At 34.5% G+C, this 61,386-nt stretch overlaps 3 protein-coding genes across 7 annotated transcripts in view; all 3 read left to right on the forward strand.

Moving 5' to 3' along the window:
* The window catches only part of borr (borealin-related), a 7,032-nt gene extending 3,568 nt beyond the window's left edge, over positions 1-3,464 (forward strand). For 3 of the 4 annotated variants that reach the window (XM_074176147.1, XM_074176148.1, XM_074176149.1), the window contains exons 5-6: positions 1,191-1,405; positions 2,619-3,464. In XM_074176147.1, the coding sequence (XP_074032248.1) occupies positions 1,191-1,405; positions 2,619-2,909 (506 nt within the window). In that variant the 3' untranslated portion in view covers positions 2,910-3,464. The remainder of the gene's footprint in view (positions 1-1,190; positions 1,406-2,618) is intronic. The other variant, XM_074176150.1, reaches the window with a different exon arrangement.
* Positions 3,465-4,654: 1,190 nt separating this feature from the next.
* Vps39 (Vacuolar protein sorting 39) lies at positions 4,655-30,685 on the forward strand. 2 transcript variants are annotated; one of them, XM_023159459.2, is made up of 11 exons: positions 4,655-4,843; positions 4,896-5,066; positions 5,607-5,707; positions 5,764-5,967; positions 10,358-10,588; positions 10,644-10,841; positions 17,275-17,583; positions 19,082-19,459; positions 21,692-22,129; positions 27,047-27,429; positions 30,493-30,685. In XM_023159459.2, exons 1-11 carry the CDS (start codon positions 4,774-4,776, stop codon positions 30,554-30,556), a joined length of 2,547 nt encoding a protein of 848 aa, XP_023015227.2. In that variant the 5' UTR covers positions 4,655-4,773; the 3' UTR covers positions 30,557-30,685. The 2 variants fall into 2 exon arrangements, with proteins under 2 accessions (XP_023015227.2, XP_023015228.2); XM_023159460.2 differs by having other exon boundaries at positions 17,275-17,577.
* A 3,639-nt stretch (positions 30,686-34,324) lies between these two features.
* Spt20 (transcription factor Spt20 homolog) lies at positions 34,325-60,221 on the forward strand. The gene is made up of 9 exons (XM_074176151.1): positions 34,325-34,651; positions 34,858-34,988; positions 38,331-38,531; positions 38,606-38,977; positions 43,570-44,529; positions 44,591-44,715; positions 47,190-48,193; positions 53,006-53,230; positions 53,416-60,221. The coding sequence occupies exons 2-9, from the start codon at positions 34,953-34,955 to the stop codon at positions 53,565-53,567; spliced, it is 3,075 nt and encodes a 1,024-aa protein (XP_074032252.1). The 5' UTR covers positions 34,325-34,651; positions 34,858-34,952; the 3' UTR covers positions 53,568-60,221.
* Positions 60,222-61,386: the final 1,165 nt, after the last annotated feature.

Consider the following 61,386-nt stretch of genomic DNA (forward strand, 5'->3'; position numbering starts at 1 on the left):
TTTTATAAGAGAAATTAACACATTAGATAATTTTAAAAAGGCTGTTTACTTCTAACTGTGTACTTTGGAAGAATTTTATGCGGATAGCTTTTAATCTAATTATTTCTTATTTTATTTACTTATTTTTTCTCTTATTGTTAAGGATTTTTATACTATATGTTGACTGACAAATTGTACCTTTTAGCATATAGTGTTTTATTTATATAGGTACTTTGTCCACAAGAATTCCTTGTTCTTTATTACAATAAAGTATTGATTGATTGATAATTAATCTGTTCCAAGAATATATCCCATTCAATTCAACTGCGCTTCACCAACCAATTTGGCTAATACAAGAAATGAAGTCACAAACTTTTCTTCATCTCCTGAAGACGATAACGTGGTTAGAGAAACGCACTATTGCATTTCTGGTGATTGGAGAAAGTGCTTGTTTTGGATTTATTTTACAACAGAGACTTCGGTTTTACCTTTTATTTCATCATTATTGATTTGATCGTAGAAAAAGTATAGTGTGCAACTCATGCAGATAAGCTATTCGAAACTTATGTCTTTACGGCACACGCTTTCGCTCATGCCATAACTTTCACACGTCGTGTAGAATAAGTTAGTTTCTGCACTTATTGCACATTGTACTATTTTCAAACTAGTACATAAAAAAAAGTTGCACTTATATTTGTTGGGGCTGTTCTGGAAATATTTTCCAATATAAAATGAAGGTCTAATAAAAAATTCAGTTAGTTACGATTTTATCAGCAGCAGAAATCTAGTGATTCTGGATTCTGGGAAAAATTCAAACTTTTTATATTACTACTTTGGCTTTTTATCTGGCTAAGCGAGACTTATCCTCTCACCTGTTCTGCTTTGGCTGCTCTGTAACTCCCTACAGCTGTTATTTCTTTTTACAACTTACATTTTATCTTATCTGAAGTAGGTTGAAACTCTCTACAAAACATGTTTGAAAACTGTGTTACTTAAATCTGCTTTACATCTATGAATTTTTTTTCTTCATGTCTTTTCATTGTATTGCTCAAATGTAAAGCGGCTTTCATATTAGAATCCCAATATTTCTTGAAATATTTCAAAATTCCACAGTAATCATGTTTCATTGGAGATAAACCTCGTTTCATCTAATTTTAACCTCATTTATCATAAGATCTAATCCTGGTTTCGGTGCTATTCTACCTTCATAGGCTACCTAACTACAGGGAGCAATAATTCAGGTTCAAGGAAATCAAGGAACAGAGCACCGAAGACTACCACCAGTTCGACGCGTAGGACGAGATCGCTGTCGAAAAGTAATTCTTTGAAAGTACCGAGCAAGCAGCCGAAGAGAACCTCATCTGTTCAGAAGACACCCATCAACAAAGTTACCCCTCCTAACAGCTACGGAACCGTTACACCTAAGGTACATTTGTTTTTTTTTGGTACTCCTATAAATATGCTTTGTTTCGGAATTTTATCAGTATATTGTGAATTTAGAAACCTTGAGTCAACAACATAAACCATATAACTGTTAAAACTGAAATAGCCTATAAACAGTTTGCAGCAGAATGAACAGCATATAAACAGTTTATAACATATCAAACGGCATGTAAACGGTTTTGGTCTTTCATCTAAAATAAAAAAGATTTAGAGGATCTCTTTTTATAGACAAAGTAGAATGTAGAAATTCATCAAGTACATATCTTTAAATCCAGTGTTCTTCTCAGCTAAAACATACACCTCGTTTGAAAAAGTACAAAAGGAGAGTTGAATCTTCAGTTTCACATAATTCAATTAGTAATTGGCAAATTGATTATCAATAATTAGTTGTGAAAAAACACGCCCGAAGAAGCTATTGTATGGCAAAACACGTGTCGCGTTTTTGTAAAACTGTTTAGGCTGCATTGCTATGTCAGAGGATAGTGGTGTCGTCAGCGAAACATGTGAATTTACCACTTATGTCAACATGGATTAAGTCATAGACATAAATGAGAAACAACACCGGACCCAAAACGGAACCTTGTGGGACCTCACAGCCAATGAAACGTTCCTCTGATGAAATTCCATCTAATAGAATATTCTGCCGCCGATGAGAAAGGTACGTCTCAAACCAAGGTAATGCAGGTCCTCTAAATCCGTAAACTTCTAGCTTGCGAAGAAGTAGCATGTGGTCTACACAATTGAAGGCCTTGAATAGGTCACAAAACATGCCCTCCGCAGATTCTATTTCATTAAGATTGGTGTAGAGGTTTTCCAGGAGTGGAAATATAGCGTCTTGTGTACCTTTTGAAGACTGAAAGCCAAACTGGAATAAATTTGTTATATTGTTTTTCGCGGGGAAGATCAGTTTTTCTATAACTTTAGACAAGATGGATAGCCAGGCAATCGGCCTAAAATTAGCTGGGTTGTCAAGATATGTAGAAGAATGATTGTGGCAATTTTCAGCTTTGGAAAACTACATCTTTATTTTGATTTTCAATTTTCGTACTTCATAAACAATTGAATGGTGCTGTGTACATAAATTTTGTTGTCTCCTAGTATAGCGAGTTTATTGAAACTTTGTTCAAGTACTTAAAATTTTATAATTTCATTTACATTCTTGATTGTAGATACTATAAGTTCAATTCCAATTTCAGTGCAAACCAAACACACCGCTGGTGTTTTTGAGAAGACCGAAAGTAGGAGAAGTAGCATTATCGATGCAAGGCAGTCCATTATTAACAGCGCCCGTAGTCACGGAGGAAAGGGCGAACATCAACATCCCTCTCAAAAATGGAGATTTGATGAGCTTGTTACCTCAGAGCGGGCTCAGGATGTCGCAGATTCCAGAATTCGATCAACACACTTTACGAGAATTAGATTGCTTACGAGCAAACCTCGATAAGGTTTTCGAGGTCACAAAGAAGAGGTACAACTTGGAGTTTTAGACACGATCATTTTAAGTATTTTTCAGAATGTGTTGCGCTCCGATTTTTTTTAATGTAGGCTTTGTTTTATTTTTGTTTTGTTGATCGAAAATTTGAATTGAGGAAGAAGTTTGAGACTGTTAGATCTGATGATGTCAATTGATATGGAAACGTTTTTGTAAGAAATACGTTCAAGGCTGATATACCTATACAAAGTTTCGTAGTTTTTTCAAATAATCAACCTACATGTAGAAAATACAAAGAAGGTATTCGGACGAGTTGTTTGGTTGAAAGACGGGAGGACGATGAAAGTGATTGAATGGATTTTGTTTGGATTTTTTAAATCAGTTGTAATGATGAGTAAGAATATTTTTTTAAATATTTTCAGACCGACACAAGTTATTTGTATCATACTGTATTTATATTTTATACTAGTAGTTAATATGACTAGACACGGTACACTACATAATGGAAGTCATCATTAACTAGCTACGAATATTATTTTTATAATTTTACTTTGTGGTCGTAGGTTAGAATAAAATATTATAAATAATAGTAATAAATGGTTTTGCTAAATTCTCTTACTCTTTTTTTCTCACGTAATTTATTGTAGCATTTGGTTCCCATATAATTGAGATAATCCTGCTCGATTGATGATCTAGAGAAAAACTTGGTAATGACACAATATCCAACTCAACAGAATGGTTTTTACGAGATGTTTTGGTAGGTAAATTCAACATGCATCTTATAATTTTTTTTTGAAGGATGAATAATTGACCACAATAATGGGCTTATCTCCAGAGAATCACACCATATGAAAGGCATGGTTAAATAAGGCCAAAGTATAGTAGTTTCAGTACTTCCATTGTACGGAAGCGCAGGAAAGTTCAAAGTCGTAATTTCGAAATAAAGTTGTAATTTCGAGTTTAAAGTCAAAGCACAGAAGGGCTGTATACTATTACATTTTAGAATTTGATGATACCCTGTAATTGATATTTGAATTATGGATTGGAGCACATGGTTCTGTCAGGTAGCCTTCAAGATCACCCGACTTAACCCTCTTAGACCTCTTTTAGGTCCTCGCGGTTAATCAGGGAAGTTACTATGAAACAAAACAACTTGGTGTTTTGATGAACTGTTATTGTTAGTTACTGAATAAATTGTTGGAGATCGTTTTGGTAACAGAAATGAGAAATGCCATAAGTTTATAACAGAAGAAAGTGTATATCCAGCTATGTGAGACAAATTATCAAGGTCAGAGAAAGTTTATTTAACAAGAAAATGAATAGAGTGTATTTCGATAAAACGGGGGTATTTTCAATCATCGGCTGATTGATCTTTCGGTTCTTTAATAAACACTGATGGTTATTTTGTCGAAATCGGATGGGTCGTTCCGGTTCAATAAGGGTCATATTTGATACGATTTCTAGTCACGAATATAAGTTAATGAGTTCTGTGGTGAGAATTATCTGTTTTGCCAAATTGAGAGTAGATTATACAAACGGCAAACGGTACTTTTAAAAATTGAAGTGCCATTCATTATTATTTCATCACAACTCGTTTACCAATGATGAAGATGATCAAAAACAATTCTCCAGATTTGTTTCCATCTATTTTAAACAGATACTTATTACTACGGAGATTATGAGTCTACGCAGTAAGTAATGTCAGTTACCAGTTACGTTGCAGGTTCTAGTCACTGTGGAGCTGTCATAGAACAACTATCAGTTCCGTCTTAGAAAAGAGTACTCTGTGGTTCTATGTCAGCGATGACATATTTTTGTTTTGAATGTAATTGCCAATTTTGTCAGAAAAGTAAATAAACTTGAAAATACCCAAAAAATCGTACGAATCTTGCATTATACTTTTAAATTTCAAAAGAAAGATGCACGAGGCATATCTGGTCTCGCCATTATTGAAAGTTACTTATCAAGTTGAATGTATTGCAGCTTACAGTAAGTTTTTTGAATTATTTTGAACACTATCATTCATGTATTTTTTTGATAGATGAAAGTCTTCTGGTGGGCACAAGACAAGGCCATTTGTGCATGTATAATTTAATTAAAAATGAAGACCAATGCAATATAGAACTGATGAGGTACAACAAATCATTCAGTAAAAAACCAGTCCAACAGTTGGAAGTGATATCTGACTACAATATACTTATAAGTTTAACAGGTCAGTACCTTTTATGTACGTTACGTTGTATGTGGCAAAAAAATAGACATTTGTGAGTTTCATTTAGTATACAATGACTTCCAAAATTCTATATACCGGCAATATCTCTCTCACTTGAAAAGGTAGAAAGATGATAAGTGATTGTGAACTAGATCAAAAGGTATATCACAAAACATAGAAATAAACCTGCTAGTGATCATTATCATCGTAAGCCTAAATAATGCCGTAATTATTCATTTAAGGGCTTGCGCTAGTTTAAAAAAATGTTTTTGTCTTTTTTGTCTGCTGATACTCTTCTCGATGCACATTTCATCAACCAATAATAAAAGAAGACGCCCCAGTCAATTGAAAAGGGAATATTTCTAATAGAGGTTAGGAGAAATGGAAAGCCAAAAGCTTTTTCCCAAATAACAGTACATCCATGATACATACTCACTGTATTTGCATATTAATACTGCATTATTTTCATTAAACAATGATAACGCTGTTATTATTATTTTTTCAAAGTTTTACATATGAAATAAATATTGTTTTCTTTAGATAATCTAATCCAAATTCACGACCTCAATGCTATCACTTTTACCACTATTTACCAGCTGCAGAAATCTAAAGGTGCAACTTTCTTTGCAACCAACGTGAAGGTAAATACTATATTTATACTTCCATTTGTACTTCCGATCATCTATTTCAATTTCAGAAACATACTTCTATGACAGGTGAAGTAACTAGTTTAGTTCGTATGGCAGTTGTGGTGAAAAGAAAGGTTCAGCTATACTATTTGAAAAATAATGAATTTTTGCCCCTGATGGACGATATCAGCTTGAACGATATTCCTCGATCCATGGTATGGTGCCAGGAGTCTATTTGTGTCGGATATCGAGGAGAATATGCATTGTTAGAGGTGCGTTTTTATTATTATTTATGAAAAATTATATTTTTCATGTTTTTTATAAATACACGAATAGTTTGATTCAAAGTAGACTGAAATGCACTGGTTCAGATATATATAACAACCTGCCAAATCCATTAAAAGCTTTCAATAATTTTCTTACATTCAAAAATAAAAAACATTTGTTCTGATACCAAAATTGTCAAACATGGAGTACTTCAGGGATCCGTACTTGATCCCCTTTTGTTTATTATCTACATAAATGATCTTCCTACCTATATTGATACAGCAGATGTTTTTTTTATATGCCCATGATGCAACTTTTGTCATAAGTAATCAATAAGTAGGGAAGCTAGATCAGTTGTCATGTGAAACACTGACAAAATGCGAAACATACTTTCGCGCTAATGTTCTATGCTTCAACGCAAATAAAACTCAGGAAATAACTATTGCAAATAGATCCCAAATGTCTGACGGTGACAAAGAGGTGTGTCTACTAGGATTCCACCTTGACAACAAATTGAATTGGAATGGACATACAACATCGTTATGTAAAAAGCTCTCAAGGTGTCGCTACGCATTGAGAGGACAAAGGAGTTTAGTCTCAAACAATGTGATGAGAATTGCATATTTTGGCATGGCTCATTGCCACATAAACTATGGAATACTGATATGGGGTGCTTTCTCACATGCGAGTGAAGTATTCATTATCCAAAAAAAGGTGATGTGAGATTTAGAAAACGTTGATTCCAGAACCCATGCTAAACCAATCTTTATAAAATGGGTCATACTTACATTAACTTCCATGTATATTCTAGAAGCAATATTTTTTGTACATAAAAATAAAAATGATTATAATAGTGGCTCCAGGATTCACAATTATGATACAAAACACAAAGATATCATCAGGCTACCGAAGATGCATTATCAAAACATAGCCAAACAAATGGAGTTTCTTCCCATACAAATGTATAACACTTTGCCTAGTGAGTTGAAAGACCTTCATATAAAAGAATTGAAGTTCGAAGTAAAAAATTCACTTGTCGCCCAAGCTTTCTGTAAGATTGATGAGATATTCAATTGTCAGTGGTCCTAATATATGTATATGAGTGTGTATATGTTGGTATGTGTATATATGTGTAACAGAAATTGTAATTTGACGTCAATAAAATTTCTTTCTTTCTTCCCTTAAGGAGTTTCCTGTAGTGTTTGTGTTTTGTCTTTGAAAAAATTACTTCTACCCGCAGTAACAATATAATTTATCCAACACACAGATTAGTATTGGCAGAAAAACAGCCGTCTTATGCGGCAATCAGATTATTCAATAAATTATCGAATGGAATCAAATGCTTATGCAGTTCCATCAAACTTAAAAACACGCAATAAAATTTATAATAAATAAGGAACAATATTCACTAGAGGAATATTTCAGCCAAGGAGCATATCTTTGTTGTGATACTTTTCCACTCTTTATTTTATGTCATGTAACGTGTAAAGTAGTTCTGTGAAATAATAGATATAAACAATTGAAACAAGCAGATGGTGGAACACTCCAAAACTAATTATAATAATGAAAGAATTTGTAGAACAGGCAACGTATCGAAAGAAAGTTGGAAAATCATAAACGAGATGAGAAGCAGTGGATCCAGAGATGAGATTAGTAAAATTGTTATAGACAGTCAGATCATCACAAATCAAACAGTAATGGGACGAATTTCTGGAAGTATTTATGAATATACAAAGTATTGACCCCAATTTCAATAAGGTAAAATTAGAACATTTCTCAAGCATTACTTTCTTCATGACTCCAACAACTCCACTTGAGATGAAAGAGACAATACATAAAGTGTGTTCTAAAGAAGCCGCTGGAATTGATGAGATAAATGGTAAGTGCTTGAGAGCTGTTAGTGACGCAGTATGTCATCCTTTGTGTCACATAATCAATGAATCATTCAGTACAGGAAAATATCCTGAAAAACTGAAAGTTTCAAAGTCAGTACCGATATATAAAAGGAAATGTTCCAAGGAAGACATCAACAACTACAGGAATGTATGCTCACAAAGTCAACTAGCAAAAATAATCGATTATTGCTTCAATTTCCGTCTAAGAAATTTCTTGGAAAATAATAATTTATTGAAAGGATCTCAACATGGATTTCGGGCTGGAAAATCTACAGAATCAGCTATGAACGAATTATGTAATATGATTTATTCTAGCTTGAATACTAAGGAATATCCTATTGCACTATATTTTGATCTCAGTAGAGCATTCGATACTGTTTATCATGAGCTTCTATTTCAAAAATTAAACCGTATTGGAGTTCGTGGAGTAGCGAATAGATGGGTTTCTTCCTATTTACAAAATAGAAGTCAGATTGTCATGATGAATTCATTCAAATCAAAGCCAACCAATGTTTCTATGGGTGTACCACAAGGCTCAATACTTGGTCCACTGCTTTTTATCATATTTATTAATGACATGATTTTATCATGTGGTTCCCCGCAAAAAACCATAATTTATGCCGACGATACAAATCATATGATATCACAAGATAATCTGGACAAAAGCATTCATCTGAGCAATGTATGCGCTGAGGAATTCTTTCAATGGTGCCTGAATAATGGATTGATTTTAAATGCTTCCAAAACATTGTTCATGGTTTTTCGACAAAAAAATATCAGCAGTGACGCAAACCCTCTTGTTAAAATAAATCATAAGTCAATTGAGCAAGTATCAAACATAAAATTTCTGGGTGTAACAATTGATGAGAAACTGACATGGAGAACTTATATCGAAAATCTGGTAGGGAAATTGAGTAGTATAAATTTTATTATCAGACAACTGAAGGACACTGTATCTATAGAGGTTCTCAGAATGGCATATCATGGTCTAGTGTCGTCGGTACTCACATATGGCTTGATCTTCTGGGGTAATTTAACACATATTGATGAAGTATTCATTGGTCAGAAGAAAATCATAAGATGCATGATGGGAGTTCGAAATAATGTATCTTGTAAAGCTTATTTCAAGTCACTGTCAATTCTAACTTTACCATCACTTTATATTTATCTTCTAATTATGAATATTAAAAAAGAGCAAGATAGCTACATGAAAAGTAGTGAAATTCACCAACACCAAACACGGAATAAAAATGACATTTGCTTACCATTCTCTAGGCTTAGTGTGGGACAGAATTCTCCAAAATACCAAGGAATTCTATGTTATAACCGTTTCAATAGGATCTTTGGTGAAATAAAAAATGTTAATACCTTCAAAACAACATTATTCAATTACCTTAATGAAAATACTTTTTATACAATAGAGGAGTACCTCACTGTTTGATGCACTGTCTGTGAGTTTTTCCTATTTTCTTGTGAGCTCTATAATGTTTTTATAAGTTGTAATACTATAATATGTTTTGACTAGTCTGATAAGTTTTGTACCATTGTGTAAAAAACTTGAATGATGAATAAATTATCTGTTATGCAATTGCTTTTTGGGGTGCATGCAATAAAAATTTATTACAGATGATTCAAGTTGTACAAAAAAGAGCCATTAGAGCCCTCTTCGAGATTAAGAGTCGCAAATCAGCAAAGAATACTTTAAAAATCACCAAATCCTCACAGTGATCTCTATTTTTATATTGGAAACATCTTGTTTGATTCATAAGCACCGTGATCTATGTAAAGGAGCGTCATCGTCTTACAATACTCGATCTTCCCAAAACTCGACTCTTATGTTGCCTATACCCAAAAGTCGCCTCGTAAAGGACTCTATTATATATAACGGCTTGAAAATATACAACTACCTTCCAGCAAGAATTAGGGAAATCAAGAATTATAATAGATTCAGAGGTAGTGTGAAGGTTTTACTCTTTGATCATCCCTTCTATAGCTTGGATGAATTTTTTATAGCCAAATTATCTGAATGAACTCATTATCCATATCTGTCATTGCTGAGGCTCAATTATGTGAATATGTATATATATATATATATATATATATATATATATATATATATATATATATATATATATATATATATATATATATATATATATATATATGTACCATTATTTACTCTAATTTGATCAGATCCTGTGTTTATTTGTGTTTATACATCTGTAAGTGTTATTTTAACTATATTTTAACATACATCCATGTACGACAACTGAGTTTGTCAACAAGAATTGTATTCTTTCGACAATAAAGCATATTCTGATTCTGATATCTGTAATGATCACTATCATTATTATAAACTTACTCATATCTATTATAGGATTTAGATTGTAAGTTTGACTTTCTCTCTTCTTTTTAAGTTTGTAGTAACAATTCTTCCCCACTTTTTATTGCCTGACTGGAAATTAAGTATTATCATCATTATGTTGGGTTTATTTTCTAGCTGGATGGTAAACACACTGACTTATTTCCCACAAGTAGCACTCGTTCAAGTGAACCTTGCCTAATTCGTGTCTCTGACACAACATTCGCATTGTGTAGAGAAAATCAGACCGTCATCGTGAACGTAAAAGGAGAAACCGAAATGAACAAGGCTCTAAGATGGTCTGACGTTCCGGTAACAATGGCCTGGGATGAACCTTACGCTCTGGGGATACTAAACGATTCTATAGAGGTTCACAATATGAAATGAAAATAATGATGTTGAGCGTTAATTTTCAATTTTGTAGGTATTGACTTTGGATCCAAGCGGCTTAGTGCAGACCTTGACAGATCTGCCGAAAGTGAGATTCATCGTTTCTGCTCAGCAAGGACTGTTGTTTGCAGCTTCTATCAGTCAGATTTGGTGTATGACAGCAGTCGACGTGGCCAAACAGAGGGCAGTGCTGGTTGACGACAAGCAATTCCAACTTGCTTTGAAACTTACAGTAGGTTTATTTATTCAGCAGAGAAAACTAAAAATTCTTTAAAAATAAATATAAACAATGATATGGAAAAGTTTGAGAAACGATTGGATGACCTTTATTCAACAATAAACTCAGAGAATACAGTTTGCATGATCTCCAAACAAAAAATACGAACAATAATAAACTGAATTCTTAAATTGAGTACAAATTGATAAACCTAGTTGAAAAATATAAATATTTAGGTTTGATAATTGACTAAGACACACTGTACAACTAAACTCAACTTTGTTACACTACTATACTGTCATTACAATACAAAAACTCCAACTAATTTAAATTTTGAAAGTCATATTGATAAAATTGAAGACTCAATTATACCATTTTTTACATGCTCATATACAAGTTCTATAACAATTTTTGTTCATTCATTTATTTATTCGGTATTAACGGGAAAACCCTGAGTTACAATGTTGGTTGTAAAGTATACATGTATAAAAATATACTTCAATCCAAAACGAATATTGAAATATATGAAATAAAAAGCAACTTAAAAACCAAATGCCAAATTGAACAATTATAACCAACACCAGCACTAAAAATTAACAAACATACAAGGCATAAATCTATAGACTAAATACATAATTGACTGCAGACTTTTTGAAGAACTCCAAGACATAAGTAAAAATATCGAGTTCTGATGAATTAGCTTTCCTTAACATTCTTGATATTGGACTATCAAATCCATACTTGGTACAATGTGAGTTCTCAAGAAAAACAGCTCTATCATCCCTTGTTACTCTTTGTATGACTCTCAGGCTAACCAAAGAAGGAAATTCTAGGCAATTAATTCGGCCTGACAATAATTTAAATGGAAATCATAGGTCAGCCTGAATTAGCCTGTTTTTCAATGTCGTTAGATGTAGCGTAGAAAGAATATCGGGGTAGTTATGTTGCTGGTCCATTTGGATGCCCATTGCAAAACAGTAATTTTGAACCTTTTCCAGTGACGTTCTGTACACTGAGTAAGAGGTACACCACATAATGGAGGCATACTCTAAATATGACCTGATTAACGAACAATATGGAAATTTCATTTTGCTTGCCGATAAGTCTTTAACGATCCTAGAAGTTTAAGTGATTTCAAGGTTATTTTATTAATATCAGATGAGAATGACAACTTTTTTTATCAAATATAACACCAAGATCTGTTACTTCATCGACTCGGCTCAATGGCAAAGAGTTTATACAGTATTCATATGTGATTGGTGCCTGAGAACGATTGAAACACATGACTAGACATTTGTCAAGATTTAGTTCCAAGCAGTTATTTGTACACCAATTGGTTAAATGGTTCACATCATCTTGAAGTGTATAAAAAAATATATATAATGCTCATATCAAATCTCGAATTAGGTATCGATTTAATTCAATGGTAGTAGCCGGGGAAGTTGTTGTGTTACCGGAACCTATTGTGTAGGTACTTTGGGAGGGATGAACTTTTCAAAATATCATTTCGAAATATAAATATTTTTTACTTCAATTCAGTTTATTGCTCCAAGAAGCAATTAATGCTTAGAATTAGGTTCTATAACCGATTACAAAGTATTATAAAATAACAGTAACAGAAATAAGGTTATTTTACAATAAACACATAATATATCTTAAGGCGAATTTACATGACAAAATAGCAACTATATCGATTTCGACCAAACAAGTACTTAAGCTGCCAAAATAAGAAACATTTTGAACTTTGTGTCGCTGGCGACTGTCTTTGTCAACAACTGAAAGTCCCGTTGGCAGGCGGAAAGATCAAAAGGTTTCGGTGTTTTATCTGTGTTTTTGTAAACAGAGTCAGCTATTTGGAAACGGTCCTTGACAACAAGAAGCAACTATTCTGATATAACATATTAATAAACACATGATATATCTTTAAAGAAAAGACAATGAAATTGATTTCATAAAATTATCTAATTCTAAATGAGAACATGTTAAAAACGAATTCGAGGGTAATAAAAAAAATGCAAAGTGAAATTCCACTAATCACACTTTGTTTTCAATTTGGTCAACCTGAGTCTAAACACATATTCCACTAACCAGATATTTTTTTCAATTTTCAGAGAAAACAGGGTCGACGACATCTGTGATGAGATGCACAGGATAGTGTATTGAGTTCTTTGTTGATCCCATAGATGGCGTCGTCGTAAAGGGAGATGTGGTTGCCCTTGTTTTTTTATTAAATATGTTTGAAATAACCAAAAATTAACATAAGGCACGAGTTTTGAACTTTTCGAATCTTATTTTTGTATCGATTGGTCAAAAACATGGGCCATAAAGAATACCCCATAATTGAAAACTGAAAGCACCACAGATTCACATGAGGACTTCACATAAAAAGGCAGAATATGTCTGTTAGCATAAATGAATTTTAGTGCAGAATAGGCACGTTGTAAGAGCTTATTTATAAATATTTCAAATCTCAGAGCTACATCCATCAAAACACCAAAATTTTTTGCTTCACTAACATTACCTAGTGGCTCATTTCGAATGCAGATATTCGCAGAGTTATTCACTATGGAACGGTGAAATCTTGGACAAAAATCATTACATTTGATTTACTAGGGTTTATAAATAAACAGTGGTCCGTTACCAATTCAACAAATCTATTTATATCTGCATTAATAATGTCACAAGCATTGTCTACCATTTTCGCCGGAAAGCTTTGGTATACTTGAGTATCATCGGCATATAAATGCACCTGACAAGTGTGAAGAGCCTGTAGTAAGTTGGATGTATATATAGAGAACAATAAAGGGCCAAGTATGGATCCTTGAGATACCCCTGATTTAAGATATAGGATATCTGAGTTGTATTCCTCCGTACTAACCAATTGCTGTCTAGTTTTCAAATAGTCCATCAATAATGCAAGAGCCCTGGCAGAAAAACCATTATACTCCAAAATGCTTAACGAAAGATTGTAATTAATAGTATCAAACGCCCGGCTGAAATCTAGTAAGACTAACACCGTATATTTGTTTCCATCTATTGCTTTCATTATATGTATTGTGATAAACTTAACCTAGGATTAACCTGTTAGTTATATTAATGTTTTAGAGACCTGTTTGAATATCAAATTTATTCTTCAACAGAAACCTCTGAATATAATTACAATTTCAAACAAACGTTGAAGATCTGCAAGAATTGTTACTGCATTGGTACACTTTGTTTTTACAATTTTCATACCTAATATTCACAACTGGGATTTATAGTCAGATGCCCAAATAGTGAATTACGGAGTGCCTCAAGGATTAATCTTGGGACCTATTCTTTTTTCCATCTATATCTCGGATTTTCATGAGTGTCTGAAGTTTTGTACTAACCACCACTATGCCGATGATACTCAATTATACCTAGACTTTACGAGCAATTCAAACCTTTCAGCAACTTCTCAAATTGAAGAAGACTTAACATCTTTATACAATATCTCAACCGCACATAATCTCACACTTAACCCTTCGAAATCAGTAGCTATGCTTCTCGGAACGAAATCAAAACGTGAACAGCTAACACAAAATTTTCAAATCAGGTTAGCAGGTATGCCGTTAATCTTTGTAAGTGAAATCAAAAACCTAGGTATTTGGTTTGATGTTGACCTAAGGTTTACCAAGTACGTCAGCTATCTCTGTCAGAGCTCGTTCAATATTCTGAGACAGCTGTATCCTAGTCGTGATTTGCTATCTACTAAAATGAAACTTGAGTTGTGCGAATCGCTGGTGATATCTAAATTATCATATTGCGACAGTATTTATGGTCCAGCACTTCTACAGGCTGATGCAGCTAGACTACAAAAAATTCAAAATTCCTGTTTACGTTTTTCTTATGGAATACGTAAATTTGAACATATTAGTATGAAATTTAAAGAAACAGGATGGCTCAAATTAGATAACTGTCGAAAACTCCGTTTACTTACCTTGACACACAAAGTTATAACGTCTGGCAAACCTACGTATCTCCTCAATAAACTCACTATGTTCAAAAACCTCAACAGGGTGAACACAAGGAAAAATAATATGCTAGTTATTCCCAAACACTCAACTGCACTGTACCGACGTTCTTTTTCATATTCTGCACCTAAATTCTATAACACTCTTCCCAAGGAGTTTTGGAACTTTTCTTTATACAATTTCAAGAAGAAATTGAAAATCTTACTTCAGTCATTATAGAGCTGCTTCTAAGACGGACTTGTATATGATTATTGTGTACACTAGGGTTATAAATGAATGTTAATAAGTGTTTACTAAGGTGAAAATATTTTACAAGAATTTAGGCACATATTTATATTTAGAATTGAATTATTACTTTTTTTTTATTTAAATTATTATTTAAAAATTTAATTTTTATTTGATTTGTACTTTTATATTTTATACTCACACAAGTATAAATATCTCAAGATTGATTTACGACATACACAATTTTAAGACAACGATAAAAATAAAATAAATACAACAATAAAAATTAATTGGCGCTCCGGGGCGATTTCATTGATTCCAATAGCGCATTTGCTTTTTCAGCTGCAGGAAAACCCGGAAAAACCTACAGCATCACATCATCTGAAGATCTTGATCCAACAATGTCCTTTCTCTCATAAAACAAAATGTAGGGTGTCTCCAGAGGCTCCAATAAATTCAATGCATCGCCAGAACACTTCGTGACACGACTATCGTCAAACTTAAATCAGTCCGTTTCTACTTTGACCAAGGCGTAATAACGACCACATTCAACGCCAGAACCACAGTGAACAATGACTGCACGAATATTATAACAGTGGTCTGCTAGGTTGAAATGTTCATCTATTTCGAACCTTCCAAAGAGTTTCTTGCTTCCGTTAGAGGTTGAGTCTTGTTTGAAAATCATCAGTGTTATTATTAGATTGACTGGTGCCTCAGCTATACTTGTTTCCTTATAACAGTCAGTTAGTTTGGCGCATGTTTGACAATACAGTCAATCATCACCTGTTAAAAATTCCATTTTCAGATGATTTAACAATAAGCTTTGCACGGACTGGTAATTAGTCGTATTAAGAAAAGCTAGATGAAGTTCCAGAAATTCACATAAGTTTTCAGTACTTCTTGAACATTTACCACAAAGTAAACAAGTGAGGATTTTTCCAGCAAAAGATTTACAAACACAAGACGAGATGGGTTGTACGGAATCATTCAGTGCAGAGCGGCTGGGAGTATTGATTTTGCTATTGTTTTGCTCACGAAGAGTATTCAACAAGAACCCCAAGAATTCGGAACAATCCTCTTGTTGTCCTAACGAGTATTTAGTGGACTTCAAAGACTCCAGGAAATCGGTTGGAGGGAAAGATGATACCTTCTTACGAAACTGCAGCTGCATGAACAGTTGTTTGAGTTTGATGAATAAGCAGGAAACATTCCCGTTCTCGTTCATCATTAAAACTTCGTTCTTGAAACTCTTCGTCATGAACAACACTTGTAAAATGCTATTCATGTAACAAGTGTTTCCTAAATTATCCAATCCAATTTTCTTCTCTAGATTTTTAGGACAACTCTCTACTGATTCGTAAGGAAGAACACGTTTCACAGAATCTCCATAAGAACCATTTCTCAAGCTGCGATCGATCCTTCCAAGTGAAAAAGGGTTTCGTAGAGGGATCGATTCATCTCTTGCTTCACTGAAATGGTACCAGTTCTACGAGAAATGCAACTCATTTTTTGGGGCCAAGAATGACCTGAGTCCACTGACCGCACTGAAAAAGAAGAAGGTGGATCAATCACTTGTGAATTAACCTTGATAGGAGACTGATAAATATCCACATATTTTGGCTTGTTTCGAAGAGGTTTCAGTTCCGTATAAATTGTTCTGGAAATAAGTATTTTTGATTTTATATACGCTAATACTCAAATTTTACTTTTATATTTTTCTATGATTCACTTATATTTTTATAGTCTTCTATTATTCACCTATATTTTTCTTTTTTTTTTTTCGCTAGGTTAAGTTGAAAAGCAGCCTAGGCTGATACTTCACCTTTTCATTTTTTTGTTTCTCAGGATTTATTTTTTAATATGTACAGTTTGACATATGTACATTGACCCTTAATTATTGTTCTAAATTTTTGTATTTCATTTTTTATATAATGTCGATGAATAAAGACGATTATTATTATTATTATTATTATTATATATAAGAATGTAGGCTTTTACGGCTGGCGTCAAAGATTTTGTGGGTTTTCGGGTTTTGCCGTGGTCTTCTTTGGTTACAATCCTCAGACGTTTCAACTGCAACTGCGGCAGTCATCTTGAGACGTTTGGAGATTGTAATCAAAGAAGACCACTGCAAAATCAGGAAACCACCCAAAACATGGAATTTAAATTTTTCCAAAGAATCATGCGATAATATCTGCAGATATATTTTCAATAACATTTCTTTCAAGCAAATTTCCAATGAATCCGAAGACGAAAAGAAAGAAAAAGTACACCACATCCAGACGCTTCTGGCATACGACCTGTTTCACCGCAAGCAATTCCACGAGAGTATGAAGGAGTTTCTGAAACTAGAGACGGACGTGTACGATGTTATACGTCTGTTTCCCGATTTGCTTCCCCAGCAGCAACAAGTGAGCGAAATTCCGGACCCTGTGAGAGACATGACGGACAACGAATTGGAGACCAGTCGTCTCGCTTTGATTGACTATCTGATAGAAATGAGGCGCCGATTGCAGTCGTCAGACGTGCAGGTACAGGTACTAGAAACTGAAAAAACTTATCCATAACATAGAAAAATTATGAAACCCGATGATTTTCAATTTTAAATGTATGCTTTGACACATTTTTTTATTCGTTACGTCAGCTAATACTTAGACTAGATGATAATAAAGTGATAGTGATACTGGCCAGACTCACCGATGTTTTTTTACGACAAAACACAAGCACTACAAAATCGCTGGAGATTAAATTCATTTGGGAAAACGTTCTCAGGAAGTTTATTCCACATAAACGCAGTTCTTTTATATGAAAAGATGTAACTGTGACACCTGTCTAATTCAGTAGCTGAATTTCTGTATATAACATGTAATTCCTACCTCTCTGACATGTTTGTTTTTATTTACTTTTTAGAGTAGAGTAGAGTTACTTTATTTGACCATTTTACATACAGTTGTACATTTATGGCAAGTCACAAATACAGAAATCCATATAGGGGATCGTTCAGCCAAAGGTATTTATTTTTTAATTTAGTTTGGTAGCGCGAGAGTTGCTGCCAACAGATCAGAAAAAGTTTGAAATCCGTCCTGATCACACGGATTGAGAATTAGTGGGCAACTTGGTCAACAGTTGAATTTTTTACCTTTCAATCTTCGTAGAGTAATGGTTTGGTTATGCCACCAATTATATCTCAGAGACTGGATTATTTGGCAATCCCGAAACACCTCTCAAAACGGTGCCCTGAACTACCTCGTATTTCAGTACCTCCAGAATTACCTGGAGGTACTGGAGGTACACTACTTCTGAGTTCGCACGCTCCTGACTTCCCACCAATCAGAAAGTCTGAAATTGTTTCTAAGACTGGTACTCTTAACGTCCTCTACATGTCTAGTGAATAAGTCCGCAAGAATTGAATTACTGACTGTTTCCCGGTATTTCTAATGTCGTGAGCCTGCTACTGATATATAGATGTCACTGCAAGGGTTATTTTGATATTTTCTCTGTCTTGAATAAGAGGTATGCAGACTATCTCGATTGCCTTAATTTTATCATGTCGTTAAACCTTTGTACTCGTTAAATAAATTTCGACATTTATTATACGTTTAAGTACTTTTTGACTGTTATTCTAAATGGGGTACACAGACTGAAGAATATATTTTCGACCCTTAACGTCATGATAATGAAATGAATGATGAGGTTGAATGTTCTAAAATAGATTTCTTAAACATTGGGCAGCAAATTAGAGACAGTCTGTGGCGTCAAGATATTGCTGAGCTGTACGCTACTCTCTATTTAATTGTTATTAATTGAATAAATTGTTCCTACCTCTAGAATAATTAGGGCAGGTAGCCTTCAGGCTTTGCGTCTACTTCTTCATTTGAATTTTTAAAGTAATGTTCGCTATACTCATCTCATTTGGAAGAAACTATATTAACTGTATTATTTTCTTCATCAGAGAAATCTCATACATGTCAATAAATTACAAAAAATACATAAAGCGATCAATCACTCTAAGAGACTACAAATGATCACTTGCAGGCCAACGTGAATGCTAGAGGCAACCTGAATGAAAGAGTCGCCAGCAAATCGACGAACCAACTGCTCCAAATCATCGACACCACTCTCCTGAAGTGTTACCTTCAAACGAATGATGCTCTGGTGGCTCCTCTCCTCAGACTCAATCACTGTCACCTGGTCGAGACGGAGAAAATTTTGAAAAAAATGGGAAAGCACAATGAACTGATCATTCTCTATCAGACAAAAGGGCAACATCGCCGTGCCCTGGAACTTTTGCAGTCCGAAGGAAGCGTAGAACGTACCATTGGTTATCTTCAGCATTTGGGATCAGAACACATGGGATTGATTTTGGTGTTTGCTGATTGGGTGCTCACGGAATCTCCTGAGAATGGTTTGAAGGTAATGTGTTTCAATTTATGGTTACTACTTTCTGAATTTTCTAGCATGAATACCCGTGAATTGTACTATTCAGTAGTTACATCCAAGTTATTGATTTTCATTGAAATATTATAATAAGAACGCTAGTTCATATTGTTACTTTTTTTCCGTGGGCAGTACAGTTGAACTCAACTTCATTTCCCTGCCACACTGTCAATATACCACAAAAGCTTTAACTGAACTTCAGACTAATATCCGAATGTCTATCGCCTCATTAGCTCACTTCGTACCGCACTTTCAACTAGGTTTGCCCCATCTGTCTGTTGGTAGTGTTTATATATCGTAATGGAAGTCTCTGGAAGCCGCTATGAAAGTCTCTGGAAGTGTGTAGAAGCGACGCGACATCTGAAACGATCACCAGCGGCGGCAGGCGTTTTTTTTTGTTTCGGTGGAAAATATATTCAAAATACATTCAAAAATAATTCAAAACATGGTTAAAACACATCAAAAATAACTTTAAGAGCCATTTGAAGTATCTATAAAATACACTCAAAATAACTTTGCGTTTTCTTACATATTTTATTTTTTTATGATGATACAAAGTTGTAAACATGTGAAATTTATAACAATTACATATCTGTTTAAAAAATAATAATAAAATAGAATCATAGATGATAAAGTTTGACAGAAATCAATCAGAAATAACATAAGATGAGTTTTTCTTAATATTTTATAATATATTCAAACAATAAGGATCAAACTTTCGAATAATCTGACAAAAGCCTTGAAAAGCTGAACTTGTGCCTAGGCAAATAGTGAAAAAGGATACACCCCTTGAAATATAGGACTCAGATATAACAAGTTTTTCAGAAGGACAAACAAAAATGAATAATAACGAACAAATAAATACGTAAACAAATTTACATGATTCTTAAACAACAGTTTGTGTATTCGTTAGAATTAGTAGTAGTAGTAAGCTTTATTATAGGATACATCCTAATTTTACAAGACATAATAACTAATTAACAATTTAAATTTCCACAGTGCCAAAAATATTAATAAAATTCAAATCTGTATATAGATAATAACAATAATGAAGATAAACTAAATAAAAAGATAATAAAAAATATACAATTTATAGGACCCAATGTTGAAAGCCAATATTGATATAGTAACTATATATAATATACATATTTTCCAACTAACTAACGCTCTAGGTATTCCAATAATTTACTTTTAAACCCTCTTACAGTATTTTCCTCTTAAATGGCATTTGGTAAATTCTTAAATTCCCGTAGTCCCTTGTAGAATAAGTTTTTCGTTCCTCCACCAGTGTGAGTTCTATATTGAAAATTATTATAAGATCTTGTCTCATGTTCATGTATTCGATTATTAAAAACCAAAAATTCATTAAAATATGTTGTTTGGAGACTTTTGGTTATTTTAAATATAAAAACCATTGTTAAAAAGAATAATTGATTTGAAATCGACAGCCATTGTAGTATATTCAACATGTGATCAATGGAAGTATAACGACTGCATCTTAATATAATTCTTATGCCCCTAATTTGGAGTTTTTGAAATTGGGAAAGCCTATTTTGGTTTATTAAATGCATTAAAGTTGGACAGTACTCAAAATGAGGTTTAATTATACAATTATATGTTAATATTCTGGAGTTAATAATCAAATTATTTGCTGTCCTAGAAAAAAATACAATTATAAATAATTGTAGTTGATGGAATATATATTTTACTTGAATTTATTATATCATGAAAAAAAAATTGTGAAGTCCATATTCGGGACTCTCATATATCGAACATAACAAAAACATTCAGGAACCTCCTGCCAAAATTTAGGTATTTTAGAAGTATTTACTGTATAAAAAGAAAATTACTAGTTCATCAGACCAACTTTATTATGAGGCTAGAGTTCTGGCCATGAAACAGTGAGTTATACATTCACAAAAACATAATTCACCTTTATAAAAACAGAAGGACTCCCGAATACATAAATCACAAATATTTCACCTGAAATAAACCAGAAATTCTATTGCAAACTCCTCTGTGTAATAAACAGTTGGACGAAAATGCTCTTTATATTTGCAGTACAAAATCTTGATAAACTACCAGTAGAATACAAAACTTATCTCTCTAAAGTCAACTCCATTCTAATATTGAGGTTGAGTAAGCAAGACTGTCTGTTAATTGAATACTTTTTCGAATCTATAAATGTTTTCACTTATTTATTTATAGATATTCACAGAAGACATAGCCGAAGTAGAGTCTCTGCCTCGTCCCCGAATTCTAGACTTTCTCCTGAAGTCCCACAAGTCCGTCGTCATTCCTTACTTGGAACACGTCATCCACACTTGGGAAGATTCCAATCCGCTCTTTCATAATGCCCTGATTCATCAGTACCGTGAGAAAGTGATCTTGGAAGGTTCCGTGGCAGCGGAGCATACCCAGAAAAAATTACTGCAGTTCCTAGAAACCAGTCATCAGTACACGCCAGAGAACGTTCTGAGCAACTTCCCAACGAACAGTTTGTTGGAAGAGAGAGCTATTCTTCTTGGAAGACTAGGAAAACACGAAGAGTCAATTGCTATTTACGTACGTGCTTTAGGAGATGTTCAGAAGGCTGAACGATACTGCAAGAAAATATACGAAACGGGAGTTTCTGGTACTGAAAGTGTGAGTATAGGATGAAGTGGTTATAATTGAATAGATAGATAGATAGATAGATTATCTTTATTAGTTCTTTGGTACAAAGACCCTTACGAGTGTAGAACATGTCAATATATAAAGGAGTATGATAAAAATTACAAAAAAATAAAAAATAAACATAAAAATAAAAAATATAAAATGAACAAAAAATATATAAATAAACACATTGCATACTACAAGACATTTCAGACAAACATATAGTACAATAATAACATTGTAAAAGTATACAAAACAGTCAGACAAAGAATATAAACAGGCACACAATTCAAAGTCTATGAGCGAAATATTCTTCTACCGAATAATAAGCCTTTGATAAAAGCATGATTTTTAGGTCCTTTTTCATTTTTCTAAAAAACAAGTTTTTGATGGAATCAGGTATTTTGTTATAAATATTAATCACTTTCTTATTAGTCAATGGGCTATGCTTGAAGACTGGCAATAAACAAATCTAAGCAAATGGAACTTTAAACGTTCAAGCCAGTCTCTATATACCTACACAGTAGGTTTAATGGACTGACGCCTATCAGAAAACAACTACTCCCCTGGCTAATACCACGAAGGGCGTTGGATTATATCAGACAGGCGTCAGTGCAGAAATCTTCACAGAAAATGTCCTGCATATGCAATTGGCAATACAACTGAAAGAGTCGACCTTCAATTATGGAACGGGCACACTTGCATACCGGTTTCGGGCTTATTAGCCACTCATCAGTGCAAGATAGTGACCATCATCGACCTAAAGTCAATGATATTCCACAATTGAAAATCGGAATTCTTTCAGAGTATTTCATTCCTCTTCCGAAGTTGGAGCGAACATCAAAAATGTCACTCCATCTAGTGGACGAGGAACTAACCAACTGCACATCCGTAATTTGCCCGATTCCTCTAAATAAGGAATAAAAACTTTCTTATTAGTCAATGGGCTATGCTTGAAGACTGGCAATAAACAAATCTAAAGCAAATGGAACTTCAAACGTTCAAGCCAGTCTCTATATACCTACACAGTAGGTGGAATATCATTGACTTTAGGTCGATGATGGTCACTATCTTGCACTGATGAGTGGCTAATAAGCCCAAAACCGGTCTGCAAGTGTGCCCGTTCCATAATTGAAGGTCGACTCTTTCAGTTGTATTGCCAATTGCATATGCAGGACATTTTATGTGAAGATTCCTGCACTGACGCCTGTCTGATATAATCCAACGCCCTTCGTGGTATTAGCCAGGGAAGTAGTTGTTTTCTGATAGGCGTCAGTCCATTAAACCTACTGTGTAGGTATATAGAGACTGGCTTGAACGTTTGAAGTTCCATTTGCTTTAGAAATATGAATCACAGAAAAAGGTACATTTTTCTGTACAAATGAAAAACGTGTCATTAAGTTGAGAAGACTGAGAATGAGAGTGATTCCTATCAAAAATTTTAAATAATGACATGTTTTCTTTAACAAAAATAACACATTCATACACATACATACTTGTAAGAGTAAGAATTCTCTTTTCAGTAAATATTTCCCTGTTTTTGTAGAATGAATATTCGCTGAGTGTCCACAGACATTCCCCACAGGATGATACCATATCTTATGCGACTTTCAACGTATCCATTGCACAAATTGTTTCTCTCCTATTTCAATAAATTTTTCATACAGTGAATTTCTTTAATGTCCCCCCCCTTTTATTTTTTGAAAGGGTCAACTCAAAAAATTGAAATTTGGGATAGTGAAATTAGTGCATGACTACTTTATTTTGAAGTGAAATTGACAGATGAAACTTTCAAGATGGCGACTGGGCGCCATCTGGGGAAAAAAATTAAATGGAAAGGGGGGTCTTGTGACTTATCATTTTGAAGCTCCTGACGAATACTTCACAACCCTAGAATATGAAGTCAATATCTTCACCTACTACAAAATGTCGGAACATTCAATAATTTCCTGATGACAAACACATTTATATTGATATTTCTAAAAATATTCCTTTTTATCTGCCATATGGCAATTCCAACCCGATAAGGTTTGTTAAGTTATTTTTTGTTTATGAAACCGATAAAAAATGTCAGTATGACAATGAACGTATTCCAAAAACACTTTATTGTGAGATTTTCACTAAATTGTTTTACAAAAACGCAACACGTGTTTCGCCATACAATGGCTTCATCTGGCGCCAGATGAATTCATTGTATGGCGAAACACGTGTTGCGTTTTTGTAAAACAATTTAGTGAAAATCTCACAATAAAGTGTTTTTGGAATACGTTAGTTATGGATTTTCATCAAGTATCGGCCGATTCCATCATATATAGTATGACAATGAACTTCATTCTTCAGTTAGAGTATCCTCATTTAATTTTAGTTTTTACTAGTAGAAAGGTATCACGTCAACAATCTCTAAAATGGTCAATTCTCGTCCATTGAAAGAAATCCGAAAGGATTTTCAATGAACGTCTTCCGAATCATCCTATCTGTAGAAAATATTTGAGGGAACTTTTACCCAAATTCACAACTACCGGTCCGTCCATTCCGGAAAAAACAGCAAGTGCAAATAATTGGTGAGATGGTAGTAAATCCTGAACAGTCTACTTATTCTGTCGCGAATGTTTGTGAGGTGTCTCCTTCTACTGTGTGGAGATTTTTGAAGAGGAATAGGTGTCATTCATACAAAATTAAAATGGTACACCAATTAACTAAAGATGACCCTGATCAAAGAACAGAATTCTGCAAAATCATGAGAAAAACCACTGCAAGGCATCCTACCTATCTCCACAATATTTGTTTTAGTGACGAATGTATATTTTTTTAAACGGAAATGTTCACAGACAAAATTGCCGTTATTGGAGTGACACCAACCCTCACGTTCGCCGGGAAACACATGCCCAATATCCAGAAAAAAATAACTCTTGGGCAGGAATATTAGGAAACCATATTGCGGGGCCTCTATTTATTGATCAAAATTTAACAGGGAAACTGTATTTGAATATGCTGGAAACACTGAAATCGTCGAAGCAAATCCTAATGAATTCGATATGGATATTATATTCCAACAAGATGGAGCACCACCACATTACTCCAGACAAGTAAGAAACTATTTGGATACTCGTTCTACTTTTCCCGGTCGTTGGATTGGCCGTCGAGGTCCTACAGAATGGCCAGCCCACTCGCCAGATTTGACACCTTTGGATTTTTTTTATGGGGCTATTTGAAGCAAAAGGTGTATAAAACTGAACCTTCTTCAATATTGGATATACGGCAGAGAATAATAAATATTTGTAGAGATATTGACGTTACTGTGTTCGAAAATGTTATGCGTGAAATATCGGATAGGCTGTTCATATGTGAAGAAGTTCAAGGCAACCGTTTCGAGCATCTTCTGAACTGACTTCAAGCTCATTACCTCATATTATGTACTTAAATATCAATGTATTCAGGCAATTATTAAAAGTTCCGCCATTTTGTAGTAGTTGAAGATATTGACATTATATTATAATAATAATAATATAATTTATTCATCAATCAAAGGTTATACCAGGCATTATACATACACACATGCATAACACTTATCAGACTAGTCAAGAAAGAAAAGAAGGTACTCTACAAATGAATTGTTGAGTATAGTCACAAAACAAACCAGAAAAATTGTACATACAATTGTCAGTCTCACAATTATGAGATATCACGAATTATAAAATTCTTCAACATTATAAAATACTTTTTCAATTTATTTTTGAATAGAATGTCATTCAGATTCACATCTATCAAATCTCTTATTTTATTGAAATACTTGAAACCAATATGCTTCGATGAATTTTCAGACTGATAACCTTGAATAGGGTTGTCGAAGTTTTTCTTTATTCCTAGTATTATACATATGAGTGTCTTCATTCCTCATTAGTTCATTTTGGTTACGTTTTATGTACATGATCAGTTCGAGAATATATAAACATGGAAGGGTTAGTATTTGGAGATTCTTGAATATCCTTATCCTTTTTTGAGATACAAATGCCCTTTCAAAGTGACAAGACGACCCTCAGAAGATCACGCCATATTGTAGAGTAGACTGTACCATCCCAAAATAGTCTCAAGATGTCTGCTGATACAGTATCTCGCAGATTTTTTATTATATAGCATGTAGTGCTTAGTTTCGAACATACAGTATTTATGTGTGCTTCCCATGTTAGCTTACTAGTAACACCTAAAGTAACACGTAAGAATTTGATGGTTTCCATAGATTGTATAGATTTACCAGATAAGGTAAAGTATAGGTCATAATTTGGATTCATGTTTTTTGGCAAGAACCGGACATAATTGTTTTTTTTTTCTATTCAGGCTGAGGCCATTCTCAAGGCTATACCTTTTTATTTCATTAGATGCCTTGTTACTTAATTTTGTTAATTGATCAATGTTATTGTGTGACATCAGAATATTAGTGTCATCGGCATATATCATTTGATTTGCGAATTTACAGGTGTCCTCAATGTCACTCAGAAAAGCTATAAACAATAGTGGTCCAAGGATTGAACCCTGTGGAACCCCTGAATTTATTGCTCTTGAATCTGACTTCACACCATTCACCACTGTTGCATGGGTTCTGTTTGTTAAGTATGATATTCTAAGGTTCACTTGAAAATAAAGTATTCAGGCATTAATTTCATTAAACCAAATTTCAATTTTTTGAGTTGACCTGTTCAAAAAATAAAAGGTGGGGACATTAAAGAAATGGACTGTATGTACATCTCAGATGCAGGACTATCCAACAGGAGAGGATAACCTCTCTGAAATTTCATCTTCCCATAGCTAATTTGTCTAATTCAGTAAAATCATTGTTCTATAACAAGCTGAAGGCGTTCAATTAATTACCAGAAGCAAAAAAGTACGAGTATACTATTAAATTTTCTTCAGGTGTACGTTTCTTTAATCAAACTGATCCTGGAGCCAGACAGCATCCCGTTAGCTCTGCCAGGCTTGACTCTGTCTCCCAAAACCGCCCAGCCGGATCTCGAACTGGCGTTGAAGCTTCTTGAAGAGCACGCGAATCATATGAACCCTCTCGAAGCATTGGCCATCCTTCCAGACAGCGTGCCAGTCTCTCGAATAAATAGATTCCTTTCCATCGCGCTTCAGAGGGTGATCAAGGAACGCAGGAACATGCAGCTGATGAAGGGACTTCTGTACGCGGAGCATTTGCAATGCCAAGAGGTGAAGTTGGCTCTGCAGAGTCAGCACGTGCTAGTGACCGAGATGAATGTATGTCCCGTGTGCAAGAAAAGGTTCGGGAATCAGAGGTGAGTTGAATGGTGTTCTTGATATTTAGACTATAACTGGAAAGCAGTAAGGCTTTTGAATCTCAATTTTGGCACGGCAAGAAATTTTTGAAGTCTATGTTTGAATTGAAGGGGTTATATTTTTAGGAGTGATTAATTTTTTGGGAAAGAAAGTTTTTGGCTTTCTACTACTCCATCTTCATACAAGAAACAAGGATGAGGAAATCTTCCAAGGAAAGGAAGGAAGTAATCAATTTTAAAATAAGTAACTCTATACATGGATGTGTAGATCATGCAAAGAAGTAACTTTCACACAAACTGAAAGAAAGTCTTCCTGAAACAGCTACTTTCATATAAACATTGAATTACACGAAAGAAAAAATTCTTTCAAAACAAATACTTCTATATGAAAACTGAATTATACAGAAGATACTTTTCTCTACTCAGTTTGTATTTCAAACATTCGTTGTGGAATAAAAATCAGATATCATTCACATGAGTTCTACTTTTAATGAATGGTAATAAATTGCACTTACATGGAACACTGTCACCCTCACTGGTATACACCGATGTTTCGCCTTGAGACACTTGCCACAAGGCTCTTCAGTACCAAATTGGATAACATTATAGAAAATACACACAGTTCATTCATGAATTACGTTTTTTTTATTAAATTGAAAAATTGATCACTCCAGAAAATATAACCCCTTCAATTCAAATAAGATTCCTCTTGGCTGGGATTGAATCAAATAGGTGAATGAATGTGACATTAAAAACGATTCAACGTATGAAAAAATTTTGAAACAAAAATTGTAGAGAATTTAATTCTCTACAATATTGATAATAAATACAATTAGCATAACACCCATTGGAAACGAGATATTGGCAAAAAACGTGCAAAAAGTCGTTTTTTTTTTAATTTTGACCCCCCATTTTTAAAGTTGCGACCGTCGAATCATATGTGAATTTTGAGAATACTTTTATGATGTCAAAAAACGAAGTTTATGCAAATTTACAGCTGGGTATGTCCACTTTCCTAGGCAAACCCCCTAAAATGACTGGACTATTAGCCAATGGAAGAGTTCTGGGAATAAAGCTGTTGTATGAATAATTAAATCAGTGAAAAGAAATGTAAAACGTTTGCACCTGTCTAGTTGAACGACCGGGATCATGTAAAGATATTTTGGAGGAAAGCTTGGGGCTGATACTCAGTCCGTTGATAATTTTGAATAGAAGTATTGAATCTGTATGTTTTCTGTAAGCCTCAAGAGAAAATATGTTCAAAATGCATTCCAGTGCAGTATAGTCATAGTATACAGGCATCTTGAAGGTAATATATCGCAGGAAATTTTGCTGTACGGCCTTGAGTTTCACTTTTTGTGTAACGTAATGAGGGGACCAAACTGTGGAACAATAATCGAGGATAAGATCTAACTAGGGAACAATAAAGAGTTTCAATAGCAGTGATGTCGATGAAATCACGGGTGGTTCTCTTTATAAAGCCAAGCCAAAAAAGGAAGAGGAAATTTAAATACTGGTTTAATAATAATAATAATAATAATAATAATACCGCAGTCGCGTGATGGGTATATAGATTCCCGACACAAGGTGCAGGGCCTGCCGCGAGGCGCCCGAGACCCTAATGCACTTGCTATCAGCATGTCCAGCATATGCGGTCTCGGCCTATATCCATCGACATAATGCGGCCCTAAGAGTGCTATATTACCATCTACGGCACTCTTACGGTATTGACGAGACACCGGTATTGCCTTACGCTCCGGGGGATATTGAATCCGTTGTGGAGAACGTGAAGTGCCGAATTTATTGGAACTATTCGTTCCCCACCCTCAGGCTCATACAAGTTGATAAGCCTGATGTAGTCCTTCTCGACCACCAGAGCAAAACGATATTTGTCGTGGAGTTTTCAGCTCCTGGCGAGACGAATATCGTCAGAAAAGAGGAGGAAAAACGGATAAAATGTCGAGATTTTCTCTTCGAACTCCGCAGACTCTATCCAGATCACTCTGTCAAGATGGTTGTTCTGATTATTGGAGTCCTTAGTGAAATGATGTCTTCTCTACTCTCGAATCTTGAAATCATACCGGTTTGCCGCACTAAGGTAGAAATCTTAGCCGCACAGATGCAGAAGGCTGTCATTCTGGGCTCACTGCGCTTGCTCAGGACACATGATTCTCGGACCCAATGACCACTTAGCTCACGGTGTGGGGAGTGGTCATTGGTTGATAATGCTGGCGCCCCCTCCCGAATGAATACGATGAAAAAAAAAATTTATTGGCATTAAGAATAAATCTTCTGGACAAAGCTTGTGAAAAATAAATACAAATGTAAGTACAGAAATATAAAATTTGAATATAAAAACACCTACAAAAAGTAAAGTTAGAATATACACTATAGTTCAACGTCAAAAGTTTGTATCAACATGGTTGTGTACAGATTTGTTTAAAAATATTATCAACACTTATAAAATTGACATATAAACCTATATACTTATGTATAATAGGCGAACAACAACAAGTTTCGCACTAAAGACCATAAAAGTATATTTTGTATGATGATTAATTTTTTGCTGATTTTTTAATAATTATTTATTTGTATGTTTTTAGAACTATAAGTAATACATAAAATTGTTAATTAATACCATTTAAATATTTTTATTCCTCCTTTATTATAAGCATGTTATAAATAAACAAATATCTAACCATTAAATATGAAGTTTTCTCAGGAATTTAATTAAAAAAGCCTTTGAACACTTTTAGAAGAGTAAATATTATACATTTATTAAAATATTTAGGTCTGGTGGTACCCCAATATTTCTCAAAAAGTCGAGTGGTAGACAGGTGCAAAAAGGTTGGGAACCCCTGCTCTAGTGGATTAATTTGGGACTTGCAAAAATCTTCTGGAAAGTTCTAAACTGGTTTGTGGTAAAAATAATTTCGGAGTGATTTCTTCAGTTGGTTTTTTTTTTAATTTTATTTTTGAGTTTTATTATATTGACAATTACTGACTTTCTTATAATAATAATACGTTAATGTTATAGACTCTAAGAAACATGATTTTTTTCAGTGCTCTCGTTCGATATCCCAATGGAGATGTGGTTCACTATTCCTGTCAAGAGAGAAAGTTGTAGACTACATTATGTAAAAGATTTGTACATTTTTTTGCAATTATTTCATAGTTAAATACTTTAGTGTTTTGTATCAATTTAATGATATTTATTGTGATATGTTAAAACAGACAATATACATAAGTTATGTCATAGTTGTTTCATTGAACCTTAAATTATACAAATAAAGCGTGAATGATTGAAAATTGACTTTTCAATAAATCTATGAGTTCCAGAAATTAAAAGTCAAAAAGGCTTTTCCCAAAAACTATTTTAGGTTTTGAATCATTCAAAGAAGAAGAATTGTATGCCACGGCTTTTTTCCGAACTCTTTTTTACTTTGTCGCACTTTTTTTTTTGTTTAAAGTTGGTTTTCATATGAAAAAATGAATTTATTCACTTCTGAGGAATTACAAATCTTTCTACATAACAAAATTTAAAATAAAAATTCTGCTGGGTTGGACGAAATCCCGAACTTTCTAATAAAGTTATCACTACCTCATATTATCCTTTCGATGAATTATTTGGTAAATTTGTCATTCTAAACAGGACACTTCTCACAAATGTTGAAAATAGGAAAAATTATTCCAATTCACAAAAGGAATGATACTCGACATTCCAGTAATTATCGACCAGTTACTGTTCCAAGTAGCTTTTCCAAAATATTAGAATATGCTGTTCTTGATAGATTAGAGAACTTCTTAAACAAATTTAAAATTGTAAGCGAACAACAACATGGTTTCCGCCCTGGTATGTCTACCAACACGCCTATACAGTGTTTTCATTCAGATATATTGACATTCATTGGGGCTGGCGAGTGCCCAGTGGGTATTTTTTGTGATCTTAGTCGGGCGTTCGACTGTGTCGATCATACAAAGCTACTAGATAAACTGCATTCTTACGGATTGAGGGATGTTTCTCTAGATTGAATAGCATCATTTTTGAGAAATCGTGTGCAATATGTGAGCATAAAGTAAAAAAATCATAAAAAAGTGGAAAATGTATCATTTTCAAACTCAGAAGTCAATATAGGTGTCCCGCAAGGTTCTATTTTAGGTCCTATACTATTTCTTCTCTACATTAATTATCAGTACAATATTTCGTAGGATACAGTTCAGGTACATTATATGCTGATGATATATCACTGATTATTTCTAACAATATCTTACAAAATGAATACGAATAATCTAAATTAGACTCTTTGATGAAGTGATTTCGATCAAATAAATTTATCAATCCAGACAAATTAACTATCATAAAATTTCAGACAGCCCAACAACACAGTGAAGACTTCAAAATTGAACTATCTAGTCAAGAAATTGTAACCAGTGATACTGTGAAATTCCTATCATGAACAATTAATGAACTTCTACCATGCACAGGTGGAATCTCGTTATATGGGATTCATTTCTGGGGCAACTCCATACATTCTAGGAACACATTTATTGCACAAAAAATAATCGTAAGGTGCTTAGCAGGAAAATCAAGACAACACTCGCAGCGATCTTTTCAGAAAACTGAACATTTTAACTCTGGATTATTTATTTTTGAGATACCTATGTTTATTTGTCTATAGAAATAGGAAAGGAATTCCAAAGAATTATAACACACATAACATCAATACAAGACAAAAGAACCACTTGCGTACCTATACCTTTTGCCAGATTGAATATTACCAGCTCATCACCAAACTGTCTTGGGCCAAAGTTATTTAACAAATTACATGAGTCAGTAAGAAATTGTACTAGGGAAGTAAAATTAAAAAAAGAACTCAAAATATTTTTATTAGACAAAGTTTTTTATGCTGTAACCGAATTTTTGTGTAGGTAATTTACTTATTTGTAATATACGCTCATTATTTTGTAAGTTTTATAGTTGTGTAGTATCTGTGACTATCCCTATAATATGTATGTTGTCAATTATTGGAAATGAATTATTGATTGATTGAACTCGCCAAAAAAGCAATTCATGCAATTTCATTCGTAAATTCAAGATGATTTTTTTAGATGATGTAAATGTCACATTGTTGAAAATGTCCACCTTTGCAATTTTTCAACTTCTATAGATAGATCTTCATTGAGGTATGTATACATGAATATTTATAATTTAGGATAGTACACTGATTAGAATTAATGAAACAGTAGATAAATATTAATTGTGTAATCAACCCTAATAACAATTTAAATGAACTTGAGTACACAAAAAAGAAGATTTTTCATTGTGACAATTAATAAACTGGATTTGAAATTGTTTAGTAAAGTACTACTTTTTTATCACTGGGTAATTCACTATATTGTTACGTTTTTACCCGTGGGTTGACCAATAATTGACTACAGTGAATAACTTAACTTTATTTCACTTTAAATAAAACAAACACTTTAACTAAAACTTCAACTATTATTTGAATGTTTATCGCCTTACTAAATCACTTCGCGTACCGCACTGTAACCTCCACTTGACTGTCGATATGCTCGCAGTTAGCGTTTAAATATCGTAATCGAATGCCGTAGAAATTTCGCCGAAGTTCTGTCAAAGTCGGTAGCATCATCCTCGCTGCTTCTCGAAAGGCGGGGAATCATCGTACATTCGCGCGTTCTTATTAGCTACGTCACGATTGGTTTATGGCTACCAGTGGCGGCCGGCGTTATTTTCTTTCGAACATGATTTACAACAATATTCACGAAAACCTTTGAAGAATATAGAATTCATGGTTTAAAGTAATTGGTTCTTGGTATACGTGAACTGTATGAGATATATTCTTAGACAATACGTACGAGCCTTTCACAAAAGGTCGAGAAGATGTGAATGACGACGCTCGCCTTGGAGGCCGCAGCACATCACATCTAATTGATCCACTGGAAGAGCACACAGGAGAGCCAAGACCAAAAAAGCACGCGAACTTCGATCAAATGTCAAGGTTCTGCTCACTGTTTTCTTCAAATACCGTGGCTTCGTGCATCGAGCTTTTGCCACATAGTCGTACGGTCAACAAGGAGTATTATTTTGAAGTTATGTGTCGCTTTCGAAAAGCAATACGAAGAAAACGTCCGGTATTGTGGAAAAACAATTAATGGCTTTTGCATCCCAATAATGCATCTGCTCACTCATCATGTCATGTCTTGTTCATAACTTTTTGACCAAAAACAACAACGTAATCATGTCTCAGCCACCATATTCAATAGATTTGGTGTCCTGGCACTTTCTCTTGTTCCCAAGACTCAAGAGATCTATAAAAGGACGGAGTTTTGCGACGATGAAGGAGAATAAACATCGAATCACCGAGAGAGTTCAAGAACATTATATCTGAGGGGGACTACTTTCAAGGGGACAGAATAAAAATTGATGAATGAATGAGTCTTATTTGAGAAAAATGAAAATTCACCTTATTTTCTGAACAGACAGCGTTAGAATATTTTGTGGTCAAAAGAATCATTGAAGTTTTCCTGAAAGTTAGGGCCAAATAAATGAAAAAAAACCGTTTAAAAATAATGACAGACAACATTGATGGTGACGTCAGATGAGGATACGTCATACATGTGTTGCTTAAGGATCAACATGTGCGTATACAACTGAGTTATCCTTCCGACGTATAAGATTACAGGAGAACTGCTAAAACCAATTTTCATTTGAGAACGAAATAGTTTTCGAGATATATTAGAATTGGCAGTTTTCAGAGGATCACTGACCAAAATCATTCTTATAGAACAATGTAAAAGTCCAAAAGAACTATTCAGTAAACTGTGTTTTTGAATACTCCCGCCAATATATCCGTCAAAGACATTTATAGTTGCAAAATAAATTACCGATAGAGGTCCGCCATGGGTACCCAGTATGTTTGTAAACTGGGGTTTTCTACAATTTTGCCAAAATACTGATATCTGAAGTGTTTATGGTTTGTTTTTGAACTATTTACGGTTGAGTGCAAGTTGTCGTTTATATTATACTAGATATTTATTTAATATGAGCTGCGAGGAATTGATATTTTTGTGACGATAGGGGTTAGGTTACTCTTGCGGCCTTATTGGAAACGTAAGATACGAATGTGGAATGTGGGACCTAATTCTAATTGTACAAAGCCGAGTAAAAATGTTTTTGTATATTCATTATCGCAAATGTCAGGTGAGTTTCTGTTCTTTAAAAGGAGGACTGTTCTGTTTATATGACCTACAAAATTCATTCTTGAAGGGATGAAACTTTCTCTAATGTCATCGTCACCTGTCAGATTCCCCGCATTTTGAAAGATTTTGAAAATGAAGGAATAAAATAGAGAGTTGACAGGAAATTTTGTATTGTTTTAGTAGAACTGAAATCAATTATTTTTTTAGGTGATTCCCAAATCAGATACACTCTGTATATTGAAAATTGGTAATTTGAAATGAGATGTGGCTACCTGAATGTTGATATTTGATTGTATTCAATTATGCAAAGCCTGGAGGCAGCATGTGAGGATGGTGAAGTGAGTATTTTTTTTAACTGAAAAAAATCCACAAATACAAATAAAATATTAGTGTGTGATTAATTATTCACTTTATATTAATTTATTGCAGTCATTAACATGAAATAAAAAGGACATGGAATATTATTTTATAGTTATCAACAAAAATTTTAATTGGAATAATCAATTTTAGATACCTATCTAAACTCTATTTTCAACAAATATAAAAAATTAACCCAGTATAATTGTGAATTATTATAATTTATATATAAATTGTAAATGTTGATACATGATCTTTAGGTTTAAATTGCATTGATTTATTTGCAAATAAAATTTAGTCAAGATGGATAGAAAGAAACCAGGTCCAGTTAGTGATTCACTAGGGATTAGGGAAAACCTTGAATATTAGGGCTAGAATTGCATGAATTTTTTGTTAGATGTATACATCACAATGTAAGATACTCAAAATATCTTCGTTTCAATATATATTTTTGTATTTCTATAATTGTCAGAATCGAATGCCCTGTTAACATATTTGTTAATTTCTATTAACATATAAAAGTAGTTATGTTTTTTGAAATAACCATTATCACTCATAACCATATTTATTCAACTATTGTAGAATATTAATCGGGTCCTCACTAAAATCAGCAATGTAGTAGTATGATTTCTCACTGAGTAAAGTTGTCAATGCTTTTTTAAAGATTGTTTAGCTTTTAATTTTCCTTGTCTCCAGCGGTAGATTATTATATATTTTACAACCGTTGTATATAAGAGGGTCTTTGACAAGATTTGAGGTTGGAGTAGGTAATCTAATATTTTCTGTTTGCCGAGTACTATAATTCGTTTGGATGGCTTTGAAGCTGTAATTGTGTTTTCTTATCAGGTATGCAGTTTCCAATATGAATAATGCTAGTAGGGTCAAAATTTTATACTAAATAAATAATGGTCGATTAATATCCCGATTTTTTGCTTTACACATGTATTGTATTGACCATTTTTATTGGATTAAACTATCCTGCATGTGGTTATTACTAACCCTCCAGAAGGCAATGCCATAGTAAAAATCAACCAGTAAGTCCACTCCCACTACTTTCATTTATAAATTCACAAAGTTCTCGGTGACCTCGAAACGGAGTGTGGAGCCAATTTCATTCTTTTACCATAGGCGTGCGCTCATATAAGAACTAAATTTAAGGTTATTATAGAATATTTTGTGGTGAATTACTTATAACCAACTACAAAAACTAACAAAATAATAACAGCAGTGAATAAACTATACACAATATCAATTTCCGACCGTTTATTATGACTCATCCGATATCCCTGGTAACGTTAAATCCTTCGATACTACAGCACTAAACGCGTTGGATGAAAATCTCATCCTAAGACCGGATGAAGGTCTCCGGCAGCTCGCACGGATCAGGTGGTAACTGGTTGTATTACTCTACTGTGACAATGCCATAACGCAGGTGAGATTCGATTATTGAAAGATAAACCATATTTGCGTTGGACAGTCCGTGTTCATTGGATTTGACAAAAATTGCTCAACATCCAGATGCTAGTTTGCTTTTGAGAGCTTCAATGTAATTATCGAAATTCAGTCTGCTATCAATGTGTAACCCCAGGAACTTTGTATGATTGTTCTCAATTGACTACTCCTAGTGAAATATTTTCAATCTGCCTTCTGAAAGCTACAACATTGGTGTTTGGGGCATTGAAAAAAAACACCATTTTCTAATTACTTTGACATCATTATGAATTAATCTATTCAAGAATTCTTAATCTGAACTACGCCACATTAAAATCGTTTGATAGAAATTCTACTGACTCCTTTCATGGCTAATTCATTCATGTACAGATTGGCAATGAAGAAAGAAGAATAAAGTTGAATTATCGGTACTTTGGCCCGATTTGTAGATGATGCTTTTGCTGCATCAGTAGGGATGATGCACTGGGTCCTAAAATTCTTAGTCCAGCCGCTTCCTTGGCTAAAAAGTCAGCAATGCGATTACCTTTACTCCTGTCGTGCCCTTTAACCCACCTCAGGATAATGTTATTATCTACCGAGGCTTTGGCTAAATCATGGTTACACTCTAGTACTAGCCCTGAGGTTATACGCTGTCTGTTCAAGGCTAATAGGGCTTGTCTGCTATCAGTGCAGATTGTTATTTTTTGTGGCAATTCTTGGTTAATTCTTTTGTGGCGATTGAGATACCAGCCAGTTCTGTTTGGACCACGCTGGTATTTCTTCCCATTCCCCACTTAATTCTTAGGCTTAGTGATCTGGAGTACATTCCACATCCTGAGTCTTCTTTGGTTTTTGAGCCGTCTGTGAAAATCCGTATTGCATTTGTATCATCTGACTCTATGTTCTGCTTTATTTGTATTTTGTAGGGTGTATTAAACACAAACCTGGGTTCAATTGCATCGCTTGTTGCCTGTATCAGAGGTTGCGTAGTAAGCGCTTCCCGCCACAGGCCCAGCCTCAATTGACCCATTCCTACTTCGAGGTTCTTGAGCCCTAAGCAAGCATTGAATATTCTGTATTGTTCATTAATTGGGTCACATTTAGAGTGTGCATCCGTTGTGTGGTGACCCTCTTACTTAGTGTATAAAAAGAACTCCTCTCTGTGGTTGGCCTGAGAGTCAAGCAAAGAGTAACAAGGGATAATAGACCTGTTTTTGTTGAGAACTCACATTCTACCAATGATGGATTCAATAGTCCAATGTCAAGAATGTTAAGAGGGGTTAATGCATCAGAACTTGATTCGTTTACCTACTCTTTGGAGGTCTTAGAAAAGTCTGCAGTCAATTATGTACATACATCTTTAGATGTATGCCTTGTACGTTTGTTAGCTTTGAGCTTTTAGTTCTGATGTTAGTTATACTTGTTTTATTCAGCATTTCGTTTTTAGGTTGCTTTTCATTTTATATATTTCAATATTCATATGAATTTTGTAACTGTTTTTAAATTGAAGTAAATTTTCATACAGCTTGTCAAATTTAGGAAGTGACTTCAAAGTCTCGGCTTAGGACCTCCCCTGAGATGCGCGTTCGTTAGTGTGTGTGAGAGAGAGATATATAATTCTCAAGTCTTCCTTGTTTTGACAAGTTGGACATGCATATTTTACAACGTTGTAACTTAGGGCTTTCCTGTTTATACTGAATAATCAAATGAATAAACTATTACTATTATTTTTACATGAGGCCTACAGACCTTGCCAACCTGTAGTTTAAGAAGAGCGAAAACAATTTCCTTTTAGTTCTCATAAATAATATTGAATTCGTACTGTAAATGGTACAACTTTGATAACCACCAGTTTCATACTTGTTCCCAAAATGACAACTTTTCTTTTTCAGCTACCAATCAAAAGAATTAAGTCAAGTCGTTCCTCCTTACCTCTGCTTTGCCCCCAGGAAGCATCAACATCTGCATCAACATCACAAGAAATCACAGAAAACCCTTCCGGAAAACCTCCATTCGATATTTTTGCCAAACTATTAGAATTATATGAAGAAGAAAATGAGGATAACGATGACGAGGAGGAGAACGAAACTTCGGTAAATGATTCAAGAGAACTTCTTTTCATCAGTACGATAACAAATTTTTTTGGAGTAAAAGAAACTTTTTTCAGGTTCTGAAATACAACACGTTTCTGTTAGAAAAACTTGTAGCGAGAGAAAGACTGAATACAATGATTCTAAATCTGTATCCTGGCAACAAAGGCTACTCCCTGGCTTTCAGAACTATGTCAAGGACCGATCCCAATTATACCGAAGATACTGCCAATTTGATAGAAACCACTCAGTGGCCTTATGAGAAAGATGATCTTCTTCGATATATCGATCACGAAGAACTTCCACCTTTCATAATAGACATACTAGAATCACAATTTAGTTACCTCTTTTACAGCGGTTGTATTATAGCTGAAGTCAGGGATTACCGCCGGTCTTATCCTCATTTCAAGTGCGACATTCATCATGTTTTGCTCAGGCCTACGCTCAAGGTAAGTTTTGTAATAATAATTGTAGTTTACTGAACCAAATTACCCTTTTTGCTCAACTGGCTATCGACTGACGTCCTTCCTTCCATGTCACAAAGTTGCTTCAAAATTACATAGCTTATTTTACAATATTACACAAAAAAATTAAATCTTATATGGATATAAAAAAAATAAGCCAGTTTCATTAATAAAGCTGTGTTAGTTTTTCTAACAGTGTTTCTGTTTAGTGGCGATGTTGTACTCTTGCATTGGGGTTTCTTGACACAGCATACTTTCTACATTGTCTACATTGTCGCCTTTTCCAGCAAGCATCTGAGTGAGTAGAGGTAGTCTTTTCTCAATAGGGATGATACCAGTGAGTTGGTACGGCAGAGGGTTTGGAGGGTTGTGTTTGGGTTTATTGGGATGCCCTGATCTTGCTTTTTTCCTGATAGCCGTTGTTTCAGATCCTTTAATTGTTTTCAAGGCCCTTTGTTTGTGATCTTCCAGGCAAGGCGAAAATGTTAAACTTTAAAATACTGTATATGTACACACCCTGTAAGCAGATGCGTGGTGATCACGCATCTATCATTGTTTGGGTTACTTTGATGTAACCCAAACAATGACTAAAATTCTAGAAATGAAGTATTTTGTTGTATAGCGGCAACACTGTACACTGGACGCCACGCTATATCAGAGTAAAAGTGGAGGGGATGGTTTTCAGCGACGCCATACCAAAAATGAGCTTGAAACATTAAAATTTAACTTTCAAAATCAATGGTGACCAACACAACCATTTGACAAGATATTTAGGCAATTTGAAATGAATGAAAATGAAAATGTAAACAAATATTGGGCATTATAAAAGTATCAAATTTTACAATGAGCTACCAAATGCTTTAAAACAATTCAGTAAACAAAAATTCCGGACTGATTTAAAAAAATATTTATTGTTTGTATAGATATATTATCTGATGAGTACGTTTATGTTCATGTTTATAATAATGTTCAAATATATATATGTGTATATGTATGTATATTTTTTTCTTCAAATTTCAGACCTTGTCTTGCAATATCTTTTTCAGAGATATCCAGCTTGCGACGAAAAGCAGACACGCTTTGTATAAGATCACATATTAATTTTCCATTTCCTTGTAATTCTGTGAATCTTTTAGAAAAGCCGCGCGAGCATATTACACTTGTTTTTTATAAACTCGAAGTGCTTTCTGGCTCCCTCCGTATCTACATTTTGCAAGAAGAAGATTCCTTCTTTTATCAGCCCCAGAAACTTTTAATAGCTTGACCTTTGCTTAGCCAACGAACATTGTGGTGTTGCAGTAAGTCACATTCAAAAAGAAACTCCTTGAAATGTTGGTGCTGTTTAAAAACATCTGTTTGAAATCTGTTTTTCCGTTAACCAGCTGTTGCACCCCCACGAACGTTAACCCTCAGAAGTCGAAACTTGTGCGAGCTAAGAACTAACGGGGTCTTACCTTTTAACATGTGATTCCTAACACGTGTTGGACGATAGCAAGTGAAAATTGATCGTTCAGCCTGGGGCTTGAACCACCGACAAACACGGCGGTCGATTTGATCATATAATTGATCAACTTGACCAAGTTGTCCATCACTTCTTTGAGTGTAGTACTAAGTTTTCCACAAAGGGCTGCCTGGTGAATTGTGCACTGATACGATATTAGACCCCAGTTTTTATCCCTGATTATCTTTACTACACCTTTTTCTTTGCAAATCATTGCTGGGGTTCAACTATTAGTTGAAAGCAACACCATTTTATCATAACTAATGTTAGATTTAGTAATAAACTCATCAATGACCTTGAATAAATCTTCTCTTCGAGTGTTATCTTTCAACGGCAATATTGCTAGCAACTCTTTCCTAAAAATCTGACGCTCAATATCAAGAAATCTTACGAAAATAGACATTTGTTCATCATCAACAGTATCACATGATTCATCAAGTGCTATGGCGTAGCAAGGTGCGTTTTGTTCAAGAGTGTTTTTGATATCAGCAGCTAAAATTTCTGTTTTTCGTGTATTACCTCTCGCTAATAATGGGATACTTTAAAATGCAGCGACATCTTTTTTTTTCTCCAAAAAGTGTCGTGACTACTTCCAACATACATTCCTTCACCATCTCAGAATCTGAAAATGGTTTCTGGTGTTTATTAAGCGCCCAGTACACATGTAACACTGCTTCTGTGGATTTTTCTTGCTCGCTCATGCACCAAACTAGTAATTTTGTGCTTTTTTTTGTAAGAACTGAGATATGCATGAAGTTTTTGTTTACGAGCCTCACAGCCAAGAGGAAAGTTTTTGTGAAATTGCTGATGAGTTGTTTCGTAGTATTGCTTCAAATTGCAAATCTTAACAGTAGCAACAATTTTATTGCATATAAGGCACACTGGAACCGCTTGAGGCCTATGAGGCAGCATAAAACAATATTGTTCAGTCCATTCTGCCAGAAACCTCCTATTTTCATTGTCCACTTTACGCTTTTCAGGATCCAAATTAGCATAGGTACGAAAATATTATGAAAACTCGGAAAATCACAAAACAAACAAATGGTGCTCAGCGGTTTGCGCTGCGACTGACAGTCTGCTCGTGACAGTCTGCTCGTGACGTAAGCACATAGGTACTTGTAATAAGTACATACTTAGTTGAATTCTATGTGACTTAAAAATATTACTTTAATTAATAAAGGTATAGTATACCTTATCTACGTTTTAATCTATACTTGGTATATAACACATTACAATATTTGGCGTTCCAATGTTCGACCATACGCGGTCCGCCTGTTGCCGACCGTTGACCTACAGTGTAGGTAGTTGGGTGAGATGAATACTTCGGGATTTTATTTCGAGATATTTATTTTCTTCTATCTATCTATTAATGTAAATTCAGAATAGTGAAATACTTAGAATTCCACTTATTTAAAAAAAAGTTTATTGTCTAACAGGAGTAATCCCAATTACAAGACAAATATAATTAAGTTTACAGATATGACTAAGTATGAGTACAATGGAAAATAACGAATAGCATATAAAATCAGCAGAGTAATAGAGTAGTATATTATACAAACAGTGATACATTCATATAATAATAAAAAAAGATACTGTAGAATTCTAATAGAATTGGCAGTGTGCAGAGGGTTGAAACACAGTATTTCACTTATGGGTTGTAATTACATTGTAGTTCGACTGGCATAAAAAATAGTTTGTTGCTGATTATATACTTCCAAATGGAACAACAAAAATATCACATTCTGAATAGAAACTATTATAAAATTTACATATGTTATAAACTGGGGATTTTATTAACACGTTGATCCTAGGCAAAGGCAAATAGAAAAATATTTCGTTTCTACTACTTCGTCTCGGTACGTGAAAATCTAGTTGAGATAACAAATCTGGACAGTCAACAAGATTATGAATCAATTTATATATGAAGATGCCCAGATCTTTAGTTTCTGTGTTCTAATATGACGTCATTTATTGCATAGTCAAACTGTATATTGTTGTGCTTGAGAGTGTATTTTATAAATTTCCATTTTTGAATATTCAGTGGAAGCTTGTTTAGTATGCACCATTCATGTTTCGAATTAACTTCCTTCTGCAGAATAAGACAGTCCTCGGTTGATTTAACCAGTCTGAAAATCTTCAAGTCATCAGTAAAGAGTAATATGTTACTAGAGATATTTGAAACAATATCATTTGTAAACAAAGAAAATAGAAGAGGAGCTAGATTACTTCCTTGAGGAGCACCACTAGTTGGAATTCTGTTGATTTGTGAACTTTGTATTTTACAAATAGCGTACGATTCTGAAGATAAGACTGTAGTAAATTCAATAGTTGACCAACGAAACCAACAGAAAAAAGTTTATTCAGTAGAATTTGATGGTTAAATTCATCAAAGGCCTTTGAGAAGTCTGTATAGATTGTATCCACCTGTAGCTGTTTATCTAACGCAGTGCAGACCACTTGTGTAAAACACATGAGATTAGTTATTGTTGAACGTTTATTTATGAAATTATGTTGATATAAAGTTATACTATTTCTCACTTTAGGAAAAATGTTGTTATACAGATACATCTCAAAGACCTTTGCAAATTTGGACAGAATTGTTATGGGTCGATAGTTCAGAATGTTATTTGGATCCCCTGATTTCAGTATTGGACATATTTTAGATAATTTCCATCTATGGGGAAAACACGCAGTCTTTAAGGCCATGTTAAAAATTATTTGAAGTGGCTTTGCAAAAATGTATGCACAGTTTTTTTACTAGAAAGCTCGGAATTTTGTCATCTCCCACTGTGAATTTTGGTTTCAGTTTTTTGAGAGTTTGCAAAATCTCTTCTTTAGAGAATACATTTATTGTTATTGTGGGAAAATTTGTTGATTTTCTTGAGAGGTTATTATTATTATTATGACCATCAGAAGGAACATACACACTCTCAAAGAATTCAGCAAATGCATTCACTATTGAAGTAAGGTTTTTCAGTTCTCTATCATTTAAGAATAAAACATTCGGAATACATGACATTATAGTTGAAAACATTTGTTTAAACGAATGGGTTTAGATTGAAAGTACTTTTTACAGAGTATCATGGCTGACATAAACAGCATGGTAGAAGAAAATCCCGAATGGGGCAGCGAAGAAAAAGACCAGTTGGAAAGCCAGCTGTTGATTGCAAACGAACCCACCTTGTGTTTAGACCCCGACAACTCCATTTGCCGAGACGTGATAGAAGCGAATAATAGAAAGATGTTGTGGAACACCCACAAATTCAGAAGGATGGCGAAGAAATTCTCCCAGGTGACGGTAAACCGCAAGAGGAAATTGGACCACTTCACTCACCGACAGGGCCTGGACTTTTACGAATTTCTCTGTCGAACGCGAAACAAACCAAAGATAGGAACGCCAGCAGGACCCTCGAAACCGACGAAGAAAAGCTCGGAAGACTTGAAGCCAGTGCCTGTGCCTAATTTAGAATCACCGTTACTCAGTGTTCCTACGGAGGAAGTCGTTATAAATGATTTCAAGATTTACCAGAGACCTAAGGAGACGAGCGACTGCCTGCCACAGCTGATAGAGGAGTACGTCCTAGAGACGGACATGCCTTCCAAAGACAAGGGCACCCCTAGGGTGTACCACATCAAGTTATCCATAATGCAGAGGCCTTCGAATTCAGAGTACCTGGGGGAACTTTATTTGGACCGAGACCACAAGAAAGACAAACAGAACGGTGTGGCGTGTAGGTTTTCGTTGGGGTCTCGAGCCAATGCCAACAGGTACATCCATCAGTTCACGGAAATTTTCACGGAGAGCGGCAGGAAATCGGTGAGGATACGTTACGGTCTGAGTTCCAATTACAAGGAGCGCGTCGCTGTAGCCCAAGCGCAGCAGCCAGTGCAGGTTCAGGGCGCTGGTCAGGCCAATTCGCCGCAGCAACACTTGCAGCAGCTGGCCCAGTGCTTGCAAAATCAGGCTCCCGTCATGAACGGGAATGTCGGGGGTCAGCAGAGTCAGATGCCAAGTACGGCTAACGTTCCTATTTTGGTGAGTTGCGGTAGCTGGAAATGTTTGCGTTCATCGTTAATTGAATGCTTTTGGTTTTTAGCAGAGTCACTTGCAGGCGTCGCAAGCTAAAGCTTCCAGTCAGGCGATATCGAATCAGGAATTGGCGATAAGCGCCTTGGCTACGAAGCTGATGAATTCCGCTCAACAGTTTCAGGCAGCAGGCAAGTACTCAGTCTTGATCAATCATTTATTCTGTTTCGGTTGTTTCCAGGTTTTGTTGTGGTCTTCGTTGAAACGTTTGGAGATTGTAACCAAAAAAGACCACGGCAAAACATTGATGCCAGCTATGAAAGCCTACATTCCTATAATTATTTATTCTATTTGAGGTCCTCAATTTTTTTGAACGGTTCAACTCGTGTGAAGTACAATAATATTCATTTGTTGAATAATAAATTTATTTATTTATCGGTCAAGTACACTACAGAATTATTGTAAAATCCCAAATGGTACATAAAGAAAGTTTCAATTGTTGAAACCAGTCAAGCATTAGAGTTCAGTGATGTAAGTAAAATCCTTAATATAAACTATTGTAATTGCTTAAAAATAAATGAACCTATTTATTTTTTATCAGCACAAACTATTAACAAAATACCAAATGGAACATAAAAAAAGAAAAGATATTAAAAAGACAAAAATAAGTTTGGAGACACTTGACACTTTGAACAATTAAATTATAAAACAAACACGTAACTATGTCAAGTACATTACAGAATTGTAACAATGTGCAAACAAACCCTAGAGTCAAGTTATTACTTCATATTAAATAAAAGTATGCATTTTCATTTGTCAAGTAGTACATTAAGTTCAAATTAAAAAAAAAGAAGTCATGTACGAATACTAGAATAAGTTATGATTATTAAAAGAAATAATAAACGACTATTCAGAAGTTTAATGAACAATCTCTTGATGAAGTTGTCTAATTGCCATTTTTTTGAATTTTAAATATGACAAATGAAAAAGATAAACCCTCTGTACCCAACTGTAACTTTATATTAATTAGTACTACTTTGTAGCATAACACAAGTGTTAAGTCACTTAGATGTTATTTTATACACAATCTTTACTTTATGTACTGCAATTACTGTCTTTATATCTGTCTCTTCTTTAGTGTTTTATTCTTATTTTTTGTATTTTTGTGTATCAATTGAATAAATAAAAAATTAAAAAATAAATATAAAATATTATCAGGGCACTTTTATTGTCCCGAATTACTCAGTTTGATTAATTTGAAGGTACAGCAACGCGAAACAAGGGGTGATAATCTGTCTTCATGGTGAACAAGCACGTGACAAACTATGGCCATAATAGTCCACTATGAAGAATTTTGAGATGCTAATGAGTTGGTTCTAAATTTTTTTTACAACTCTTTGGAAGTAATCAAACATGAGGTCAAGGATTATGTATTTACTATGTACTTAGTTTTGAGTTGGTCTTTACTCCGTTTATACTACTAAATTGATAAATAAATAAAAATATTGGTTCCCATTGAAAAACCGACCTTGACCTTTAGATAATTTGAAAGTTCATGGTCAAGGTCAAATCTAATATACCATCCGCTAGCTGAGAAAAAATTTAAAACTGGTATTTTGTTTTCTTCTGCTGCTCCACATATACAAATAATTCAGCTCTACCGGACTCTTAGATTAGCTTGCATAAACACACATACAGGGTGTTAATTAAGTATGTACCATAAATTTAACAGAGAGACGATTCTTTAGGTAATTTTAGGAAGAAATGTTCATATAAACGTGGCTCCGCAAATCCTTCGTTCTCAAGATACAGGGTGTTGATTCAATTTATTGAGCCGCCGCATCATTGCGGCGGCGGCTAGACGGTTGTATTGAAGCCGAAGGAGGTCATTTCCAACACTTAATTTAGTGCAATACGTTAGTCTAGATGTTAATGTTATTTAATATTTGTTGTTATTGTTACATAATTAGCAATGAAAAATTGTAAAATCAATAATTTCCAAAAGAAACATTTAATTCCCTATATTATTCCTTGTGAGGTCCAGGAATATGAAATTAGGTCGACTTTTTTTTCTTAAAAACTAAGCAAGATACGAAAATCCAAAGAAATAATAAAAGTTGCACAAAAGTCAGTGGCGTACATTTTTAAGTCAAAAATATTCGTTCAAATCCCGCTCGAGACGCCACTGGACTTGATAAATTGAATCACGTTCGGGCTAAATTAGCTCTTTAATGTTATAAATACCATTGCCAAATTACAACAAAATTAGGTAAAGGATATTTAAGATATTTACGAATAACTTTTTTTTTTTTATTTTAACACCCTGTATCTTGAGAACGAAGGATTTGCGGACCCATGTTTATATGAACATTTCGTCTTAAAATCACCTAAAGAATCGTCTGTTGAATTTATGGTACATACTTAATTAACACCCTGTATACAGGTTGAATATTACAGAGAGTTTGGATTGGAGGAGGTACCTTATACCTAATGAGGGCTATAAGGGACTTTCTCCAAGTCCTACCAGATGTAAATATTAATTATTTTTAACAATCTTTTTTTCTGTAGGTTGACAATATGGCTATCAAATAACTGATCATTTAGGTTTGCATTAGGTTTTTATCCCAAATAATTCAGTGTTATCATATGGTTTTCTACATTTCAGCAAGTGCCAAGCAACAACAACAGCAGCAGCAGCAGCAACAACAACAGCAGCAGCAACAACAGCAACAAAAGTTAGTCGGCAATAACGCTGCAATAATAAATTTGTTAAAAAGTTCGCCGGCCACTAACATTAACAGTGATGCAGTGGTAAACGCTATAAACAATTCGCCTCTATTACCTCAACAAATGCAGACTATTAACCAAAAAATTTTAGCACGTAAAATGACTCTTTCTAATGTAGCTAACGCACGCGTATTGAATCACAGTAATCTGATAGCGTTGAACAATAATAGGTTGAATTTGCAAGACTTGACACAGCTCAGTCAGCAGCAACCGCAGCAACAGCAGCAACCTCAGACTATAACGCTGACTTCTGTGAACAATTCTAACTTCGCGAACTTCACCGCCGTTCCCGTTAAACAGCAAGTGGTTACTCAGAGAATCGTGGGGAGCAGCTCCAGCGAGGGGGGTAACAAGTCTGCCTTATCCGCACTGCTGGTGGGAACCCCGGCTGCTGACAGACCGGACATCGTAGGCCCGAATACCAACTCTCTGCTCTTGGAGAAGCTGGCCGGATCCTCGAACAGCTCCCAAACGAACGCCCACTTCATCCAGAGCCCTAAGAGCAGCCAGCAGTTCATGGTGCAGTCGCCGAAAGCGAACACGGTACTTAGCCCTCTCTCGAGTCCCCCTCCGCAGGCAGCGAATACGATCAATGTCCAGAGCCTTAATTTCGCGCAGTTGCAGAGCATCCCGGGGTTGCAGAATCTGCAGGTGCAGTTGCCGGGATTCGCGCAGCCCATATCGCTGTCGTTGAACGTTTCTTCTGCTGGGAATATTCAGGGGCACCCTACGAGTTTGATAGTGTCTCTTCCGGTTACGACAGCCAGTCAGACTTCTAATACAGTGACGCAGGCTGCCAGTGGTAGCGGAAACATAGGCGGGGTTGGTAATATTGGCGTGGGCCCGCAAACCGTCGTACTGGCCAATGCTGGTACATCAAATCTAGGTGAGTTGACACATTTTTTTCATTGATTTTTTCTTTTACATTACCTCGGAGTCACCATAAAACACACCCATCATGTACAAGATCTACATTGCTGCTTTGTTTATTCATCTGTTTCGCTGTTTGTATTCAATTTGTTTATTCAAAATGTGTCACCCTGAAATTCAGCAGAAACCCAAATTTGTAAGAATGGCCTCGACTGTTTATTGGGAGAATATTTTAAGAAGTAGTGACCCATTGACCAATTTCCATTCAAGTCTCAAAAGAATTTTTGATATTTCATTTCCCTTGACTCCTTCTAAGACCAAATCGAGAAAGCTATGGATAAGCTATGGAAAGGGTATAAAGATAGCCAGTAGAAACTTGAGGTCCCTGCACTATATAAGAAAATATGCAAGAAATAATGAAACTTTTATATCGTATTTCAACAAGTACAGACGCATTTTTAAAAAAGCGATAAGGACTGCTAAACATCTTTATTATGAAGGTCGTATAGCTAACTCTACCAACATGTGCAAAGAGAGTTGGGTTATTGTGAATGAGCTCAGTGGTAAACAAAAAAGTGCATCTGTTAAAACATCTCTAAACCCAGATGAAATTAATAATTATTATTGCTCCATAGCAGAAAGTATCTCTACAAATATCCCCCCGCAAGAAGACCCTAAATGTTATATGAAAAACATTTATACAAGAGATTCTTTCTTTTTAACACCAACTAATTCTGAGGAAATAATGGACATCTTAAAAAGTATAAAAAACAAAAATACCTCAGGATGGGACGATATATCTGCAAAGGTACTTCTTCATATTCCAGAGAATGCTTTGTCAACCTTGGCAGAAGCCATCAATTTTTCATTCTCGAGCGGAATATTTCCAAAATGTTTGAAGTTCGCAATAATTAACCCCTTATCTAAAGGAGGAGATTGTGAGTTGGTTACAAACCTTAGACCCATTTCACTTTTGCCAACTCTTGCAAAGCTTATAGAAAAATTGGTGAAGAAAAGAATGATCTCATTTCTCAATACTAACTACTCACTTAGTAATTGCCAATTTGGTTTTCAAGAATCAAGGAGCACCAGTGATGCTATGTTCTCAGTTCTAGAAAAAATATATTTCAGTATCAATGAGGGTGAAGTAGTTGCTGCTGTGTTTTGTGACCTTGCTAAGGCATTCGACTGCGTAAATCACAAAATTCTCTTGAATAAATTGGAAATGTATGGTTTCATTCTTATTTGTCAGATCGCACCCAGTCTGTATTAGTTAATAATAAGAGATCTGAACCTCTGTTGGTATCTTGTGGGGTTCCGCAAGGTTCAGTACTCGGTCCACTACTGTTCCTGCTCTTCATAAATGACCTATCTCTCATCAATACGAAAGGAAAAATAACTCTATTTGCTGATGACACTACTATTGTTTGACACTCAAAAGACAATACTGAACTATATAATAATATATCGGTTGATCTAGACATTGTTAAAAAGTGGTGTGATGCTAATAGACTGGCATTCAATACCACAAAAACCTGCATACTAACCTTTAAATGTATATTAAATGAAATTTTTCTAGGGAATACTTTAATTAGCTCCGTCTCATCAAGTAAATTCTTGGGTTTGCATGTAGATAATAATCTATCCTTTGATATCCACATCTCTAATCTATGTAATAGGATGGCTTCGGGATGCTATGTTTTAAGGGTTATTACCAGAGAACTCAACTTGCAAGCTGCAAGAACAGTCTATTTTGCGGTAATTGAATCTCGACTAAAATATGGAATTTGTTTCTGGGGTAATGCTTCTCAGTTCTTGTTACAATCTGTGTTTATCTTACAAAAGGGAGCGGTTAGATATATTTTTAAGGCAAAACCGAGAGATTGCTGTAAACCCCTGTTTATTGATCAAAAAATCTTGACTCTGACATGCATTTTTATCTTTGAAAGTGTGTGTATGATGCACAAAAAATTTAATACTACCAGTGATTCAACAAACTCTTATAATACTAGGCATAATAGCCACTTAATAGCACTACCCATTCCTAAAAGCGCATTAATAAAAAAATGCATAATATACAATACATACATAAATGTATTTTTAAATTTTGTTAACAAGAATTCTGTTCTTTGGACAATAAAGTTCTTTCTCTCTCTCTCTCTCTCTCTCTCTCTCTCTCTCTCTCTCTCTCTATAACGGAAACCCATCAAATTTATTGTAGCGGAATTTTTTGGCGGGTATGCCATTATTGATATACAGGATCTTTCACGACGAGCGTTCGTTAGGAATATATGGAGAATGATTCAAAATAAAAATTCGAAATGTTGTGGTAGTAGGTTTTACAAAATTGCCTTCTCAACTAAAATATTTTCAACTTCCGGTCTCTTTCTGTTATACTGGAAGTTGAGGGCAACTTCTTTTTTTCAAATGGAACACCCTGTATTTTATTACATTTTTGAATTTCTTAGCATATTTTAGGCCCACTTTGTATAACAATGCCTATACCCAAATTTGTTAGTTTTCGAGATATTAATTTTTTTCTGAAAAATTTAACAGTTACAGCACCACTCCGAAAAAATCATAACTCATAGACAGTAACAGTTGAAAATGTGAAATTTCACAGAATCACACCTTAAGCATCAAGTCATGAACAGGCCCATCAAATTTTCGAAAATAATTTACAGGGTGGTCAAAAGTTCCACCTAAATAAACATAACATCGAGAAAACTGATGAAACACGATTTTTTCAAACGGAAACCATACACTATTCTATTTCTTTTGGATACTACGAAAAAAAAGATATCAAATTCATGAAGAATGTCCTATAGCTAAAATACACCCCTGGCAAGATATATCCGATTTTGGGAAATATTTGAAATGTAAATCATTCGAAGCAATACCAAACCAAGAAATTTGAATTCCTGAATTTCTGAATTCCTGAATTTTCTGAATATGATAATGGACAGAACTTGACGTGTTTTTGCAGAAAGATTTCCAAATCTACACAGACCCAATAAAAATATTCTGAGAAGACTTCTGAGAAACTGCCGTGATTTTGGATCTTTTTCGTCTGTCATCAACAAAAAAAAAACACTCGTAAACAATGAGTACATCGAAATTGTAGTTTAGGTCTACTTCACAGCCTATCCAGAAAATTCGTTGAAAGACGCAGAAAAGTCACTTAGAGTTTCATGTTCGTCAATAAACCGGATTTTAATCAAACATAAGTGGGGTCCCTTTAAATATCACCAGGTTCAAAATCTTAAACCTCACGACTTACCTGCACGAGTGGAATTCTGCGAATGGTTTCTTATCAAGATACAGGAGGACTCTGAGTTCAAGAAGAACATTATATGGACAGATGTAGCCAAATTTGCCAAGAATGGTATGTACAACCGCCATAATAGTCATTTTTGGGCAGCAGAAAATCCAAAGCTCGTTCGCCAGCGCAACTTCCAGGATTCATGGAGTTTTAATGTTTCGGAAGACCGAATTTTATGTTTATATCTTTATGAAGAGAATTTGAATAGCGATAGATATTCACATATAATTGGGAACGTGGTTGTTGAATCCATAAGGCATGTTTCTGTACAATACCGTTTCAAGTTATGGTATCAGATGGATGGAGCCCCTGCACATAGTACTGATACCGTTGCTGGGTTGTTGAATGGGATGTTCGAAGATCAGTGGCTTTGCTACAATGGGCCATTTAAATTTCCTCCTCGCTCTCCAGACCTGACGCCACTGGACTTCTTCATCTGGGGATATATCAAAGAAAATGTTTATGCGGATCCTGTGAGTGATGAAGAAAACATGAAACGAAGGGTTCTGAGAGCTTTGAATAATTTGATTCCTGACTCCATACAGAAAACTACAACTAGTGGTATGCAAAAAAGAATATATTCTTGTTTAGAACAAAACGGCAATGTCTTTGAACATCTGTTGAAATGAACCACAATATTATTTGAATTTAAAGAAATTGAGTTAAATTCTGAAATCAAAGTAAAATCTAACCTTTAAAAATATGAACAAAATAAAATTACTGTATTCGATATCAATAAACAAAGATAAAATTCATACCTCTGATTGTATTTTATTTCAATCCATCCATTTTCATGTTGAGTTACCTTTTATACCAACGATAAAGTTAATATTAATTCATTTTGAAGCTTTCTTGGTTTGGTATTGCTTCAAATGATTTACATTTCAAATATTTCCCAAAATCGGATATATCTTGTCAGGGGTGCATTTTTCATGATTTTTTTTTTTCGTAGTATCAAAAAATAATAGAATAGTGTATGGTTTACATCAGTTTTCTCGATGTTATGTTTATTTAGGTGGAAATTTGATGTATTAACAGCAACATGATCTACAAATTGCAATTACTCGTCAAAAATAACTCTTAGAGCCTTCATTGAAGTGGCACATGTAAGTGGATTACCATTATGAGAGTATGAGGTGAGAATTGTGTAAATTTTTTTCAATACACTACCTATCCAAGCTATTTGAATCATGTTATAACAGAGTAACATCGTCCAATGTTTGTATTGGTCTGAAAATTTCAAGATCATCTGCGAACATTGGAAAGTTTGAATTTTCAAAACATTCAATAATGTCATCAACAAAGATGTTGAACAAAAGAAGTGCACAATGAGACCCTTGAGGTACTCCCGACGTTGACCTAGCATTTCCTAACCTAACTTGCTGAAATCGGCCAGTCAAGAAATTTCAATTTTGAATGTAGTCAAAGCCCTAACAGGTCTACGTGCTTCACAAATCTTTGTATATTCCAAAGTAGCCGCTTACAATAACGTTTGTATTCCTCCAGCTCAATTGGTAACTTCTGGCGTGAAAGGGGTTTCTCAGCAAGGCGTTAGATCTACCTCAGTTCCCCAAACACTGTCGTTAACTCAGGGAGGTCAACAGTTTCAACTCATAACGCCATTACAGAGGCCAAGAGTTCAACAGGCGTCTGCTCCCCAGCAAACCCTAACTTCCAGGACCCTCCAAAGGACTACTCCAATCACGATCAAGATGGCGACTCCGAACGCAAGTCAGTTGACAGATTTGCAAATTAATTTTGATAATTGACAGTCACTTCAGTCTTTCATTGATCTTAATTAAAAGTCATAAAGCTTAACTGAAATTCAATAACGATAACTGAAAATAATGCATGCCTTTCTCGATTCAAAAATATTTCCATCATTTGCTTTGACAAGATTTTTACTCTCATCTCAGATGCTTCGCAAACTCCATTACCTTCGAATTCAGCGATAGCAAATCAACTTCAGAAGCAAGCTCAACTGCATCAGTTCCAGCAAATTTGTTTAAATCAGCCCAGCGTATTGGAGAATATCAGGAGGAGGTCGAATACGTCAGATCCGCAGTAGCTTTAGTTTTTAGTTTGGAATTTTGTACATTACATTATGAACTAGTCTCGTTTATGTATCATATTCAACAAAATAGTTTGGTCGCAGAGTACTTTACTACTGTTTAAACTGCCATCCATTGAAATGTATTAGCTCAAACCAAGTTACGATATAGGGAGACGGTAGGATGACTTTGATTGGAATTGATAATTCGAAATATTAGGTATCGGTGTTACTGTCAAAGTCTTTTCCCTCTTCACCGACTTCAAGGTGTGATTCATCGATGAAGGTGTGAAAGACAAGCTTGAGAACACTTTAAAAGGACAATCAAAATTTTTTGCCGAAAAGTACTTTTTTCAACGAAACATCAAGGGTTTCAAATCTGTATAATCACGAGGAGACAAATTCAGTTCATTCTTTGAAGAATTTACTTTTGAATATCAAATCCAGTTCAAGAATGAAGGTAACGTTTCTAGATTAGCAAAAAAAATCATAATTCCACAGACTTCTGAGATTTGCAATATTTATGCTTCGTCAAATGACATGTATGAAGGTTATCCAAGTATGAATATTTAAAATTTCTCTATTTTGGCATTCAACTCTAACACTGGGCCTTTAGTTTATTGCCTTAGTAGTAAACGAAGATTGGCAGTCAAACTTTATTCTCAAAAGGGATTTTGTGTTTTTAAAAATTATACAAACGAGTTTTTGGTGATGTAAGGAGCCACATTTTACCAGAAAAACTCTATCAGAGTAAATATATTTACTTCCATCATTAGGGCTTCTTGACAGTGCCCCAATTGTGAAGCAGAATATAATTTTTGAAATATTTACACTGGTATTTAACCTACAATTTTATTTAACCTACAATTTATATGCACAAGCTGGCAACAGTGCTACACTTTCGTTTTAACAGGATTTGATTACTTGAAAAGTAATATATTTACAGTTGGCAGTAAAATTCAAGCAATTTGAGAAGATAAATTGTATTGAGCTTTTTAGATATATACTAAAAATAAGTTGAATTTGCCTCCGACTTATTTCTCATCAGTTTCTAATCCCTGCATCACATTTTGGAAAAAATCTCTCTGATTATATCCGTGCAAAATGATTATTTGATCAGATAATTTAAAGCTACTTTGACCATTTTTTGAAACACATACTGCACAAATTCTGATTTAGCAAATTATTTTCTAAGATCAGTTTTTCTAATTTTCCCCAAAGTTCAGATTGAAAATTGGAAAAAAAAACAATGAAATATTTGCTTCTAATGTGAGAAAACTGAACTGTGTATTTAAAACAACTTTTCCTCTTGTTGTTTGCCATGGTTTTGACAAATTAGGAACTTTAAACTGTTTTTTCACTGATGGAAGTTTTCTTATTTCTTGTTGAAGTAGCACTGATATCTAATTTTGAGTTCTCAATCCACCAGTAACATGAAGAATGTTGCATAAAGTTGTCAACTACTGCCTCATACAATGTGTAGTTAGTTGTTCCTTCATTTAAGTTTCTTTTATCACATATAATCCTTCATTTGACAGTATTACTAATTTAGTAGTAGTAGTAATTTATGCTATATTCACTTTCCCTCCTGGACTTTATAAACACACTTGAAACTCCTTAAATGAATGACACCTTTGCAGAAAATTTTTTGAAATTGGGTATACAGTGAGTTTACATTATAACAGTTGGTCTGAAATGTCTGTAGGCTAACATAGAATCATTTACTTTTGAAAAAAAATGATTTTATTATCTGATATAGTTGCCTTCGATACCATTTTTATAGAACGATTTGCCTTAAGCCTCAAAATAGGCCTCTGTTTCGACGATTACCTCTTTCTCGGCGTTAAATTTCTTTCCAGCGAGCATTCTCTTGAGGTCTGAGAACAGGAAAAAATCGCTGGGGGCCAGATCTGGAGAATACGGTGGGTGTGAAAGCAATTCAAAGCCCAATTCATGCAATTTTGCCATCGTTCTAATTGGATGCATTTTCTTGATGAAGCAGCACTTTCGTTTTCTTAAAATGCTCCTATAACTCTTATGTATTGTCGCTGTTGATGAATATTATACCATGCGCATCTCAAAATACCAATATCCATAACCTTGCCAGCTGACTGTTACGTCTTTGCACGCTTTGGAGTTGGTTCACCACGTGCAGTCCACTCAGGTGATGTCGGTTCGATTCTGGTGTGAAATGATGGAGCTATGCTTTACCATTGTTAAATATCGGCGTATGAATTCGGGTTTGTCATGGTGGAACAGCTTCAAACACTGCTCTGAATCAATTTGTTGTTGTTTTTGGTTAATTGTGAGCTCGCGTGGCACTCACTTTGAACAGAACTTTCGCACAATCAAATATTCATGAACGATACGTTCAACACATTCCTTTGATATCCCTTTAATAATAATAATAATCTTTATTTCAAAGATATGCCGACTATTACAGCTTGTACACAGACAACATAGAATGAAATAATGTCAACAACAAAAAAAAAAAAGAAAAAGACTACATATACTTATAAATATATACATTTCTATAATTCGGTTTGGTCTAAATGGTTACTAACACTATATGGTTCTAAATCTATAAAATATTTCTTTATTTCTTTCTTAGATTTCTTTATGCTCCTCAAATCTTTGATTTGATTAGGCAATTTATTGTACAGCTTCATTGACATGTAACGAGGAGTTTTTTCTGTTATGGTTAACCTATGTATAGGTTAGCTATCTACGCTAGCTATCTTGATCAACTTCACTTTGCGGTTATTCAAAATTATTTTGTGGACTTTTTCGATGTTTTCCTCAGTAATAGCCTCTTTGGGGCGGCCACTGCGTGCATCTTTCTTATTGCTCATTTCACCTTGTTTCAACTTAGCAAACCACTTCTCAACGGTTGATTTTTCCTGTAGCAACATCCGAATAAAGTTTATTAATCCAACCCTTGGTTTCAACAGTATTTTTTTTCGGCAAAAAGCAATGTTTTATTAACACACGTCAAAGCTTTTTTCCTGGTTTCTTGGCCGTGGTCTGCAGGTTTTTATGCCTGACGTTTCGTCAACTACTGCGGTAGACAGTATAAAAGACGATGTTCCCGTTGTTCCCAACGCAGAAACTACAAAATATTGATAACCGTTAAGGACATCTCCGTTTGGACTAAAATATACAAAAAAAAATTCAATCAATATTTTCAAGTAGGTACTGTTTTCATTATAGACGATATTTTTATTGCTGTTTAAGAGGCAGTTGAAAAAATGATTTTAATTGAATTTTATGTCGGATGATACTTTTGAGAGATGGTTTATCCTACAATACAAACATTATTTTGTATTGTATTTCAAATATTTCGAAATGAAATCTCGTAACATTTATCTCTCCCAAATACCTACACCGTAGGTTCTGGTAAATGCCAGCCAGAAAAAACTACTTCCCCGGCTAATACCACGCGGGATATTGAATTATATCAGACAGACATTTATGCAAGATACTTCAACGAGGTTAGTCTCGCAGATGTTCCTCGTTCATCCAGCAACAGAACCATGCTGAAATTATTCGAGACGACCTGTTTCGAGGTATTACCTCTTGTCAGTGGGGAAAAGATCCGACCCAAACAGGAAAGTGTCTGGGACTCAAATAATTTCAACGCAGCTTGACTGCTTGCACCAAATCTTCGTCTAAGACAAAGTTTGTCAACTAGTAACAGCTCTGTCAATATACTTCAATATCCAGAGTGGTATTAGCCAGGAAAGTAGTTGTTTTCCGGCAGGCATTCACCAGAACCTACGGTGTAGGTAGTTGGAAAAGATGAATGGTTTGACAATTGTTTTCAAAATATTTATTTCCTTATATGCGTCTTGATACAGTTTTCAGACATGTGAAAAGTCATTTTGTTTCAGAAATATAAAAATTTTGAATTTCCCAAGATCAAAAAGTTTTCTGCGAGGTTCATACTCGCTGCAGAATGGAATATTTTCTATATCGTGACTGGGTTTGAATTTTGTTCAGGAGATATTTTGATCTCAAAATACTGCATTGCGTTGCACGATTGTTGTGGTTCCTACGAGTTGAAGGCATGTCGGTGCCAAAAATAACCTGTGACAGTTTTCCATAAAATCATTTTATTTGTACAGTCAGTGTGGCTTCAGAACTTGTCTTCTCTTTCGAGGCAGTACAAAGTAATTTTATCATTTGTTACAAAGGAACGATAATATGTATTGTGTAAAGTCGCGGTTTTAATTATTACTTTATATTATATATTTTTTTACAATATAGGGATGTAAATATTAGGAAAATGTATGATAATTATTTATTCTCAATTTACCAATTTTCAACGAACATTAATTTCTGTAGGATAAAAGTTTTGCGACATGTGATATATTCATAGTAGTTTTTCAAATTGTTTTCAATAATTGGTTCAGATCATTTTTGTGATGTTTTTTCTTCAGGAAGTTATTGTATCATTGTTATATTTTAATAATTTACTTGTTTTTTCTGCTGTTGGGTGTTGTGCATGTTTTTAATTTATTATGTTATTGTAGCTTAATTGAAAATGTTTTCGCACATATCTGTATATAGCGGGGATACCAAAGGTAAGACCATATTTATATATTTTTAATTTGAAATTCCGCCCCTTTGTTCCATAAACAGAATGACAACAACAAAAATGACGGTAGTAATATAAATGCTAATTTTTGAGTATCCCCTTCTTTAGTTGGTCTTCCCAGGTTGTGACTTTTTCAAATGATACCTGAAATCGATTTACACTTTTTAATCTTTTACACACAACATTAAAATGTGATACGGTGCTGAAAATCATTTACTGATACTTGTTTACAATTTTTTAAACTTTTTTAAAAATTATTTTTCTGTTTACTGAAATAGTTCAAAGTTATATAAAACCTTACTCTGTATTATAGAAAATGAGCCTATGTATGAATCTAATATACTCCACTTTCTCTAGTCAATCTTATCACATCCTTCTGTGTAACTAAACTGTGGTAATTGTTTGCACGCACTTACCGTTTTCTCTAGATTCATTTGGAATAATCAATAGATACAGTGGTAATGGGTGTTTCGAAAATATAGCATTTCTTTTTAGGGTGATTCCCTTTCATTGGTTTCTATATGGAACGGTACCGAGCCAGTGAAACATGAACTTGGTTAATGTAGACAGAATGGAAGGAAATAATCACTTTGGTATAATGGCGACTCAGAAATATTCTTGATTTATAAGAAGTGAGTCAACGTGAAAAAACCATCAATTTTTTATGTGTAACACGGCCATTTGTGAATTCCTTTCAATTTGTATGATATCGATCTTGATGTAATAATAAAAAAAAATCCTGTGGGATGTGGACTGTAATATTGACAAAAACTTCATCTTATAGCAGAAATGTATTTCTTTGAAACATCTAGATATGTGAAACACAGTTGCTTTCTAGCCTTTCAAATACTTTGTTTGTATGTCACCTCCACCATTCATTGCCAGTTGCGAAGAAAATAGTACTCCCTGTTCAAAAACCATTCACAGCATTTTTTTTTGTGTGAATTTTCTATGCGGTATTAAGAATGGTTTTCTTATACAGTTTATCAGTGAATTTTGAGTTTTATCTAATGTAATCATTGTGATTTATTTTTGATTCTTTCACCAAAAACTGAAAATTCATCAGGCTCATTTTCAGCTATACAATTTCGAAAACTGAGTTTTTTGAAAACATTGAATGAATTTATACAATAAATTTGTTTTTATTTCTCACTATAGTGAACTTGTAATTTTTTTATACCCTGTATTTCATTAATTGCCGATTTACAGAAAAACAGATTGTCATGCCTTGTAAACCACTTGATACGACTTGTTTTTTTAGTATATAAATGATATAGGTACGCTTTTAATGATGTGATTTTCAGGATCAGTATCAGTCAACTTGAACAAGCTGTCACTTTATTGAAAGTTGAGTACACTTTTGCCGTTTTTGCGAATGAAAATTGTATATTTTTGTGTGGCGACTGGTTCGGAAACCTTTTTTTTTTGATAAAGTTGGAAGCCGAAAAAAAGGTTTTCGAACGACTCACCGCAACAGGTGGTGGAACGTAACCTCAAAAACTGATGTAAAAATAACTGTACATAAGAGGATCTCAGTTGTGTATCTATAGAAGTGTAAGTACTTGGGTTGATATAACTGTTCTGGTCTTTTTGGCAGACTTCAAATAATGGGAAGGTTCTGAAATCATATGTATTTTTTGCTGTAAAGTATGAATGGGAAAAATTGATAAAAAATTGTTGAAAACTCTAACAAAAAATCGTGAAAATAATGTATAGTGTACTTCTAGGGTATGATAACTATTAGGTGGTGCATTGTAATAAATGTATGTATCATTTTGAACATATTTGTTTGTACATATTTTGACTAATTATATTTTTGCAATAATAAGTATCTCGGTTACTTTGAGAACGATGTTGTTTTTTTAACTATTTATATTTGACACGACAGTAAATATTGTATAAATGTAAAGACAATAGTTTTAAATTTAGTTGATATGATCACTCATCTGAATATAGAACTGACCTTATAATTAAATTTTCAGGTGATCACTTTTTTATAAATTCAGTGAGGGAGATATGATAAATATATGTTACAAACTATTAAATAAATAGTGAAATACATTTTTTAAATTGTAGTTTCAATTATTTATACCGTGATCCAGCTGGAACGCTTCAAAATCATCATGTAAGAAAATTTCAAACAGCAATTGAGCTTTTGCTTTGTCAGAAACTCGACGCGAGAAATGAGATTGAGCGAACTTTGTAAATATGTTGGCAGACCGTGCAAGACTCGAAATCTGAAGCACGTTTTGTTGTTTATGGATCATAAACTAAAAAAAATCTTTCATTCCAAAGTGTAAACAACATTGAAATGAAATGGCAACGTGACATTTTAAAGCTCAGTCACTTGAGCACCTCTGTGGATCCCTTAATATTGTTTGTTTCAGTTTTGTCCGTTTTCATAGTCAACATCAAACTGCCCCCTCTCGGGTTGAGTGCCCTGGAGTAAAAACTTCGCCCCACAAAATAAATTTTGTGAGGAAAACTTAAGACACTGATTGATGGGCACTTCAGCAAGATTGACATCTGACCGTTTTGGTCGAAAGTCAGCCTCTAGGTGCTTTTACTTTCTGATCTGTTAAACTGATTCATCATGACTTTCCTAACTGAATTGTTGCATGGGGTCCCCAAAAACTAACCGGAGACGAGTGTCTTTTTAATCGCGAACGAGTTTTGGTTCTCAGAGAGTCTGGAAAGAGATTATTTGAACTGGTTGAGAAATTTTTATACTAACAGGAGCCGCCTGACTGCGACTGTCGGGGGTGGTCTTTGGTTCTGCTTCGTTGGCCTCCTGCGTTTGTCGCTCTCTCGGAATCTGGGGTCATCCCTGTTTAGTGCGTTATGTAAGTCGCTTAGCGCTGGGTTGTCGTGCGCTCGAATTCTGTCGAACGTGTCCTCTGCGTGTTTCCTCATGTATGCGTCCACGTAGTGTACGTTCAGTTCTAGATCCCGGAATATGTACCTATTCGGTACATATCTTGGAGCCATTACCACCATCATCAAACTGTAATACCACCATACCACCAAGGCCGTAGCCAGAAAAAATTTCGGGGGGGGGGTTTGATTTGGTGGAACAGTAGAAAAACATGAAATATAAAAAGAAAGAAAAAAAAAGAAAGATTGTGTCACATGATCATATATATTTATTAGAAAACCATTACAGAAATAAGAACATCTTTTTACAAAATAAAATTTAGCTTTCTAGCTTTCCTTGCAGCAAACAAATCAATTACCTACTTC

Source organism: Leptinotarsa decemlineata, unplaced genomic scaffold (assembly GCF_025532065.1).
Source record: "Leptinotarsa decemlineata unplaced genomic scaffold, Ldec_3_MD MMD2_tig00001621_RagTag_RagTag, whole genome shotgun sequence".
Taxonomy (NCBI): domain Eukaryota; kingdom Metazoa; phylum Arthropoda; class Insecta; order Coleoptera; family Chrysomelidae; genus Leptinotarsa; species Leptinotarsa decemlineata.

Excerpts from the sequence above, each read along its gene's own strand:
- Spt20 (XM_074176151.1), top strand. The coding sequence starts at position 34,953 with ATGCAAAGCCTGGAGGCAGCATGTGAGGATGGTGAA. Across the intron at positions 44,530-44,590 it reads CGGCTAACGTTCCTATTTTG|CAGAGTCACTTGCAGGCGTC; the intron begins GTGAGTTGCGGT and ends TTTGGTTTTTAG. Across the intron at positions 48,194-53,005 it reads TGCTGGTACATCAAATCTAG|CTCAATTGGTAACTTCTGGC; the intron begins GTGAGTTGACAC and ends GTATTCCTCCAG.
- Vps39 (XM_023159459.2), top strand. The coding sequence starts at position 4,774 with ATGCACGAGGCATATCTGGTCTCGCCATTATTGAAAGTTACTTATCAA. Across the intron at positions 10,589-10,643 it reads TACTAAACGATTCTATAGAG|GTATTGACTTTGGATCCAAG; the intron begins GTTCACAATATG and ends TCAATTTTGTAG. Across the intron at positions 22,130-27,046 it reads GAGTTTCTGGTACTGAAAGT|GTGTACGTTTCTTTAATCAA; the intron begins GTGAGTATAGGA and ends AATTTTCTTCAG.